The 67259-nt window shown below is 39.7% G+C and overlaps 2 protein-coding genes and 1 pseudogene across 3 annotated transcripts; 2 read left to right on the top strand and 1 right to left on the bottom strand.

Annotated features, from left to right (window-relative positions):
* The first annotated feature begins 23062 nt into the window (after nucleotides 1-23062).
* Nucleotides 23063-35344, top strand: LOC143875790 (serpin-ZXA-like; annotated as a pseudogene). The gene is made up of 2 exons (XR_013250195.1): nucleotides 23063-23520; nucleotides 34336-35344. The product of XR_013250195.1 is annotated as a serpin-ZXA-like (transcript).
* A 4489-nt stretch (nucleotides 35345-39833) lies between these two features.
* On the bottom strand, nucleotides 39834-47004 carry LOC143875616 (protein MAINTENANCE OF MERISTEMS-like). The gene is made up of 3 exons (XM_077377228.1): nucleotides 46354-47004; nucleotides 45837-46268; nucleotides 39834-40127 (listed from the first exon to the last, which is right to left on the bottom strand). Exons 1-3 carry the CDS (start codon nucleotides 47002-47004, stop codon nucleotides 39834-39836), a joined length of 1377 nt encoding a protein of 458 aa, XP_077233343.1.
* Nucleotides 47005-52228: 5224 nt separating this feature from the next.
* LOC143876196 (P-loop containing nucleoside triphosphate hydrolases superfamily protein) lies at nucleotides 52229-67054 on the top strand. The gene is made up of 16 exons (XM_077377889.1): nucleotides 52229-52916; nucleotides 53029-53106; nucleotides 53203-53319; nucleotides 55989-56077; nucleotides 56151-56295; nucleotides 56396-56491; nucleotides 60102-60193; nucleotides 60641-60742; nucleotides 60828-60974; nucleotides 61128-61278; nucleotides 61799-61861; nucleotides 61947-62183; nucleotides 64785-64889; nucleotides 64969-65082; nucleotides 65167-65775; nucleotides 66651-67054. The coding sequence occupies exons 1-16, from the start codon at nucleotides 52869-52871 to the stop codon at nucleotides 66942-66944; spliced, it is 2487 nt and encodes an 828-aa protein (XP_077234004.1). The 5' UTR covers nucleotides 52229-52868; the 3' UTR covers nucleotides 66945-67054.
* Nucleotides 67055-67259: the final 205 nt, after the last annotated feature.

The raw sequence follows: 67259 nt of genomic DNA, 5'->3' as shown, positions 1-67259 counted from the left end.
GATCAAACGAGAGGAAGAGCGTCGAGCATAGCCACTCAAAGAAGAAATCAAAGCTGTTGATAGTGGTATCGAAATCCGAAACTCGGGAAAGATGGATTGGAAAAACTTTATCTCCCGAGGAAAGCGAGGAATTGATAAACCTGTTTATAGGGGTTTGAGGTAATCTTGCTTGATCCTATAAGGATAAACCGGGTGAACGCCTTGTGCAAAGCAAGACTCCATCGGCTTTAGATATCAGTTGTAAAGCAAAATTCAAGAGAGTGAAACATCAGACATCCAGTCGAGCTGATGAGAAATTTAGCGAAGACTTTCAGAAAATGAAGTCATCAATTCGAGCCTGAAAAGTGCACTTGAGTTCCATGTTTTCAATGAGGTTCCGATGTGGAATAATTCAAGAGTAAGGACATTGTTAATGTCTAAAAGCAAAAAAAAAAAAGAGTAGAAGGAATGTGTTTCTAAGACAACTCCTTAGAAAAATCAAAGACCCAAGTGATGGAGTCTATGAGATAGATTGAATAAGAGAATTGTCTCCAACATTTGGAGACTATCGAGAGCTGTTTAACCTTGAGCATAAATTCAAGATATTCGAGAAGCGCACAAGTTCAAGTGGAGCATCGTGATGGAAGTCTTGCCCAAGAGTACCGCCAGACTCCTCGACAAAAATATTCAAAGCTGTTGAACCTTATTCCTCAAAAGCTTGTACATCAAAGCACCAGGAGGCCATCCTTGGACGTTTGAACCTTTATAGCCAAAATCCCAACGTTTAAAAAAAAAAAATCCTTTTGTGAGCCCTTTGAGCTGTTAAAACCAAACAATTCTTTCAAACACATTATAAACCAGGGGCATCTTTTATGACTTTCGTCATAAAAGATAAGCAACCTGAACTACGTCATGACCTGATCCCCAACACTTTGGGGGTACGTAGGCAACCTGATCAACTCAGGTTCGGTCAAACCTTGGGGATAAAAGCTAAATCATCCCCTTTCAAAATTTTGAAGCTAAAAAGCTAAACCATTCTTTGTTAAACCCCAAAGCGAACTACGCGGACCTGATCCTCCATTTTTGGGGTACGTAGGTAGTCTGGCAAGACCAGATTCGGTCCAAATTCTTAGAACTTTAGATATCCAACCTTTTTGAACCCAAGCTTACCTGGAAAGTCCTTCTGGTGAAACAAGCAAAGGTTAAAGGTAAATAGAACAAAAACAGAAAGAAAAGAAAAGAATGAGAGTCTGAAGACCCACTAGGTTGAAAACCTGAAAGGGCGGCCTAGAGAAAAGAGATTCATGTATTTGCTAAGTCAAAGAGTTAGCTTATACAAAGAAAGGGTAGCGGTTTGCTAGATTAAAAACTCAAGAAGACAATCTAGTCGGCAGCAAGACTTCTAAAAAGTGAGCTGATAAGACATGGAAGGAGTTCCTCGATTATGGAGAACTCAAAGCAAGAATCAAGACAAGCGGTCTGCAAGACTGAAAACCTGGAAGACATCAGTTTGACTTCCTTGAAAGAAAGAGAATCAAAGAGTTGGAGAAGCAGTCTTCAAACAGGGCAGGATCCCAGAATCTGAGTAGTGTCAGCGAGACTTACTTTGATACCCTTCTAAACTAGGGGCATTAAAACTGAGCAATCCGAAGAGGGGTAATAACCATGACGGAAATACCGATGGAGGAAATTAATGCCTCTTGACATGGTTTTCGAAATTACTCTGAGAGCGGTTAGCCTTACCCTAAAAAAATAATACATTGGGTCTAAGGGTGAATCAAAAGTGAGTCGTCCCTTGAATCGTATAAATTTTCTTTGATCGAGTCATTAGAAGTCTATTCCTCATTCTTATCCATGTTTCTCTCAAGGTGTAAAGTTCTCAAGGTCTAAAGTTGTTTGGCAATGGAGAGCGAGAGTACACCTTCCAAAATGCGAAGAAAATTCAAAGAAAATCCTGGTTTAGGAATCAAAGAGAGGCAAGAGACATCTTGTTCAGACCTGCCAAAGACATCAAAGCCTCAAGCAGTGAGCAGTGACATAAGGAATTCTCAAACCCAGCCATTGTAGAGATTGTTCTTCCTATTTCAAAGAAAGAACCCATACAAATTCAAATTTCCCTTACCTATCCTGGTTCTGAATCCTTAAGACTCTTGTCATGGAATCACAGCACACTAGGGGCATCTTTTATGACTTGCGTCATAAAAGATATCAAGCACACAAAAGGCAATCAATACCAATGTCTATAGCAAGTTGAAATAAGAGAGGCACGAGTATATCTCGAGCTAAACCTTTAAACTTCTCAGACGAGTCCACTCTCTAGAATGGTCAACTTCCCCAGAAAATCAGTTTCCCCAGTGGAGTCTAGAATTTGTTCCCGCATCTTTCAATCCTCAGCAGAATACAATTCTCTTTTAAAAAAAAAATAAGAGGGTTAATACCCAAAACCCTGCAAGTTATCCGAATCCGATTCTCAGCAAATAACTCGCACTCACAATAGTTCTCGGCAAGAGACAATCAATCTCTCAGTGGAATCAATCAAAATTTTCACATCAAGAAGCAAAATTATTGTTTGTACCTCCTAGCAGTTGGTATGGAGAACAGCCTTTCCACAGGTCCCTCTAACTGTTATTCTGGTGAAAGCCTTTTCACAGGCCTGTCATACCTTTGATTCCCGTACTGTCTCATGTAGACTTCGGCTTGATCAAGGTACCCTCGACTTTTCGGTTCATTCGCAACCAGGTCGATCCTCTGAGCCTTTGACTCATTCGCAGTCTCGCTCATATCCTCGACCTTTCGGTTCATTCGTAACCAGGTCAATTCCTTGAGCCTTTGACTCATTCGCAGTCTCGCTCATATCCTCGACCTTTCGGTTCATTCGCAACCGGGTCAATCTTTTGAGCCTTTGACTCATTCGCAGTTTCGCTCATATCCTTGACCTTTCGGTTCATACGCTACCAGGTCAATCTTTGGAGCCTTTGACTCATTCGCAGTCTCGCTCATATCCTCGACCTTCCGGTTCATTCGCAACCAGGTCAATCCTTTGAGCTTTTGACTCATTCGCAGTCAAGCTTTTATCCTCAACTTTTTGGTTAGTCTGTAACCAAGTCAATCCTTTAGTATTTGACTCATTCGCAGTCAAGCTTCTATCCCCGACTTTTCGGTTAATCTATAACCGAGTCAATCCTTCATCTTCTAACTTTGTCAGGTTATTACTTTTCTGGTTCATTCGCAACCAAGTCATCATCTCGGCCTTTTGGTTCATTCGCAACCAAGCCAAAATCTTAGGTTTCCGACTCATTCGCAGTCAGGTCTATTTTTCTAATTTTTTGACTCATTCGCAGTCAAGTTAATCTCTTTGGCTTCGGTTCGTTCGCAACCAAGTCATCCATCCGGCCTTTTTGGTTCATTCGCAACCGGGTCAAAATCTTAGGCTCTTCGGCACGTTCGCTGCCAAGTTTCTCGCTGATTTCTTGATTCATTCGCAATCAAGCTAATCTCCCCGACTTCGACTCACTCGCAGTCGAGTCAATCTTCCAATTCTTAGCTCATTCGCAGCTAAAATCAATTTTCTGACTTTCTGGTTCATTCGCAACCAAGTCAATTATCCGGTCTCATAGTTCATTCGCAACTATGCCAATATCCTTGACTCTGGCTCCCTCGCAGTCAAGTCAACCCTTTGCTTTTCGGTTCGCTCGCAACCAAGCAAATTTCTGACCTTCCGACTCATTCGCAGTCAAGTCAATTATCCGGTCTTCTAGTTCATTCGCAACTGAGCCAATTTCCAATTCTTCGACTCATTCGCAGTCAAGTGTTCCAATTTTTTTAGTTCGTTCTCAACGAAGCTAATATCCCTGATTCTCTGACTCTGTCACAGTCAAGTCAATATCCCAGCTTTTTGGTTCAGTCGCAACCAAACCAATTTCCTTCCCGGCTCTCTCGCAGCCAAATCAATCCTTTAAAGTTTTGCAAGAGAGGCTATCTCATCCATATATATATTGTTGAGTTACGAGTTGGAGAGAGGCTATCTCACCAGCGTTTGCAGAGTTAGAGTCCGGTGAAAGGCTATTTCACCGTGTTATCTTTGTAAATATCATTTTCAAAACCAAAAATCAAAATTTGATTTGCTTCTTTTTCGGGTCGGCCAAAATGGTTTGTCTGTTCAGCTTTGACATTCGCGTGACAAGCACGCTCTGCCAAAGAGGGGCATCTGTAGACACCCCATTTTGACCGTACCCTAAACCTTCCAAGTTTGAGCCAAACCCTATCAAACCAATGCTTTAGGATCCCAAATTTTGCCCCAAGGTAGGTTAGGGTCCCAGCTAGGTCCCCATAAAATTTCGTCGAAATCGGAGTGCGTTTGCCTAGCGAACGAGATGGGAGAGTGGCCGTAGTGTAAACCATAAAAGGGGGGTGTTGATGGTTAAAGAGGGGCTGTACCATGAACCAAAAGGGGGTCAATATATCATTTACCTATAAAAGGCAATCGAGCTTCTCATTTTGATCTCTCATTTTTTTTCTCGTCTTTAACAGAGAAAATCCCGATTCAAGAGAAAAACCAGTTCTCGCAAAACCTCTTCCATTTTTTCCGATCAACATCCGGCCAGCTCCCGTTCATCTTCTTCCTCGACCTAGCTCCAGCCGGATTCCGATCCAAGCGAGGACTCTCTCATTTTCGCTCAATCAGAGAGAGAAAGGGGAGAGATTTTCCGATCGAAATTTTCTATTTTCCGATCGTCTTTCTCGATTAATTCGGTTAGGATCCGGCAATACTCTGCCTCCGGTGAATCATATTATAGCTACAGAGAGGGAGCTCTCATCTTCGTCGAAGATTTTTGGGAAAAATCTGCTAGAGAGAGAGAGAGAGAGCGACAGAGATCTTCTTCTCCGGTGTTTGATCGGAATCTAGTCCTGCTCCGGCCAAGAGATTTCTCATATTTTCTTCCCATTCTCTATTGCAATGGCCGATTTCTTTGTTTTTCATTTTAGAAACCCTATTTCCAACCTTTAAAACCTAGATCCAATTTTTTTTTCTGTGAAATAAAGCCGCAAGCTCCTTTGATTCTGAGAAAAAAAGAAGAAAATCAAAAGTAGAGGAGTATAGAACGAGAGAGAGAGGGAAAATCTTCTTATTCTTCATCTTCTCCGGCTGATTCCTTCGGTGATTTTGCCGGAGTTCCGGTCAAAAAAAAAAAAAAAACTCCTTGCACTCTTCCATTCTCACCATCACCTCCACCTCACCCATCATCATCTTCTTCCTTACTAAAACCCTATCACTGTTTGCAAACCCCCTTCATCTCCCTTTCATTCCATCAGATCTAACCCTACCGCACTGGATCCTTAAGTTGTAGAAAATAGAGAGGGTTTGACAGAGCAATAGAGAAAGGGTTTGAGGGAGAGAGCATTGCGGAGAAGAAAAAGAGATAGAGAGGGAGGGGATCAACTTCTCCGGTCACAATCTGCCAATCTCTGCAACAAATTTGCTGATCTCCGCAACTCTGGCATTCACGCCGGAATTTGACCGTGCCTAAGGTTTTCTCACTTCATTTCCATCTAAATTCAGAGCATGAACTGAAATGCTACATCCAGGTAATAATCTTATTATCCATGTATTTTGTTCAATTCTTATGTGGTTGTGCTTATTATAACTCTGTTGGATGGCTTGGATCCTTGAACTATAATTAGTAGCCGAATTTGAACTACATATTTTGCTCTTGATTTCAGTTTGAATCATTGATTTTGTACCTTGGGTTTACAAATTGATTTCTGCATCAATGTGGCACGTTCTCTTTTGTTAGATGGCTGCTTATGTTCACTTTGTAGATGCTATGGAGCTTAGGTTTGTTTGCCTTCTTTCAATTAGCTAGTTTAGGATTTTCATTAAGACACCATGGTGATTTTGATAGTTCTTTCAGAAATTAGAAGTTAGAATAAACTGGTATTCCTTTATGAATATGGTGGTAGAGATATTGATCTCTAAAGAAAAATCATCTGTGTTATCATATTTCGACAAGGGTGTTGCTGGTGGTGTTATAGTCCAATACCTGCAGTGCATTAGGATATGGGTGTGCGACAGAGTCTACCATTCTGAGTCTTGCTGATTGTTAGTTAAAGATCTAATTCATCCTTCTCCAAATATATATATATGTATATATATATATATATATATATATATATATATATATATATATATATATATATATTTTATTTCTTTTTTCTTTTTTTTCTTTCTTTCCTTGGAATTCCATAGTTTGCAGTTGACAAAAATATTTGAAGTCGAGGTTATCTTAGTTTTTTACTCAAATTCGAGATTCTTGTAATCAAAGGGGATTGAGAAAAGGTTAAGCCTACAAGTTTTATTTCTAATTTCAAGGTTTGAGAGGTGTATGTGAATGATGTAAAGATAATTGGGATTAGGCTTTGTTGGAGTTTTGGCTTTTCTTTTAGTATCCAAAAGAGATGAAGGGCGATGAAGGCGATAGCCCAAGCCCATTTTTTAGGGAGGTCTACTTGGTCTGTGTAGTATCTCTCTTTCATTTGTCTTTTATAAAGACAGCCTCAAGTTGTTAGATCCTCTCGTTGCAAGGGCGATGAAGGCGCTAGCCTAAGCCCATCTTTAGAGGGATTTAACTGGTCGTGGTAGTCCCCCCTTCTTTCTTCTTCACTCTCTATAGACTTACATAGTCTTTAGAAACATTTAGAATTTATCCTTTCATTGCAAGGAGAATGAAAGAGTTATCTGGAGCCTTCTCTTAAGAGACAAGCTGTGTCTCAGAAAAATCAAACCCCTTTTGGAGATAGGTTTTGTCTCATCGACCCCATTATTTGCACAAATCTGCTTATATTTCGCTCTCATGGTTTTTCATTTGAATCTGCACAAGTTGATGCCTTGTTATGTATTAAAATTTGTACAAATTGAAAATATCATTTTATGTGTTTCTATAATCTGTTTGAAATTTACTACTTCTCTTTCATACTAAATTTTGAGTTAGGGTTCGAAGACGGTAATAAATGGATTGTTCAGGTGAGATTATTTCAAAGCTTATTATATTCATTCATTTTTATTTAAATAAATTGTTAATAGGAAGAAGGAGATCAGATGACTACTCTATTCGATGTTATCGACATGAGTACTGTCTGATTTCAAGGCGGGATGTGGAAATATTATCATGTGTATTATGATATCAGATGATTACTTTAGCATCATCTGATTTCATCCCCATATTGGGGTGGTGTTTGTGGTTGGGCATAGAAGTGTTTGATATTGTTTTCTTTTACTTTATTAGGCTATCCAGCGGCTGGTCTGGACTAATTAATGTTATTTACCATTTTATGATTGCTATTTTATTAAAAATTCTTCTTTGCTTAACACTTGATTTATTTTTATAAGAATAGAATGGAATTTGCGATTATCTGGTAGCCTCTTCTTCTCTTTTTTGATAGACTAACACAGTCTTATAGATTTCTGTTAAATTTCTTTAGATATTAGAATTCCCTCTCGCTGAAAGGGCGATGAAGGCGCTAGCCCAAGCCCATCCTTAGGGGACTTGCTCAGTCCAAGTTGCATACCTCTCCTTTGTATATAGGAGACTTGCCTAGTCTCATTCTCTTACTAACCCTCCTCTTTGTGCGTCGTTTGGTTTTGGGAGAACACCCTACTCGGCTTGGCTTCATACCCCTATCCTATATGGGTATCTGGTTGCACATTTGTTGCACCCTAGGGCTAGGTAGCTGTCCGGCCCGGCTGGGTGTTTTACCTTTGCCAAATATGCACAAAGTCTTTTTTTTTCTTGTTAATATTTTTCTCTATCCTACCTCTGTGTCTAAGAGACTTACCTAGTCTCATTTTCTTGCTAAACCTCCTCTTTGTGTATCATTTGGTTTTGGGAGAACATCCTACTCGGCTTGGCTTCATACCCCTATCCTATATGGGTATCTGGTTGCACATTTGTTGCACCCTAGGGCTAGGTAGCTGTCCGGCCCGGCTGGATGTTTTACCTTTGCTAAATATGCACAAGGTCTTCCCTTATTACTTGTGAGTTTTATCTCAGCTTGATAGTCTCACTAGCACCCTTCTTTATCTCTTTTTCTTTTAGGAGACAGGCTTTGTCTCATTAGCACCTCCTTCTTAAGAATCCTATTTTCAGAGTCAGTCCTTATCCTAGGAGTCTGTCCTTAGCTAGAGAGTCTGTTTTTTTCTTTCAGGAGTCAGTCCTATCATCATAGGGGTTAGGATTTTATCCAACCTCTCATCAAATCTTGTTTTTTTTCTATCCGCTCTTGTAAGGTATAGGATGCTGTCCAACCCTTGCAGAGTTGTTATTCTGTTCATTTTCCCTCCGCAAAGCATAGGATGCTGTCCAACCTTTGCGGGATATCAGGAGTCTGTCTTCCCCTTATGATGATAGGATTTGTTTCCCTTGAGTCAAAAACACTTAAAAACATCAAAAACATCTAAAACACCAAAAATCTCAAAAATCTTGAGTCATTAGGAGAGTAGTTAGGAATTCTGTTTCGAACTACGTTGGCTTGATCCTCTTCCACGAGGTACGTAGTGCAGCTTGAGATTCTTATCTCAGGTCCAGCCAAACCTTTGTAAATAAATCATTTACCCATTTTAAGAAAAAATACCAAAAATCTTCAAAACTTTGTTTTCAACAAGATCTTCCTCTAGAGTTAGGAGTTTGTCCTAGATAAAGAGTTTTAGAGTTTTGAGTTTGTCTTTGATGTGTTGTGTGGTTTGTTTGTGTTTGTGTTAGAGTTAGGAGTTTGTCCTAGAGTTATAGGAGCGCCTCCGTCTAGTCAGTTGGCGATTCATATCGCCGACTGATGATTAAGTCTTGGATACGCTAATGATCCCATTGTTTCCCTTAGGGCGTACAGCCTAGCTACACTTAGATTATAGGAATCACCTGCATTAGCTTAGGACTAACCTGCATTTAGTTAGGGCATATAGGGTGTCCTAAAATCTACAATCCATTGGAATTTAAATAATCACACAAGAAGCTTTAAGAACTAGTCCGGTCTTTTAGATCGAGTCTAGGATAGAGGTCTAGATGTCTTAGGCATCATAGCTTAGAATAGGTGCGAAGAACTACGTTGCCTTGATTCTCGTGGAGGCGGGGATACGTAGGCTTCTTTAGATGAACATCAGATCATCTAAAGACTCGGGCCTAGGTATAGATTAGAGTTTTAGGGTTGTACGGTATCGAGTCATTTTCTATGTTTTGCAGTGTTTTCTTACTTTATTGCGCAGACCTTATACTTTTTTGGTGTGTCATGCATGTATTTGTTCACCAGAACTTAGACACCCATTAGGCATGTCACTTATAACCTAGTTTTGCTTAGGCGACACTTATTTCATTTCTTTTATGTGTGATTGATTTCATCTCCGAGACATGCATGATTAGATAGACGTTTTCTCGGAGATATTCATTCCTATTTCATATGATTTTCGCCCAAAGCTCTTCAAAATTATTAAGTAAAGGGCATAAGAGACCAGGTGTTTGCACTTGGGCGGATGAGGTGCTCTTTAGACCTTCCGAATTCGTAACCAGGCACGAACCTTATTTTATATCTCTGGTTATCCGTTGCAACAGAGCATAGTATGGGATCCAAGGCCCATTTGCCTTTTTCCTTGGATGGCGACTCTTCTTTGTTTAAGGTACGCCTCGAATCTGGGCTAGTCCCTGAATCGAGAGGTATCTCACCTTTTGTATCGCCACTCATGCTGTGAGGGGCACTTCTTTCGAGAGTTCCTTGGTAGAGCTCTCCATTCACGTGGATGATCCATAGAGACTGTTAGTGCGTGGGGGCACACGTCCCTCACCGCGGACTCTCTCGGATCGGGGTCCACACTCTATGAGAATTAAAACTGCAAGCAGAAGGGAGAAAACCTCTCGCCGACCCTTAACTCGGCAATCGCGATATCTCAATGAGATAGCCTCTCTCTCTAATACTCACGACTCAACTATCTAAACCAAAACGCAAAGACTCTATTAAAGCAAGCAAACACAAAACACAAACATACTCTTTATCTTTAAGACATAGTCTTATGAAAAGGAACACAATAGAATTACTTCAGAGAATGTAAACTATTATCAATGTAAATGTAAATCAATCACTCAAACAAATGTGAAATTATCGCTCAAAAAGTCTGTAACACTCTAAGAGTCTCAAAATAATTTACTCAAAGAGTCTGTAACACTCAGAGTCTAAAATAAATCACTCAAAGAGTCTGTACCACTCTGAGAGTCTCAAAACAATCACAAAAACATTTATACTCAAGGAGTCTCAACTACCCGAAGAGTCTGTAACACTCAAAGGGCCTTAACTACTCAAAGAGTCTCAAATCAACACAAAAACATTTATACTCAAGGAGTCTCAACTACCCGAAGAGTCTGTAACACTCAAAGGGCCTTAACTACTCAAAGAGTCTCAAATCAACACAAAACATTTATACTCAGAGAGTCTCAACTACCCGAAGAGTCTGTAACACTCAAAGGGCCTTAACTACTCAAAGAGTCTCAAATCAACACAAAACATTTATACTCAGAGAGTCTCAACTACCCGAAGAGTCTGTAACACTCAAAGGGCCTTAACTACTCAAAGAGTCTCAAATCAACACAAAACATTTATACTCAAAGAGTCTCAACTACCCGAAGAGTCTGTAACACTCAAAGGGCCTTAACTACTCAAAGAGTCTCAAATCAACACAAAACATTTATACTCAAAGAGTCTCAACTACCCGAAGAGTCTGTAACACTCAAAGGGCCTTAACTACTCAAAGAATCTCAAATCAACACAAAACATTTATACTCAAAGAGTCTCAACTACCCGAGAAGTCTGTAACACTCATAGGGCCTTAACTACTCAAAGAGTCTCAAATCCACACAAAACATTTATACTCAAAGAGTCTCAACTACCCGAAGAGTCTGTAACACTCAAAGGGCCTTAACTACTCAAAGAATCTCAAATCAACACAAAACATTTATACTCAAAGAGTCTCAAATATCCGAAGAGTCTGTAACACTCAAAGGATCTAACCTACTCAAAGAGTCTCAAATACACATGCAAAACATTTATACTCAAAGAGTCTCAACTACCCGAAGAGTCTGTAACACTCAAAGAGCCTTAACTACTCAAAGAGTCTCAAATCAACACAAAAACATTTATACTCAAGGAGTCTCAACTACCCGAAGAGTCTGTAACACTCAAAGTGCCTTAACTACTCAAAGAGTCTCAAATCAACACAAAACATTTATACTCAGAGAGTCTCAACTACCCGAAGAGTCTGTAACACTCAAAGGGCCTTAACTACTCAAAGAGTCTCAAATCAACACAAAATATTTATACTCAGAGAGTCTCAACTACCCGAAGAGTCTGTAACACTCAAAGGGCCTTAACTACTCAAAGAGTCTCAAATCAACACAAAACATTTATACTCAAAGAGTCTCAACTACCCGAAGAGTCTGTAACACTCAAAGGGCCTTAACTACTCAAAGAGTCTCAAATCCACACAAAACATTTATACTCAAAGAGTCTCAACTACCCGAAGAGTCTGTAACACTCAAAGGGCCTTAACTACTCAAAGAATCTCAAATCAACACAAACATTTATACTCAAAGAGCCTCAACTACCCGAGGAGTCTGTAACACTCATAGGGCCTTAACTACTCAAAGAGTCTCAAATCCACACAAAACATTTATACTCAAAGAGTCTCAACTACCCGAAGAGTCTGTAACACTCAAAGGGCCTTAACTACTCAAAGAGTCTCAAATCAACTTTACGAACCGTGATAGTGTACTTGCTCAGTTTTGGCTCGAACTTTAATTTATCTCTTGTTCGATCATCTTTCTTCTTGTGCCTTTGATCTCGTTTCTCGATCGCCATGGCTTTAATGCTTGCCTCCTCAATATTGACGATGTGGAAGAGATTTAACTCTTCTCTGATATACTTGTCCAGTCCACTGTGGAACCCGATCCAAGACTGGCGGGGGACGGGCCCCCACGCGAGTCTCAGGATCATCCCCGTGAAGGAGAGCCCCACCAAGGAACTCTCGAAAGAGTGCCCCTCACAGCATGAGCGGTGATGTAAAGTGAGATACCTCTCGATTCGGGGACTAGCCCGGATTCGAGTCGCACCTCAAACAAAGAAAGAGTCGTCATCCAAGGAAGTGGGCCCTGGATCCCATGCTGTGCTCTGTCGCAACAGATAACCAGAGATATAAAAAAAAAAAGGTCCGTGCCTGATGACGAATGGGGAAGGGGTTAGGCGCCCCCAATTCGCCCAAGTGCAAGCACCTGGTCTCTTATGCCATTTATTATTAACTTTGAAGAGTTTTGGGCAAAAATCATGTGAAATGGGAACAAACATCCCCGAGAAAACGTCTATCTAAGCATGCATGACCCGGGGATGGGCAAAGAAAGTGAACATCCAAATCCTAACTCATCGCATATAATCCTAACTCATCACATCTAAGAAAGCAATAAACAATCGCATGCATAGCTACAGCTAAGCAGATAATGACAGATATAATGAGATAAGGGAAGCAAATATCTAAGTTTAGACAGATAATCAAGCTAAGACAAATGGATAAACGCTATAGCTAAGCAATCAAAGCATTAAAGTAAACACACTAGCATGCGAGCCTATGCAAGAGATAAGACTAAGAAAATGGTAATCGATCGCACGCTAGAAAAACAAACAAACTAGAATGCATGAGAAATCCATGATAAGCACACAGCAAGCTAAAAGGTGTAAGAAAAGAAAGAAATCGGAAAATCAACGGCATGTGAGAACCAAAAATGCCAGGGGAAAGAAGATGGAACACACGATAGGCTCAGAGGGCGATTCAAAAGGAATCAAGCCCAGCGATCCTAATCTGCTGAAGATTGGACAAGTCTCGTGATCGTCATGACCTATCGTTGGGCTCAGCGAGGACAATCCCTGTAAAGGGGCCACGCTACGTCATCGCCCGTCCCAAAACCCGATAAAACATCGGAAAACCGATGGAAACAGGAAATGGAATAAAAAGAGGGCTCCGAGTGACCTGGCAATCACCATCCTTGCCCATTTTTGTTTTTTGCTTTGAAATGCTTGAAAATATTTATTAGAAAGGTTTGACTGAACTTGGGTGGACCCAAGCTACCTACGTACCCTGCGGAGAGGGATCAAGCCAACGTAGTTCGGACGAAAAGGTGAGAAATATTTGTAAAAATGGTGATGAAAAGGGTGTGTAAAAATGGTGTAAAAAAAAAGGGTGACTGGACTCAGGATGCCAGCTGCACGCCTGAGCTGCCTACGTACCCCTCAGCTAGGGATCAAGCCATCCGTAGTTCGGACTAGATTTTCCTAACTACACTCTAATGACTCGAGATTTTTGAGATTTTTGATGTTTTGAAGTGTTTTTTATTTTTTTTTGACACAAGAGGACAGAATCCTATCATCACAAGGGGAGGACAGACTCCTGATATCCCGCAAAGGTTGGACAGCATCCTATGCTTTGCGGGAAAATTGGACAGAATCACGACTCTGCAAGGGTTGGACATCATCCTATACCCTGCGAGAGCGGAAAAAAATCACGTGATTTGAGAGGTTGGACAGAATTCTAACCCCTACGATGATAGGACAGACTCCTGAAGGACTGACTCCTATGCTGAAGACTGACTCTGAAAGATGGAAGAACGGAATCCTAAACTTTATGAAGGGATAGGACAGAATCCTAAACTCTACAAAGGGTAGGACAGACTCCTAAACCCTAGGATGGTAGGACTGACTCCTAAACTCTCTAGGACTGACTCTAAAGAGGAAGAAATCCCTTAACCTGCGAAGACTCTAATGCAGGAAGGGAAGGGGTTGGCTCAAGATACATTCCGTCATAGCCTAACCTGAGGGAAAATTCTAAGGACTGATGAAGATTGAGACACCCACGACTATCTCAAAGCATAATGGTGTGAATATCAATTGACCGTGTTGAAATGGCATCATCAAGATGCAACAAACATACAAATTCTACTTTGTCTATAATCATCACAAGTCGTCACAAGCTAAACTCCAACATGAAGGTGATAATACAGAGCTTATATGACAGCAAAGACCGATTATAGAAATGGATAATCCAAGCCAGAAAATAAAAATAAAAATGGATTTATTAATCCCAACCTTAAAATCAGATCATAGAGAGGAAGCCAACGACCAAAGGAATTACACTAGAGGAGAGTAACAATAGAACAATCCATGCTTGCTTTCTTAGACAATCAAGGTATAAACCACAATGTAGAATGTAAATTCAAAGAATCTAAGAAAATATCAGATGCAATTCCCAGAACCAATTTAGGCTTTTAATGACATGGAGAAATGCAGATCATTAGCAATGGTAACAAATTCCAAACCTTATTCCATGGCAATAGGCCCGATTTCACCTTAAACACATATTGAAGGAAAGAGATGGAGATTACCTGAACCAAGCGGATTCTCCTTGATGATAGTGATGATCGGAGCCAAAATTGTTAGAAACAGCAAATTAACGATCGGAATTTGCGAAAACACCACGATTGTAGGGGAGGCCAGAGCTCGAATCAATTTGAATGGAGAGGATGGTTAGAGATCTTAAAATGGGTTTGGGTTCTTGGGGGGAAAGAAATTATAGGAATTAAAGTAGAGATGGGTCTATTGAAGGAGGGTTTTAATGGTAACTGGGAAGATAAATGAAATGGGTTTGGGCATATGGGTGTATGCAACAAAGGAGGCACGGCCGGAGTTGGGAGAGGTTTTTCAAAATAGGTTTTGTAGGAAACAGACGGTGGAGGCTACAGGCAGAAAAATGGTGGGCTGCGGAGGAGACTCGGCCGGAATCAGGCAAGTTTGCCGGATAAGGAGAGCGGTGCATCTTCTCTCTCTCTCTCTCTCTCTCTCTCTCTCTCTCTCTCTCTCTATATATATATATATATATATATATATATATATATATATTGCTCTGCTTTCTTTTTTTTTTCTTTTTTTTTCTTTCCTCTGCTCTCTTTCTTTCTCTCCGTTGAACGAGGAAATGGGATGGAAAATGATAATAGAAATGATGTGGGATGGGTTTTGAATGGGGGTTTTAGTTGGATTCAAGGTGGGAATGGAGGTGGCGTTAATGGTGGAGTCGGTCGGAGATTGGGTTGGAGAGGGTTCGGATTTCGGTGGGCTGCCGGCCGGAGAAGGAGGCCGGAGCCTCTTCTTCTTTTTCTTCCTTTTCTCTCCCCTGCTGCCTTGATCTTTGTTGTTTTTTTTTTGAAATGGGTTTTGGGTGACAGAGGAGGTCGGGCGATGGTGGTCAATGGAGGATGGGTATGTTGCAGATCTGAGATGGAGATGGTGGTAGACGGAAAATGGTGGTTGGGCGATGGTGGTTGGGTTTTAATGGAGGAGAAGAAATGGGGGGTTGTGGATGGGATTCGGTGAAAACCGAATGGGTTTTTCGAAAGGGGTTTGACCTTGAGAATGGGTTTTGGGGGTGGAGGAGTTGCAGAGGCGGTGGTTTGGTGGATTTGGGGATTTTGGGTGGCTGCAATGGCAGAGGTTACGGCCGATGGAGGTGGTGGCTCGGTGGAGATGGGTTTTGGGTTTCGGGTTTGAGGTTGAGGATGGTGGCAGGTGGTGGTGCGGTGGAGATGGAAGAAATGGGGTGTGGTTGCGGCCGATGGAGGTGGGCGGAAATGGTGGGAATGATGGGAGGGTGCCGGAAAAAATGGGTGGCCGGCGGCTTTTCTTTCTCCTCTCTCTCTCTGTTTTTTTTTTTTTTTTGGGCAGAGGAGATGAAAATGGGTTTGATTGGGTGGCAAAATGGGTGGGTTGTCGTGGAGGTTGGATATGGAGGAGGAAGATGGAGAGGTTGTAGGCTTGCCAGATTCCGGCAAGCTTGCCGGAGAAGATGGTGGTGGCTGTGGGTTTGCCTCTTCTCTGCCTCTCTCCCTCTGTTTTCTCCCAAAATGAAAATGAGCTCCTCCCTTCTTCTTTTTTTGTTTGGGTTTTTTATAACTAGGGTTAGGGACCTAGTTCTAATCCTCACCATCCATTTCACTTTTGATCCTATGGTCTCTGTTCGATGCTTCCAAGACAAGCCAAAATTATAAATTCAGCCCCCCTCTTCTTGCCCTGGACAGACCTATCTAGTATTCATGTCTATTCTTAAACCCCACAGGGGGGGGGGGGTGGTCCAAGTAAAGACCAGGGGAGGATACAAAGGAATTATATTTGCCTTCTTTCTTCTTCTTTTTTTCTTTCTTTTGGGAAATTGGGGCCAGGTCAAAATGGGGTGTCTACATCCACCTAGGTATTTCATAAAGGTTTCACGCTCATCTAAGGAGATCCCAAGCACTATGGCTTGTTTGTGAAACTCTGTGGTGTACTCTTGCACCGTTTGCTCGAATCGTTGCTGTAGGTATTGCCCTCGTACCCATCGGTCTTTCTCATATCCGAGGGGGTAGAACTGCTTCCGAATCAATGTTTGGAACTGTTGCCAGGTCACGTCTGCTAATCCCTTGCTTCTTGCATAGAAATTCCACTATGTGAGAGCATGACTAGTGAGCTTTAGTCTAGCAAAATTTACCTTCTGTGTGTCTGTATACTGGTAGATCGAGAAATACGTCTCGAGCCTGTCGATCCACTCGTCCAATATTTCCGTGTCGACTTTGCCGTCATACACCGGCATGTCGATCCTTGCCTCCACCTTGAAAGGTTGAACATGGATTCTCCCTTGTGAGTCGGATGTCTGCGTAACCGGATCTCCTTTTTCCCCTTCTTGGTCATTTTCGACCTCCACCTCTTTCCCACGGGTGGCGAGTTCAGGAATCGGCTGCGAGGTTGATGCCTCCTTGGCAGACATCAGTTGCGACATCATCGACATCAAGGTCGTCATCTGGCTCTCGATATGTGAAAGTCATTGATCTACTCCATGATCTTCCACCGTATCTCTTTGCTCAACAGTTACGGGTAATAGGCCTTCTCCTTCACGTGGTTGTTGTCGCGAAGCGGCGGCTTTCACCATTGTTTTTGCGGTCCCAAGACGATGGTTGAACCGGAGCTCTGATACCACTTGATCCAAACTAGGTTTGGATGTTGAAAAATCTAGTTGATGCTTCTGGATTTTAGGTGATCAATCAATTAGTAGCAAAACTACAAAAACAAATACATGGAATAGGGATTCGTCCCTTTCTTCTTCTTTTTTTACATGGACTAGGGATTCATCCTTTTCTTTCTTTTTTTATCAGTTTTTTTTTTAATCTTTATTCACCCAAGAAAATAAAGAACATCCAGCCTCCTCTACTGCCACCGATTAGCTGGAGGATATAGCCATCCATCCTAGTGAAACTCTTCTCCTCACTAATTAGATAAAATCAAACTCCCTACATCCAACGTGTGGCAGTCTTGGGTAGTTTCCAAAGTTTTGAAAACTCCTCTAGTTACCAGATTTAATCTCACTTACTGATGATATAATCATTATCTAAAACTCCTTCACGTCAAGAAGTGTTTATGAAATTTATAACTTGCCATGTCATCACCACATGGGCCCCACACGTAAAACACACACTCCATCCTAGAGTGTCAAAAAGCATGTGGGCCCTACCATCTTTCTGTCCTCAATTTGTGGTACCCCAATCTGGGCCCACTATGCCGCGATCCACCTGGATCATTTGGGTATGATGAAGAGGTGTCGTGATTTTTTTTACTTTCCAATTTGCTTTTCTAGGCCACTTAGCAATTGGAGTGGGGTTGGTTCGACATTTTATTCTTATCACTTTTCTCAATTACAAATAACATGGGTTGCCAACTAAACAAACTCTCTCTCTCTCTCTCTCTCTCTCTACTTTTATGTATATATATGGCTTTCAACCCATCTATTTTCTTTTGCTCAGTTTCCATGAATATTCCTCTTATGAAAAGAACACCCCACCAAATGTCTATGCCGTGCCATATACTCCATATGACCATCTCGGTCATTCATTACTAGGTCTCTCCTTACATTTAGAGTGAGTTTGGTTGCACAAAAGCCGGGGAGGCTTAGGGGTTATGCTTGGCATTTGGTTGCCATGTCAGCAAAATTCTTCGTTTTTGGTTGTCAATATAGCATTGAATTCCTTCGAAACTCCCTAGCATGTTACCTTGGCAGGGTCAGAGATAGGAATTTACACTTAGAGGACCGGAATAATTTTGGGTGGGCCGCTTACAATTACCGGCGTTCCTGAACGCCGATAAATGTATGTTCCTTTTAGCAGCGTTCATGAACGCAGGTAAAACCCTTTTTAAGTTGTACTCATAAAAGGAATTTTGCAAGTCTTTGGAAGGGGGGGGGGGGTGGTTGTGGGGCGGCCACCCCCACACTATATGTGGCTCCGTCCCTGCCTGGGTAACTATTTCATGTCTATTGATATGACATTCCTGTCCATTGTAACATACAACAATTAACTATTTCATGTCTATTGATATGACATTTTTGTCTATTGTAACATACAAGATTTTTGCTTGTAGATGTGGCTCTGTTTGGCTCCAGGTAATTACCTTGTAGATTAGAGGTATAAATGTTAGTATATTTTCAAAATAAAAGTGTTTTGAAAAGATTTTATAAAGAAAAGTGTATTTGGTTTGTAAAAGTGGGTGCTTTGGAAAGGAGATGAAAAGTGCTTCGGGAGGATAGGGCCACATTGGAAGTTCAAAGAGTTGTTGAAGGGTATATATAGTGTTACCCACTTCTCTCTAATGTTTTGTTGCACAGTGGGTGGACTCACGAGACAGTGCAACCGAACGTGCGGCGTGGGCTGTAGGGTGGTAGTGGAAATTTTTGGCGCGCTTCGCATCATCGTTAGGAGCGATTGGGGCGCTTAAAATTTGTCATATTTGATCTAGGCCGTCTAATCATTTATGTTGATCGGTCGGATTGATCATGGATCGGTCACGTTAGTGGCCGAATGGACCATTGGATCGGTCAAGATCCCATTCAGTCGGGTTGGGCCATGATTTTGGTCATATGGGTGGTCGATATGTCGGTCCAACACGCTCCAACGGCTAATGCTTGAGCAGGTGAAATCCAAAGCGTAGGATCGTGGTGTAACAACTAGTGGGTGATCGGGTGTGATGTGGACCGTTGGATTCTATTCCATCACGTCTCAACGATCAAGAGCCAAAGGGTGCAATCCGCACTGTGGATCATTTATCTAGCAGTTACAGGGGAGGATGTAGGTTTTACACAAATCAACAAATCACTCCAGGATCGATCTGGACTGTAGAATCATGGATGGGCGCGATCTAATGGCCAAATTTCAACTTGCATTGAAAAGGTGTCATGTAAGGGTGCAAATAAAAAACAAAGGTTGGCAAATACTCGATAAAAAGGGCAGATTACAGCCTTTGAAACAAAATACGAAAATTACACTTGTGGGACTTGAGTTTGAGTAAATCCAAAGCCAAAATTACTGTCATGAAAGTTTATCAACTATGTTCTTTGCTTTCTTTTCACAAATTCCATTCTAGTGTATTGTTATCTATCTGCAGAAACAGTAACTGGTGTTTTAAATACTTGTTTAAAGCATTCTAGAGTTACATATTTGTTGCATCATGAATTTCAGAAACATGGAGATCAAAATCCATGCAAATGGATCTGAGTCTGAATTTTGAAGATTCAAGATCACAATCTTTTAGCTATTCATGCAATCACAAATGGCATTAGAACAATTTCGTATGAATGCCGGGCATCACTATACCATCTGAGTCAGACTCAGAGCCGATGCCGTTTGATTCCATATTCATGCCTCAACTCAATCGATAAGTCACTTTTATTACCATTTGATTCTTACATTACTTTCTTGCCATCAATTACTTCATTTTCGCCATTGATTAGTAAAATCCAAAAAGCTAAGCTAGGGAGTAAAATTTTCACTATAGCCGTAGAAAGTATGTCTATCATATGTTGTAGTGTGGATAACTACAAAGTCTACAATGAAAGTATGTCTTAGGTGTGGATCTCCACGCTAAGAAAACCATACCAGATAAGGTATGGATATCCACCCTTGTTTTTCAAAATCAACCGTACAGTCCACACCATAGGATGCTCCAAAGTGTCCATTTGATGGGCCACACCGTCGATAGGTTGTGTACTTGTGTCTCAAAAAATCATTTCCAAAGGATGATCTTAGTAGCCCTCCGATCAAATGAGAAACTGCATATTATGGAAACCTCTATAGATCGGAGGGTTGCGATCATCCTATGGAAATGATTTGGGAGCACGACCTATTTACGTTGTGGCCCATCAAATGGACGGCTCAGAACATCCTATGGTATGGACCGTGCACTTCATTTCGAAAAATATGGGTGGGGCCTACAATTGGGCCTTAATGTTACTGCAAGACCCACACCATAGGATGATCCAAGCCGTCCATTTGATGGGCCACAACAAAAATAGGTTGTGCCCCCAAAATCATTTCCATAGGATGATCGCAACCCTCCACTCTATAGAGGTTTCCATAATATGCCGTTTCTGTTTAGATCGGAGGGCTAGGATCATCCTATGGAAATGATATTTTGAGGCACAACCTATTTACGTTGTGGTCCATCAAATGGACAGTTTGGATCGTTCTATAGTGTGGGCATACAGATCATTTTGAAAAATATGGGTGGAGCCTACCTTGTTCAGAGATCTCCACAAATTAATTGTTGAGCTGAAGGCCGGTTGGAGTGGTGTCGTACCGGCTGTGGAGTAGAAGGGGGAGGGGGTATATCACTGCCCTATTGATTTGAAACTAACTTTACGTGAAGATGCATGCATAAATTACTTCCCATAATAAGGACCACTGTCCACCAATCGAGGAGCTCTTCCCACTTGGTAAAGGGACACTTTCAAAGTTATATTCCAGATAAACCCTCCTTTCTTTTTGGCTAATGACAATGGCACTTAGGGCTGGCAATTTCACCCGAAAAAAGTGGGGATCCGCCCCGCCCCGCCCCGTTTGGGACGGGGATTCCCCGATTTGAGAGGGGAAGGGGATTTTAAAAATTCCCCGGTGCGGGGAAGGGAAGGGGAAGGGGATGGAGTTGTCCCCGCCCCGCCCCGCCCCGCCCCGTTAATCAATGCCATTTTTTTGTATATTTTTAAGTGTTTTTTTTTAAGGAAAACTACTAGAAACTCTGTGGATCGGCTACAAGATTCCCCCAAACATAAACTTAGCTTGTATTTTCTTTTTAAGTAGCTTCTGAGAGCATTTTGGGAACTATAATAACCTTTTGACAGATGTTGAAATAATAAAGACAAGCTAAGTGTATGCAATTATCAAAATATAGTAGTGCCAACATCGGTGGCCAAAATAAAATAATAAATTGCATTTTTATTTGGTTAGGGACTTAGGGTTTCCTTAATTCCTTCCCACGAAAGAAACTCTAATATCGTCACCTCTTTTTTTCGACCTCCTCTCTCGCTCTCGCAGTCGCAGAAGAGACCTCCGTCGAGCTCGAGCCCTCCGTCAGCCTCTCCTCTCCGGCAACCACGCTATCCTTAATTCCTTCCAAACGCTGGGTCCTGAGTTTTTATGACTTATTTGTAGGGTGAACCGAGTTACCATCTAAGTGGGAATTTTATTGCTGGTTGCAATTTAGGTAAGACCTTTGGCTAGAAAACAAATTGTTGTGAGCTAATTTCTCCTCTTGATTAGTTTGGAACTCTGTATGTTGCTGAAATGAGAATTCTCGTGAGCCTTTTGCTACATTTATGCAACCTCTATAGATTGTAGGGCTGTGATCATCCTATGGGAATGATTTTTGGGGCACAACCTATTTACATTGTGGCCCATCAAATGAATGCTTTGGATCTTTCTATGGAGTTGGTCGTAAAGTAACATTAAGGCCCGTCCACAACATAGGACAATCCAAGCCATCCATGGATTGGATAATCCTATGGAGTTGGTCGTACAGTAACATTAAGGCCCAATTTAGGCCCCACCGATTTTTTTCAAATTGAAACGTACCATCCACAACATAGGATGATCCAAGCCGTCCATGGTTTGGATCCTCCTATGGTGTGGTTCGTACAGTAACATTAAGGCCCAATTTAGGCCCCACCCATATTTTTGAAAATGAAGTGTACCGTTCAAACCATAGGATGATTCGAGCCGTCCATTTTATGGGCCTTAACATAAATGGGTTGTGCCCCCAAAAGGGTTGGCCCATCAAATGAATGGTTTGGATCATCCTGTGGTCGTACAGTAACATTAAGGCCCGTTCACAACATAGGATGATCCAAGCCGTCCATGGTTTGGATAATCCTACGGAGTTGGTCGTACACTAACATTAAGGCCCAATCATAGGCCCCACCGATATTTTTCAAATTGAAGCGTACCGTTCACACATAGGATGATCCAAGCCGTCCATGGTTTGGATCATCCTATGGTGTGGTTCGTACCAATTTAGGCCCCACCCATATTTTTGAAAATGAAGTGTACCGTCCATACGATAGGATGATCCGAGCCATCCATTTGATGGGCCACAATGTAAATAGGTTGTGCCCCAAAAATCATTTCGTAGGATGATCACAACCCTACAATCTATAGAGGTTGCATAAGATGTAGTTTCTATTTTGATCGGAGGGCTAGGATCCGCCTATGGAAAAATACTTTGGGACGCAACCTATTTACGTTTATGGCCATCAAATGGACGGTTTGGATTATCCTATGCAGTGGTATGGGTGGGGCCTACGTTGTTCAAAGATGGGCCATCATTCCACCAACGGTTTCTGTTGGGCCCACCAACTGTTCCTTTTGTGTGTGGAGAGAGAGAGAGAGAGAGAGAGAGAGAGAGAGAGAGAGAGAGAGAGAGAGAGAGAGAGAGGTGGGAATACGTTAGCCAGCCGTCAAGGCCGGGTGGGGGAGGAAATATCAGCAATAATTGCACGAACCGAGCTTGTCTTTTTTAAATGGGCTATTGAGAGCCTTTTGGGAACTGTCGTAACATTTGGCAGCTACTTAATTTATAAAAGACAAGGTGAGTTCGTATAATTATCAAACATGATAGTGCCAATATCATTATCCTTCCTTTTTTCACTCCCTTATTTTCCTTTCAAAAATAGATTGACATACAGAAGAAAGCTAAATACAACACCTTTTTACTTTGATTCTAAACCCTCTGAAAATTTCCGGCAATGGATCTAAGAAAATCAATCGGCAACCAAACAGATTTTTCTCTGAGAATCGCAAAGCACATCCTGCTGAAAGAAGGGACCAATCTCGTGTTTTCTCCATCATCGATCCATATCGTATTGAGTCTGATCTCTGGTGGGTCGAAGGGAAAAACCCTAGAACAGTTGCTTTCCTTTTTAAGATCAGAAAGCAGCGAAGAACTCAACACCCTCTCTTCTCAGCTCGTTGCTCTCATCTTCACTGACGCATCTCAGAGTGGTGGGCCCCGTATCTCTTTCGTTAATGGGTTTGGGTTGAGAAATCTCTCCCTCTCAAACCCTCATTTGCAGAGATCGCTAATAAGCTTTATAAAACAGAAGCTAAGCTAGTAGATTTTCAGACCCAGGTCAGATTTTCTTTCATTTCTCAAACCCTCATTTGAAGAATACCCATATGGCCTTTGTTGTGAATTACTTGATGAAGGGTATAAAAGTAATTTTTCTCTTGAAAGATCTTTTGTTTTAGATTGGTGTTTTCTTCTTGAAACTATTGTTTAATTAGCTGCTTTATGATTATAATATTTGGTGGGCTAGTTCTTTGCTTTGGCTTTGCAAATTTATATTATTGTTTCCTTCTTGAAACTAGTGTTCAATTAGCTGCTTTGGGAGTATATTTAGGTGGGTTGATTCCATGCTTACTGCTTAGGCTTCACTAATTTGGTGTTTTCAAGATTCTAAATGGACTAGAAGTTCTTCGTGCTTTTTGAGTTTATGTTGCTAGTGTTGCATTTTTCTCTTTGTATTAGACGTTCATCTTAGTTCTTTGGGAAGGTTGAGATTTTTGTAGTCTTTAAGGTGTATATATGATCTACTAAAATATTTAACATTAATAATTTAATATCCAAGCAAAATTATGCTACATCTGCTTAGACTAGACTGTCGAACATATACAATTTTAGTAGCACTTATTGTGCTGATATGCTGATAGTACATTATTATTCAGCAGCCCAGGCCCCTGCAATTTACAAAAACTTTACGGCAGTGATCAGATGCTACAAAACAATATCTGGTCAAAGAGTGAACTTTGCCAAATCGGTGGTCATGGGGGTTGTGCTGGGAAATTTCATAACTATAGTATTGGGCTAAATTATTGGGTTGCAAGATGGGTTCTATCCCTAATACATACTTAGGCCTTCCTCCATGTACATGAAGACTGTCAAAAAGGCTTTGGGAACAGTGATTGAGCGCGTTGAAAGGAGACTCTCCTCTTGGTAAAAAAGGATTGTTGTCTTTAGGGGGGAGAACCACCTTACTCAAGGCAGTCTTGGCTAGCCTTCCACTCTATTTTATGTTGACCTCCTCTTTCCTACTTCCATCGATAATATAACTGAACAACTTCAAAGGAATTTTTTATAGATCAATAAGGAAGAAAGTAGGAACTATCATTTGATCAGTTTGGATGTGGTGTGTAGGCCTTGTAGGTAGGGAAGGCTTGGGATTAGAAGGCTGAAAGCAATGAACAAGGTGTTAATTGGGAAATGGCTCTAAAATTTTGGCAATGATAGATATATGCAATGGAGAAGGGTTATTAAGGCAAAATATGGTTCTGGCTCCAGAGAGTAGTCCCCTTTAGATGAGTATAGATCTATCGGGACTACACTATGGAGAGACTATGAAATTCTCAAGTTTCATTCAAAAAGGATTATGATTCAGGATAGGAGATGGGGAAATGATTAGATTTTGGTTCGATAACTTGTGTGGGTATGGAACATTAATGGAGGACTTTCCAACATTATTTAAGGCAGCCTCGCAATGATATTTTGGTGGTTAAATCTTTGTGCAGGGTTAATGATATAGGAGATTGTAATTTCAGATTCAGGAGGAATTTCTTTGAGCAAGAAATGAGAGAATTTACATCCTTTCAATGAAGAATTAACTCAATCTAAATAAAACACGAAGAAAAGAACAAAAGAGTTTGGCAATGGACCTCGATGGGCACTATGAAGCACGGGTGCTGGTGCGGGGTGCGGGTGCGACACGACACGGGTACGCGGGTACGTGATTTTCCAAAAAACTTGGGTGCGGGTGCGTTCGGGTGCGTTGAATATAATAATATTTTTTATTAAAAAAAAATTTTAAAAATAGGAAAGCAATCAAACGACCTAACCCCTCTAATTGAGCCCTAAAGGGCTCCCAATTGAATGTCATAATCTCAAATTAACATGGCCTAAAAGCTCACAATTGGGAATTTGGGATTTAGGGCGTTAGGCCCTAAAGCCCTAAATCCCAAATTCCCAATTGTGACCTCCAAACTGAAAATCAGTTTAGGGCTTCAAAATCACAATTCAATTTAAGATTATGCCAACTGATTGTGAGCTCCAAATTGATTTTTATGTGACTCACAATCGGTTAGGGCTTTAGGGTATTTTTTAGGGCAAATCACAAATAAAAATAATGCAAATCACAAATAAAAATAAAGGAAAGAGAGAAAGAGAGTAGAGACTAGAGATACAAAAAAAAGAGAGTAGAGAGAGATACAAAGAGAAAGAGAGAAGTAGAGAGAGAGAGAGAGAGAGAGAGAGAGAGAGAGAGAGAGAGAGAGAGAGTACCTTTAAGTAGGGTTAGGTTAGGGCTCCGACGGTGGCGAAGGCGGCGGTAGCCGGTAGTTGCAGGGAGAGAGAGGAGAAACCGAGAGAGAGAGAGAGAGAGAGAGAGAGAGAGAGAGAGAGAGAGAGAGAGAGAGAGAGAGAGTTGCAGAGAGAAAGGATGAGGGACGAGACAGAGAGAGGGGTGAGGGACGAGACAGAGACAGAGAGAGGGAGAGAGTTGCGTGAGTGAGGGGGTTTTAAAACCCCTTTTATAATTTATACCCCCCCCCCCCCCCAAAAATGTTATTGGCAGTCCTCCTCTTTTTTTCTTTTTTCTTTTGTTTTAAAACACTTAAAAACGTGTCGGGTGCGTCGGGGTGCGCACCCGACACGCACCCGACCGTCAAATTTTTTTTAAAAAAAGGGTTTTTGAATCGGGTGCGCACCCGGGACGCACCCGAGCGCACCCGTGTCGGATACGCACCCGATACGGGTATGCGGGCCATTTTGAAGCACCCGTGCTTCAGAGGATGGGCATGTTGACCTTCAAATCTTTCTATAAACACTTGTTCCTGAGTCATAATTCATCACTACCGCAGCTAGTTTGGGAATTTAAAACCCCTTCAAGAATGAATGTATACTATTGGTCCACTTGTTTTCATAAAATCCTCACTGTGGATCAGCTTCTTAATAGACAAAATATTATAGTTAACCATTCTGCCATTTATCTTTCGGTCGACTCCGTTGACCACTTTCTTCTTCACTATCAATTTACTCGTGAGTTGTGGTAATTTTCGGTGTCTCTTTAGAGTTTATTGGGTTCTCCCATATCATATTGAGTCATGGATTTTTGCCCCTTGACCCTCCAGATGTAGGACTTTATAAACCCTATTCCTAGATGCCACTTTATGGCTGGTATGGAAGGAAGAAACATGAGTGTTCTTTAAAGGTACTTTCAGAGGCATGCAAAGTTTACACAGACAAATTTTCTCAGTAATTGTTCGGTGGGCATCAATCCTTTCTATGTTCAGTGGAGTTTTGATAACATCTTTGCATAGGTCATGGGAAGCATTCACTCGAAGCACCCCAAGTCCAATGGACCCCTCGACCTCGTGGGAGGTTAAGACTGTACTTTTGATGGTTCAAGTATTGGTAATGTTGGTCTAACATGCATTGGGGAGCTGTTGAGAAATGCAAACAAAGAGGTAATTTGGGATTCAATACTCTTCTTAGGAGCAGATTCAACATATGATCATTGAAGGAGACTCCCTTAATGTGGTCAAATAGGTGAGAGACGAGATTAACTACCCATGGAGCTTCGTGGATGCCATAGAGGAGATTAGGGATTCTTTGGAAGGACTTGATACTGAGTTACTATGGCTGATTCGCTATTGCGATCGGGGGTTAGCTGAGAGGAGACCCCATTTTCATACAACTTACCAGCTTCAGAGTGTATAGTTTGGTGACAAATAATCTCTTGTGGGTTTTCATTGTTTTTGGTTACTTCTACCCTCGATCTTACCTTCTTTTCCTGTTCTCTTTATTATTGGATTGTGCCTTTAAATCATCTCGGTTGTTGGGCGATACATTTCTTCTCTTAATAAAGCATTCACCTTTCTATATTGAAAAAACTAATTGTGCTGATAGGCGACTATGACCTTGTTTTCTTGTATTTGTAGGCTGCCACGCAGGTCCCATAGTATTTTTGTATACTTCACACACAACCTATAAAGTTGATTGAGAGTGGTGTGGTCGATGATGTATTCTTTACCCTTTGATTATTTAAGGTTGCTAGAAGTACAAGAACTTGAGTTGGTAATGCGATACGTATAAGTCCAAAGCTTGTTAGTAATATACTAAAATTAGATAAAATGATACTGTGAAGGAGAAAAGAAGAGAGATACCATCCGACGTGGGGAGAGTGACTCATTAATTTCGAAGATAAGACATACAATGACTTATATACAATACTCTGTAAAATATCTAAAATACTCCTTTGTGGTATTTTTTAACATTCCTCAAGCTGAAATGTTCCTTTGAACATTCTCAGCTTGCTAATTAGGTAATGATGTCGGTTGGAGTTGCCCCCTTTTGTGAATGCATCGCCAAGCGGATCTTGACTAGATACATTTAAAGGAAGCACTCCACTGCTACCAACTTACTTTTGAACAAGGTAATAGTCAATCTCGATGTATTTGGTTCTAGCACGGAGAATGAGATTTTGGGACATCTTGATTGCACTTTGATTGTTGCACAAAAGAGGTTATATATGCAACTTCCAATGCAGTTTGTGTAGGAGATGTCATATCCATGTAAGTTCAGTTCTGGTTGATGCCATGCACTTATATTCGCCTTTTGCACTGGGACATGCTACAGTTTGGTGCATTCTAGTGCTCAATTATACAATGTGGCCATTCACAAGCACACAAAAACTAGTTACAAATTAGTGCTTATCGGAGTGACTAGCCCAGCTTGCATCAGTATACCTTTCTACATGAACTTGTTGAGAAGATCAAATGTATGCTTTCTTTGGGTTAAAGCCATTCCTTAATTATTATAATTTTTTTTAATGGTTAATCTTGACACCAGGGAAGTAATTAAGCTAACCCAGAATTTTCATATCAAGCTTTTCGTCTGAGTTTCAGCAATGGCACTTTCAATAATTATAAAATTGTCAACTTAAACTTAAACTAGTACCATACATGAGCTTGTGTACTAAGAAAAGAATGATTGATCACATTTAATGCGCTTGTAATTCTGCTATCTAAGTGGTTGATAAGCTTTTCAAACCATCTTTCTCTGAGTTTTATCAATAGCACTTCCAATAATTATAATATTGTGAACTTAAACTTAAACTAGTACCATACACGAACTTGTGTACTGAGCAAAGCGAATAATCACATTGGCTGCACTTGTAATATCCTAACCCTCTTGACTCTTGTAAGTCTCTAGCCTTGGAGAATAACCTCATGACCTTGTGTACTGAGCAAAGCGAATAATCACATTGGCTGCACTTGTAATATCCTAACCCTCTTGACTCTTGTAAGTCTCTAGCCTTGGAGAATAACCTCATGACCATTACGAGTTTAAAACTTTCATCGTCTAATTGTCTGCAATGGTCCCAGGCAATTATTTTGTACGTTCAAGGTCATATGAAGAAGGAGCTCCTCACTAGTGCTACTCCAAGGTTGAAGGCCTGCACCCTTGATGCAAAGAAATGGGATGCTGACAACTATATCATTTTTGGATAGCTCTTCGACTCTATGGAGATGTCGCTTACTCAGGTTTATATTTTGTATGACTTCAACTCAAGGTTATAGAACAAAATGGTTGTTGCATTCACACCTAATAAGCATAATCATCGCATTTGTCAACTCGTGCAAGCCATTGCGGCATGTAAGCATGGAGATCCTAGTATAGGAGACCATTATGGCTCTCTATAGTGTATGTGGGAGGAGCTTAGTCAATAGGAGTCCCTATTGGAATTTCTAGTAGACATTACGGCTAATGTAGCCCAATGTACGGAGAGGCATCCGATATACACCTTTCTTGGTGGCCTACGTCTTGAGTCCAAGCAGATGCTGGTGGTTGATTCTATCGACATGGCGTCTTCCTCCCCCAACATTGTATGTCTTTCTTTTTGCTGAGGAAGAGCGTCGCTCTATTATAGTTAGCCTTCTAATGATTCTTGAGATGCATCCAGAGTCCAGAGCGTACTGCATTTGTCTCTGTTACTCACCTTTTCCCTGTTGTTGGTCATGGTAGAGTCACTTGTGGCGAGGGTAGAGGCCCTTGAGGTGGTCGTGGTCGTTGGTGATCCTCATTTACATGTACATACTATGGTGGGTCAAGATATGAGTATGATTACTGCTACAAGCTCAATGGCTATCATATGATACCTTGAACCTTTGACAAATCCCTCTGCTCCTTTGATCCAAACTTGGGTTTGGATACTATAGAGTCTAGCGGCTCTTATACCATTGATCTAAGATGCAACAGACAAGATCCCTCTAGTGGACCCATGGGTTATAGGAAAACAAAATACTACTCGGTTTCTGAAGAATCAAGACAACTATAGTAGTTTTGGAGGCAGCTCGCGGCCTGTAGTTGGGAGTGGCTTCAATTTGAGGGTGAATGGTGTTCTTAATTGTGGGATCAACCCAAAAATGGATCACGCGCAAAGGTAGCTTACGGTTTTTAACAACCCATAAACTAATATTTTGCATTTCTCCGGTTTTACGTAAGGTAAGATAAAGGAAGAGGAGAGAAGCCAATTGACCGTCTCCACCTATTCCTTTCATCATTTAGTTGGCTAATTGACTCTGGTGCGACCAATGATATGAGTGGTGGGTCTGGTAGTCCGTTTTTGTCTTCTCTACCTTTCACACCTACTTGGGTTTGTTTGGCTAATGTTCCTCCAGTCGTATGAAGGTGTTGGAACCGTTCCCATATCCTCTTCTTTTTCACTTTCTAGAGTTTTGTGTGTTCCTCATCTCTCTGCTATCCTAGTAGGGGCGATGACCCCCCCCCCCCCGGCATAGGATTATGCGCCCCCTTTTTCACGTGATTTGACGTCAGTAAGCGTTAAAGTCTGCCACGATTCACGTGAAAGGAGTGTGGGGGGGCGAAAAATTCATTGTGTGATGTTTTACCGATTTCAATGCGTCTTTTAGGAAATTTTACTATTTTGTTACTGATTTAGGATGTCTTGTTGCTGCAACTATTGATTCTACTGCACTGCCTCCAGTTTCTATTTCTTGCTTTTCTTTTCATATTGTAGCTAGTCATGAAACTATTTTGTGGTATGCCATATTGGGGCATATGTAGGATTTCAATCTCTATGTACTGAGATTCCCATATTTAAATTCTTACATAAAATGGTCAAGTTTTATTGCGATACTTTTATGAGTTGTTGAAACATATTCACACTGTTTATCATTTTCAAATGCATAGATGTAGGTCTTCTTTTGGTTTGACTCACTCCGATATACGTGAATTATCTCCAATCACCTTCTTTGATGATTTTTACTGTTTCTTTTTTGTGACCTTTATCGATTTTTACTCTCGTATGACATGGGTGTATGGAATGAAATCTAAGGATGAAGCATTTTCCATTTTTCATATGGTATATGCAATGATCCATACTCAGTATGGGGGCCTTATCAAAGCCCTCTGATGTGGTAAAGACGGCGAGTACACCTCTTGTTCCCTTGCTTAACTTTTGTCAGAACAGAGTATTGCTCATCATTTTCTCGCCCATAAACCCACAGGCTGAGAGCAAGTATAGGCACCTTATAGGTGCTACTCTACCCTCTTACATCTTTTTATACCACTATGGATGTTACTTTTCAGGACACTCCTTTTTTGCCTTTTTGCCTGCCTATGATCTTTCAGTGCCTGTGGGTGCTCTACATGTGCTCTGCCCATTACATGACCTATTGTCTCAGCGCAATCTTCTGCACTTGCACCTCCTACTCCTTCGCCCCAGGGGCTAGTTGCTTATGTTCCTTTGACATCATGATCGTCCCGCTCTTGTTGCTTCCTCTTTCCTCTACGCAAGAAGTTCCTCTAGGTATATCTCTTTCATCTTTACTGTATATTCTTGTTGCTTCTACTTACCATCATGTTGTGTTGGACCTTGACTTCCCTGTAGTACCTCACAAAGGAGTGCACCGGTGTGCTTCTGCACATCTTATTGCCCACTTTGTGTCCTACACTCTGTCTTAGCGCTCCTTCCTCACTGTTGTAGATTCTCTCTCTATTCCTTATACTATTCATGTTGCCTCGAGTCATCCTGCATGGAAGGCTGCTATTGTTGAGGAGATCGCGTCACTTCAACACGACCATACTTCGATTCTCATCTCTCCTCCTCCTAGGAAGAAATCTGTAGCCTGCAGATGGGTCTTTACAGTGAGACATCGCTATGATGGCATTGCTGGGAGGTATAAGGTGCTTCTTGTTGCTTGGGGATTTACTCATGCCTATGACTTTGATTAAAGTTCCACTTTTGCCCATGCGTTTAAGTTGGCAATGGTTCGGGCCTTCTGGCGCCAGGGTTGGCCTCTTCAACAGCTTTATGTGAAGAATGCCTTCTTGCATAGGACTCACATAGAGGAAGTACACATGACTCCTCCTGGTTCTCTGCTTCAAGGAGAGGATGGAAAGGTGTGTCACCGAGTCTATCTATGACTAGTCACTACGAGCATGGTTTCACCATTTTGACACAATGATTCGCGACAGAGGCTTTCACCAATGCGAATCTGTTCACACGATATTTACTCATGACGACACAATTGGCAGGGCGATAGTTTATGTTGATGCTCACATATTAAGTTCTATCTGCTTGTTGTAATTTTGACATCAAATAGTGTTTGCCACAACTCCCAGACAGATATTTGATTTGATTCTCTTTTTAAGATAAAGTGTATAATCCCAAAAGTTTCAAGATTCAGATCTCATTATATTTATTACTGGAATGAAGGAATAAATCTTGGTAACTAATGTGGAATTCAAGTTGGTAAATAGTACATGGAGAAGATTTTGGGGAGATCTTATTTATAATTGTACAGAATATACAATATGAGAAAAGACAGCAAAAAAAAAAGTCTTTCCTTCTAGATCATTTCTCTTTTCCAAAGCCCACTGCAACCCCTTTCTCGTGCAAGATAGCCTTCCCATAGCCTTCCCATTTCAGCAAATGTACAAAAATCTTAACAAATCTGCCAACTCATGCAAATTTGTAGGATAAGCTTTCCATATAAGAAGATTTTGCCAACTTGTATGAATCTTGGTAGTTCATATGCCCACATCATCTAGGCAACAACTAGTTTCAACTAGCTATCAGGAAAAAAAAAAGAAGCCGAAGCACCTTTAAGTAGTGTTTAAAAACTCGTTAACACAACAAGGAACTCGCCGGAGTCGAGAAGGATTTTTCTTGGCCGCGTTCCGTGTTGCACCACATCCACATTCCGCGTTTTGCCGGAATCGATAAAAACTCCTTTGACTCTCCCGAGTTATGACTGCGTAACCGCGTCAACCGCATTCTTGACTGCGTCCGCGCCGAGTCGACAAGGATTTTTCTTCGCCGCATTTTGCATCATATCCGTGTTTTTAAACATTGCCTTTAACATCCATGGGCCCTTTCTTGGAAGGTTTTTGAGCTGCATCAAGAACAAATTAGTGTTTGGAAAGGACTTCAGTATCCATCCAGAATAAATATATTTGATCTACAAGACTTGTTGAATAATTGAAGGTGCTTTTTCTTATAGGGTTATGATGCAACTATCATAGCGTTCATCACCAATGATGCATTTAGGTGATGCCATATTAACAAAATTCTTGTTACCTTTAAGAAATGACTTGCTGAATAATAAAGCGGGAGTTGCTATACTTTACGATAAGTCTTAGGACAATCCTCTAGAGCCATAATACTATATACACGTTTTATTGACACAGATTGCCTAGCACGAGGCATCTATGTCTATATTTACACCGAAAATGGTTTAAATGTCTTTACTACAATGTACTACAATGTGTTGGAGAGAATGTAGGTAATTTGCCATTCAAAATAGAAATTGTTCAAGATAATTTAAGCAACATAACAAGTTAAGTCTATGCCCATTCTTAGGTTGCATAAAGCAATCTATAATATTTTAAATTTTGCAATAATCTGTTAAACGGGAGCACCTTGTCTGGAACTTTGTGTAGTGATGGAACTTAATTTTGGTCCCCGATTTCATTCAAATTTAATGAATTTCTGAAAAACAAACAGAGGGTTGAAACAAGCACCGCTTCATATGAACATAGCGTGTGGTCACCATCATTTGAAGTCCCTTGACATAGAACTTAATCAACTTATCTGAAGTGACCTCAGGAGGATTAGCAGTGTGTATGGTTCAGTCCAACTGCCAGATGACACTAAACTGTACTCCTATTTATTTGTTGCAGTGTGCCCCAGAGATAACTAACTTTACCCAGATACCTCATTTTAAATCCCTTACTAATATATTCCTTGAGAGCTTGTCAAAAGCATACACATAATATTGAAGTAAAATTCCGAGAAAGATCATCTAACAGAATTATGATTGGTATGAGTTACCCTAATCCATGTACTTGTTATGCAAACCATCTCTTCATCATCTCTCCATACAGTGGAATCTCGTAATCTGCGCCATTTCTATGAAATGATGATAAACTGCAAGAACTTGTCATCATTAAATGCTGAGCTGTATAGAAATAGATTATTTTGGCCTTCGGGCATGTGTATGCAAAAATAACTAACAAGATATTACAAATTGAATAAGATTAATGTGTTTTAGTTTTAGTTGACGACTCCATTTCCTTTATGTTGGAGGCCTTCTGACACAAAAACTGAGGCATGAACATTTGATAATAATTGTACAATTCTTGGTGTGTTTTTCTTAAATGACTTTTCATTCAAGCTTTAGAAACCTCCATTTTTTTCCATTTTTAATGATATAATTCTCTCAAGATTATGTTGGTCTTTAGAATGGTGTTACTGACTATGCTAATGTTGGTGATATGATTTTTATGCATGCATGATTCACATGCCATTGTGTCATTGATATTGTTGATGTTGATGAATTGAATATGTTTGTCGTTGTGTTCTTGAAGGCTGCCCAAGTAGCTAGTGAAGTGAACTCATGGGCCGAAAATGAGACCAATGGCCTTATCAAAGATCTTCTTCCTGCCACATCAGTTGACAATTTGACTAAACTAATCTTTGCAAATGCACTCTATTTTAAAGGAGCTTGGAATGAGAAGTTTGATAGCTCTAAAACCAAAGACTTTGACTTCCACCTTCTTGATGGTGGCTCTGTTCAAGTGCCTTTCATGACCAGCAAGAAGAAGCAATTTCTCAGCTCCTTCAATGGGTTCAAACTTTGAAGTCCTTACACTTCCTTGCAAACAAGGCACAGATAAGAGGCAGTTCTCCATGTATTTTTGTTCTTCCTGATGAGAAAGACGGGCTGCAAAATTTCGTGGAGAAGTTGGGTTCTGATTTTGGATTCATAGATCGTCATCTACCAGTCCAAAAAGTCCAAGTTGGGGAGTTTAGGATTCCAAAGTTCAAATTCTCATTTGGGTTTGAAGTTTCTACAGTTCTGAAGGAATTAGGACTGGCGTTGCCCTTCTCCGATGGAGGTGATCTAACTGAGATGGTGGATTCACCTCTGAGCCGGAGCCTATATGTTTCAAGCATTTCCCATAAATCCGTAATCGAAGTAAATGAAGAAGGAACTGAAGCAGCCGCTGCTTCTGCTGCTGTGGTAACCTTGAGGTCTTTTTCTCCCAAAGAGCCCATGGACTTCAGAGCTGATCACCCATTCGTGTTTCTGATCAGAGAAGATATGACTGGAGTGGTTCTTTTCATTGGACATGTTCTCAATCCCAGCCTGGCTAGTTAAGTTATATGGGAGTTGAAGATCAGCCTCAGGTAAAGTTATAGTTATCTAATGTTCCGCGTTGTTTTGCAATGCTTATCCTGATATTCATAGATTGTATACTCTTCTAAATCTTAAATATGGTGTGATATCCAAGATCCTGACTATTTTTTTTTGGTCTTTTTTTTTCCTTAATGAGCTGCATTAACCAATATGTTGCTATGACAAAAAATTTGCCATTCTCTTGTCTGTAAGAATCTGATTTATTCGCTTTTCAGGCAGTGGATGTACCTAATATGTAACCCATGAAGAAAACGTTATAGGAACATTGGTTCAATGGGAGAGTGAAATATGTTTGTTTGGTTTGGTAATTGATGTGACTTGTTGTGAGTTGATCCTTTGGCAATTGGTTTTTGTTGAATAAGTAAATCCCACTTTATTCCGATTGAACCCCAATTAGGTTCGGTATGATACCCTTATTAGTTATTGGGAGAACCTAAGGACTCTCTTTCTTATTCATGAAAGCATTCTCAGAGGTCTTTTTCCCTTTAGGAAGATGCAGGAGTGAGTACAGTACACCATATATCTTTTTCATGAAAGCATTCTCAGTGATCTTTTTTAAGGTATTTTTATACTAGGGATAGTTTTGTACTTTCATGAATTAGGGTTTTTCCCTTCATTGTAACGCATCTCAGAGCGCCATATAAAAGGGTGATATCAGGAGCCATAGTTAGGGTGTACCCATTAGACAATCTCCATAGGATGATCAGTTGCCTCTCATTCTCTAAAATGATTCCTCTAGACAATCTCCATAGGATGATCAGTTGCCTCTCATTCTCTAAAATGATTCCTCGCACTAATATATCTTCGGCGTGAGAGGTCACATCCTCTCTTGTTTCTTGCCAAAAACATCACTTCCCGTGCTCTATACTTATCCATGATCAGTATATGTATTCAGGGAAGTGGCTTGTCTTCCCTCCTCATCCATGATCAGTGTTTCACTGAGTATTGGGGGAAGCTTCCCTGTTTGTTAGACTCCTCCAGTTTCCGATATGGGCATCACATAAAATAGATGCTTCAAGTGCTCAGTGACCGCCCCCATCCAAATTGAATAGTCTTGATGAACGAATATTAGTTAATTATTTGCTTTGACTTAATGGACTAAGAATGGCAGAATCGGTTTGAACGAAATAGACTATCACTGGCCCAATGGTTGGGTCAGGGCTGTAAACACCCCATTTTGACAGGACCCTAAAACTCCCAAAATCGAATAAAGTTCCTTAAACTAATTCTAAAGCCAATTTCCGAAATCGATTCCCGAATGTCCTGAAACTGAGCCCTAACTTTGAAAATCCAAAAACCGAACCCTTGGATGTCCCGAAATTTAGCCATGATTCCCGAAACCAAGCCATGGTGATCTCCGAAATACCATTTGTGCCCTTTATTTGAACTTCCCAAAACCTTCTCGTATTTTCCCGAAATTTGGAAAAAATTGTGAAAAAAACCCTCATACTTTCGGAAAATGATATTGGAACAACCTTATTTTGGTATTTTCACTAACTCACCTTGTCCGTTAATGAGTAAAAAGCTCCCAATAGATAACTACCACTCCTAAGAGTGTCCCTGCAAATTTACTCCCGAGTGGTAACTACCACTCCCAGGAGTGTCCCTGCAAATTTTCAGAGAAAACAGACAAAAAACTGAGAAAAAGACAATCTGAGTTAGTGCAATTATGAAAGCGTACTTGTATTAATTTCATTTTTTTTTTATTAAAGCATAAGGGGGGTGGTTTATCGAGCAGGAGGCACCCATTGCTGAAAAAATGAAAAATCATCATCTTTCTAAAAAAGGGGAGAGCTCATGAGATGTGGGGAGAGGAATTTAGGGTTTTCTTCATCTTTGGAGAGAGAGAGAAAGAGGGGAGGATTGATTTTCTTCTTCGGCAAGTTTGGCGGAGCTCCAATCAATTCTCAAGTTCCATGGCCACCGTTTTATCATCATCATCTTCTTCTAATCTCTAGATTTCACCTCTGAAACCCATCTTCTTCATCAAACCCATTTCCCCGCCCCAACCTCCATTGATTGCGACGAATCTGCCGGAGCTACGACCGATATCCACCTCTACCACCATCACCTACTTCCTCCTAAACCGCTTCTGAAACTCATCTTCTCCACCAAACCCATCTTGGCCTCCCTTCACCTTCATCATCTCCATCACCAAACCCAATTCTATCTACTCCAAAACCCAGCCACCGAACCCACCTCCATTGATTCTGGCAATCTTGCTGGAATCTGACCATTTTCCATCATATCTGATCATGTTCTCTTTGTAGATCTCAGATCCATCTCTGTCATCTTCACCCTCTACCTGATCTAGCTTTCTACCAACTAAATCTCAGTCCCCATCACTACCGCCACCTCCCCTTATCTTTAAAACCCTAATCAATTTAAGGAAACCCTATACTCATCTTCATCTACCCTTTTAGCCACCACCATCTCATTGTTTCCGATCGTCAGTACCTCCCCAATCCAATCAAAGAATAGCTTCTCTATTCCATGATTCACAGAGAGCAAGGAGAGAAGTCAAAAGGGAGCTTAGGCTTCATCTTAGACAACTTCATTGTAGCTCAGATCGATCACCTTTTTCACATTATCTCCATCATCTCCATGTAGACACCCCATTTTGACCGGACCCTAAAACCCCAAAGTCGAATGAAGTCCCTGAAGTGGTAACATCTCCATGTTGCACACGTCTCTTTGTTGCAAAGGATAAGTGTTTGAAAAATCCAAAAAGCCAACTATATTTTAGCATATTTTAGCATGCTATTATGTTTTTATTAGTTTTTCTTTATAAAAGAGTCCTGATATGATATGGTCATTTAATTGTTAGGGGTTTGGTAGTTATCTGATAAGCATGACAGTAGGAGTTTAGAGTTTTGTTTATGGTAGGAAGTTAGAAGCTTTATTTATTGCTACGTGAAAGGCTTGTTTTCACGATTTTTACACTCGTTTGAAATTTGAGAATATTTTCTTCTTTCTTCATTAGAAAGTAGGTTTATCTTGTTCTTTGTGGACTCAAAGAATGGCTCTTCGTGGATTCGACGAGCACCCGTCGTGGATTCGAAGGTTTATTCAAACGGAGGTCGACGGCATTCAACCCCCGTCTTGTTCTTCGCGCTTCCGGCTACGCCAGGTGGTATTAAAGCCTTACTACTTTCCATGGCTTCCCACGGAGAATGAGAAAATCAATCGACCGTGACGGTAGAGATGTTCAACGCTCTACAAGCTACCGTTAATCAAATAGCGGAGCAATTGGCACGGTTGAATCCTATTGAGCACGAGCAACCCTAAATCGACGACGGTGCTCGGCAACGGGACGCTCAAGCTCTAAATCGAGTTCAATGTCCCCTCACAAGAGTTACGTATTTACCCGATGATTATTACTCTAGCGAGGATGTATTCGATGACATCGTCCACCCAAGACATGCCCGCGGCTCGTGTTCCACAAACCGCGGCTCGTGATCGCGAATATCGTATTAAGGTGGATTTACCCGAATTTAATGGCTAACTCAATATAGAAGATTTTCTTGATTGGCTTGCGGCGGTCGAGAGATTTTTCGACTACATGGAGGTTCTCGAGGAGAAAAGGACAAACTCGTGGCTATCAAGCTTCAAGGAGGAGCTTCGGCATGGTGGGAATAACTTCAACTCTCGTACAAGGATGAGAAAGAGACCAATCCGGACATGGGCACGGATGCGTCAAATTATTCGCGAGATATTTCTTCCCATTGATTATGATCATGTACTCTTTCAACTGGTTCGAGATTATACGAAAGAGTTCTACTGGCTATCTTCTACAATCGATATTTCGGAGATTGAAGCACAATGTGTGTAGACACCCCATTTTGACCTTACCCCAAACTCCCAAATTCGAATAAGAACCTTGAAATCGAATAAAATTCCTGAATTCTGAGTCCCAAAATATCCGAAACTAATCTTGAAATTTCAGAGGAATCGAGTCCTAGAATGCAAAAAAAACCTGAAAAATTCCTTGTTGCAAAGCTTATTGAACTTTTCCCGTGGCCTAGGAAACCCCCAAAATCTCGTTCGTACTCTAGAATCGGAAACCATGATCCCCATATTCATTTTCTCAAAATTTACAAAAATTATAAAATACCCCAGTGTGTCGATATTGACACTCCCTTAGGCGAATCCCTGAGTCCCAGTGCTTGTTCACAAACCATATTTTGATATGTACACCTACCCTCTCGTGTCTTTTGGGTATTTTATACCCCTTATAAGGCAAAATCCAAGACAAGACAAGCTAGGGGAGTGTGCGTATAAAAAATATGAGTGTGGAAATGTCATTAAAAAATAAGATAAAAGGCAGAAGTGGAGTGCATTATCCGACATCGGTGTGCCAATACCAGCCCATGTGTAGCAAAAGCAATAACCAAATACCACCCTCTTTTCTTATAAAGGCCACACTCTTATAGAGTAAAGGGGTAGTCACAAATACATGAGATTGGGGCTGCCCATGGAACAAAAGGAGGTCCAATATATCATTTCCCTAATAAGAGGGATCGGCTAGGGTTTCTCAAGGGAGAGGCCTCTCCTTTGCAATAAATAGAAGAGAGAGAGAGAGAGAGAGAGAGAGAGAGAGAGAGAGAGAGAGAGAGAGAGAGAGAGAGAGAGAATCAAATCCACTTAAACCCATTTCTGTCTACACTAAAACATAGCCATCAAATCCACCTCCATTGATTCCGGCAAGATTGCCGGAATCCGATCATATACTTCGACCAACTTTCCATTTTCTCCGACCACCACCACATTCGGCACGATCGGGCCTTGATTTCGCTCCTGGGACTTCAACCTCTTCTGCACATTTTCTGGTTCGGTGTCGACTCCATCTCCGATCCTAGCTCCGCCATCAACTTCTCTTCCATCATTTTCGGTGCCGGCACCGAAGCTCCGACGAACATTTAACAATGGCAATTTCGCCCAATACAGGTAATGCTCTACCTTTATTTGATGATATTTTCACCTCAAAGATCTAAAAGTTGCATGAAAAGTTAGCTTGTTCCTCTCATGTTTTAATTGTTTTCCTCATACTAGTACTCGGAATTGGGAGTGGTTTATGGTTTTTCATTGTTTTCTTTTCTTTCACTGTTAACAGAAATGGAGTGAGTGGATGTTGGTATTGAAATATTACATGTAGGTATCGACATTAGCACTACCATGCTTTCTTAATTGTACAAATTTGGGCTTGTCTCTTATACTTCAGTTGGTTTTCTAATTCCCTCTAAGAATTCTCATGATCCATAGAGGAAGTTCTGATAAAAAATGGGATAAACTGGGTCTAACTATTTGAACATGGAGATGTTGATGTCAGCTTCCATTCATTAACACTACTATGTTTTGCTAGCTGAACCAATTCAGTTTAGCCTTTCTTTTCTTAGCTGATTTGAGAAAACTTTATAGATTGTGAGAGCATTTGAGGATTCTATAATTAATAAGGGACAGGATTGGAAAGTACAATTAAGTTTACATGGTTATACTAATGCCATTTCCCTGTGTCATAGGAGACTGATATTTGAATGATTTGATGAGTATACCTTGTTTCGATAAGTACACCAAATACAGTTGGAGCTATCTTGTTTGCTAAGCGCACTAATCTCAGCTTGTCATTTCTGTTAGAATGGCTGTCTTAAGTTTTCTTGGAAAAATTGTGATGATCTTTGAATGTTATATCGGATGGAAGAATCAAGATAAGCTGATGTATCTTTGGAAAATACACTTGAGATGATATTATTGCCCTACGATGGTGTTAGAGGGCTGATATCTATACTACTCTAGTCGATTCGGCACGACGTTGTCGAGTATTTGTTGACACGGCTGAGTACTCGGTTGACGTGATCATAATTCGTGAGAGTCAAAGGAGTTTTTATCGACTTTATAAGGCAAAACACGAAACACGGATGCAGCACAATGCAAAACGCCGTCAAAGGAAAAGGGTGTTGACTCGGGGGAGTTGACGCAGATGCGGGGGGAGTTTTGAAATTATGGTTATTCTTTCTCAAAAAGAAAAATATGAAGGAAATGTTTATGTAACGACCCGATTTCCATGACCGAATCGCTACAAGCAAACACCTGCCAAAATACCCATAATAATTTTTTTTTTTTTTTTATATTTGTTTAACCAACCATGAAAATTAAATAGCCATCGCTCTTATTCCATTCCCAATATGTCTCCTTACAATAACTTTAACTTAAAACCAATTTACTCAATTAAGTAAAGTCTCGAACTAGCCAATTTAAAATAAATTCAAGTGTTGACGAAGGGTATCGTCATCCTTAATTATTTGCTCCCATCATCCTACGCTCCTAGACATCCTCGTGCGCAAACGCACCCTCATTAGAATTCTCTAATCCTGGGGAGAAAAATAAGGTCAGCAGGATGATAGAAACTGAACCAGTATAAGAATTCAATTTAAAACAACATATCAAGATCCATATTATAGATAAGACAATTGAAATTTTTCAAAATAATGGTTTACCAAAATCTTCTGCATTGAATAGAAAATCATTTAGGGTGAACAAATGTACTAATAACTGAAAGAGAATAATTCAATCACATTAGGAACAATTATACATCTACCACATTCTTATCATAACAATTTCATTTAAACCCAGGGCACTCCAGCTCCCACTAGCTTATTGCCCTTGCCTACACGGTAGACTCCGCGTGGACTTATTACGATAGATCATACCGCCTAGGGACTCTTGGTCTCCGTAGGATTCCGACATCAACTAGGAGGTGCGCGGTTCCCCCAAGTTGTATACCTTTGTTTTACGGGGATAACTCAATGGTTTCCCATCACCCTTTCCCATTTCCTCTTTGGATATTTCTTATGTTTCCATACGACTTACAAGTTATTTCATGTGATAAAACAATTAAACTGATAATTCCTTACTAGAAATCAGATTCCATTTCCAACATGTAATACAAGAGACAAAATTTCATTTATCATAGAATAGTTTAGAAAACATAAAGATTTAGATACTTCACCATTCTTGTTGCATGAATTGAAAGCCATACGATTAAAGTTTAGCTATCACCTGCCTTAATCTTACTACAAGGTGAATAGATTAGTCCCTGCTAGAAGGAGCCAAGAAGCGGTCCTGAAGGCAAATCAATAAGTGAAATAGAGTCAACTTATTTCGGTCTAGGTTCTTTTAATCATTTTCATATTTTCTTTATCGGGAGGAGCCCCTGACTTTGGGGTCAACAGGGTACCTGCAACGATACAACTGCTGCCCAGTTTTGGGCGTAAATACACCCATACTGACACTATACTGCTGTCCCGTTTTCGGACGGAAAGTACATATGTGTAAACATTAAGTTGCTGTCCCGTTTTGGGATGGAAAATACTTACGCGAAAATATTAAGTTGCTGTCCCGTTTTGGGACGGAGAATACATACGTGAAAACGTTAAGTTGCTGTCCCGTTTTGGGACGGAAAACACATACGAGAAAACATTAAGTTGATGTCCCGTTTTGGGACGAAAAATACATACGCGAAAACATTAAGTTGCTGTCCCGTTTTGGGACCGAAAATACATACGCGAAAACATTAAGTTGCTGTCCCGTTTGAGGACCGAGAACAACATACAAAACAACGCTTAATTTGGTCCATTTTGAGACCAACAATAACACACAAAAGCAGTGTTAAATCTGGTCCGTTTTGGGACCTATAGAACATACATTAACAGGGTATAAATCTGGACTGTTTTGGAACCGATAAAACATACATTAACAGGGTATAAATCTGGACCGTTTTGGGACCTATAGAACATACATTAACAGGGTACAAATCTGGTCCGTTTTGATACCTATAAAACATACCTTAACAGGGTATAAATCTGGACCGTTTTGGGACCTATAGAACATACATTAACAGGGTACAAATCTGGTCCGTTTTGAGACCTATAAAACATACCTTAACAGGGTATAAATTTGGACCGTTTTGGTACCTATAGAACATACATTAACAGGGTATAAATCTGGTCCGTTTTGAGACCTATAAAACATACATTAACAGGGTATAAAACTGGACCGTTTTGAGACCTATAAAACATACATTAACAGGGTATAAATCTGGACCGTTTTGAGACCTATAAAACATACATTAACAGGGTATAAATCTGGACCGTTTTGGGACCCATAAAACATACATTAACAGGGTATAAATCTGGACCGTTTTGGGACCCATAAAACATACATTGACAGGGTATAAATCTGGACCGTTTTGGGACCCATAAAACATACATTAACAGGGTATAAATCTGGTCCGTTTTGGGACCAAGAAAACACTATAAGACAAGGAAAGAAATAAGGGTACTTACTTGGATGGATCAAGGTATAAAGAGAATCAAGAGTAAAGCTCTTCTTCTTCTTCTTCTCCTTCTTTCTTCTTCTCTCTCTCTCACTTGGGCGTCCAGAAATTTGGATGTGGGAGAGAGCCCAAGTTTCTTATATTCTTCTCTTCATTGTTGTAGTTTTATATAGAAGAGAGTGAGAGATATTGTAACAACTACCCTCGTTAAATCTATAAAATTAGTTTTAAAACTGTAAATTCTAGACCATTGAATCAAAATTTAGGGTCGAGATTATCAACTTGTTTCGTCCTTCCTTGATTATCTTGGATCAAACGAGTTGAAAATCAAGGGCCCTAATTTAATTCAACAAATATATGAAATGGCTGCTATTTATAGGATTTTTCCTTGGAAATTCTTGTACATAGAAAAACAAGTTAAAAGTGAAGAATAAATGGCAAGTAAGAGAGTTCCACATTTTCCCTCTTGTGGGAAAAAAAACGTGTGAACTTTCCTTTTTTAAAATCCATTTTTATAGAAGGTCTGCTATTAAATTGATCTAACGTTCATAAAACCATTCTAAATTAAGAAGGTTAATAAGGTTGAAAAAAAAAAGGGGAAAAATAGTTGGAAATTTTGGAAGGGAAAATCACGATCCCTAAAAATGGAAAGAAGAATGGGCAAAACTGAAAATTTCTATATAGAACGTATAGTCTGTGGAATCATCATCCTTGCTTAGAAAAAAACTTGAAAATCCCACCCAAATTAGTTACATACCTTTTGTTAAGATCAAAATCAAGAGAAGAAAAGGAGAAAGAATACTGTGAGAGAGAGATGAAGAAAAGAGAGGCTCGGACGGTTCTTGGCCGGGAAACCCATCGTGCTTTTTCGTCTTCCCCATTCACCAGCCGAGAGGTATGCTTCTTTTGAGTTTTACTTGAAACCCTTGATCAATATCTACTTGAAATCCCATGGCAACTTCTTCTTCTATTTTTGGAAGCCATGGAACGGCATCCCCAAACCGTGTATGCGATGAAACCCTCTCTGTTTATTCTTCAAAACCCATTTCACTTCCACGATTTTGCCATGCCCTGTATCTCACTCCAAAACCTCCAAAACCTCATGCGTTAAAATTAATTAGGGTTTCTGCAACTAAGAAAACAAAATGCAAAAAGGAAAAAAATAAATACATAAATACAGAAATCTATACTTTACCCATTTCGTTTCCACGTTTTTCTCCATGCTTAATCTCACGATTTCATCACCTGCAAAAACCCAATCTGTGTTAAAAAGAAATACATGGATTCAGTAATCAAAGAAAGCAAGATGAAAAAAGAGGGAAATAAATAAAGTGATCTATTCTTTACCCATTCCATTCTCGATTTCTCCATGCTCAATCTCACGATTTCATCACCTGCAAACCCGCATCTTTGTTTAAAAAAAAAAAGAACACAGTACATATGTATGCGTATAAATATTCTTTTGAATGGTAATGCGTATAAACTAATGTATACGTAAAAATCTATGTATAATTACTAAATAGACATGGTACAGTTTTGATGTATAAATTAGTGTATAAACTATGTATCTCATCCTTGCCAGGTTATCAATCTTCCCACCTCCTCTAAGGGGCTTGTCAAATTTTTATCCACAAATCTAACTGGAAGGCAGGTGACAGCTAGACCTTGCCTTGTAATGGTTTTCAATAGACCGGTGGCGCAGTGTCGAATCCATTGGATTTCTATCCAACGGACCGTCTTATGTGGGAATTCCCGAGGGTATTCACTATTTTGCAGGGGTAGGGTGAGGGTTGGGTTTCCCGTGGCGCAGTGTCGAATCTATTGGGTGGAAATTCCCGAGGGTATTCACTATTTTGCAGGGGTAGGGTGAGGGTTGGGTTTCCCGTGGCGCAGTGTCGAATCTATTGGATTTATATCCAACAGACCGTCTTACGTGGGAATTCCCGCGGGTATTCACTATTTTGAGGAGTAGAGTGGGGGTTGGGTTTCTCGTGGCGCAGTGTCGAATCCATTGGATTTATATCCAACAGACCGTCTTACGTGGGAATTCCCGAGGGTATTCACTATTCTGCAGGGGTAGAGTGAGGGTTGGGTTTTCCGTGGCGCAGTGTTCAATCCATTGGATTTATATCCAACTACCATTACATAAGCCCTATTTGAGAATACAAAATAGTAATCAACTAATTAACTATTACATAGATCTGAATATCTGATACCCGTTCAGCAAAATACATCATCAAAATACAAATAAATCACCCCCTTGCCTCACCAGTCATAGAAGCAGCACTTGACTGTGCCTCACCAGTCCCATACCATTCCTAAAAATAGTTGTTCACCTCTCCAGGGGTGGGGTTGTTCTGAACGACAACGATGGTTCGCCGATTCCAGTCTCTATCAATCGCATTAACTATCCTCTTCTTCAAGGATTGAGGGCGAATGGAGTCTGGTACCGAAACATCCACCATCGCTATGTGATGTTGGGCTCCAAAGTACTGTCGGAGGATCCGAAGAGGCAAGTAAAAGGAACTGCTCTGGAAACCCATTATCCGAACGCACTTCTGACCAGAAGTCTCTAGGACTGCAGAGGAAATGGGAGCCCATGGGAGAGTCCACTCAATGTCCTTACTTTCGCGACCCTTAAGCCATATAGCCCAACTGTCGTGATCATCGAATGAAACTAACACCTCCCGAGTATTAAAACTCCTCGTCCAGGCTCGTCTTGGCAAAGTTGGTGGAGCCAAAATTCGTAATCTCTCCACTAGCCAAACCTATATAAAAAAAGTGTTAGAAACAATAATTATCCATAACCAAGTACATCATTCAAGCATTTTTAATAAACCATCCAATACTTACATAAAGAATGACGGAACTTCCCAAGAAGTCAGATCCAGTAGATCGGCGAGCACTATCTAGACTATCAAAAAGTTCCGCTAAGACAGTAGGAGCTAGATTTGTACCTTGGCGAACTTGATCAACCAAGTCTACAAAATATAATGGAATCAAGTCTGATGACTCTGATCGGCCCGGAAAGAGAAACATTGGATAAGCACATAATGCTAATGCATTTTCACGGCAACGACGATACTCCATATCCAGTTCTCTACTTGGTGAAAAGACTTGTACTAGCTTATGCACGAAGATACTACTTGCCTGACGGTAGTGACCTAGGGACTTATGTGGTACGCCAATCAGACGGCTCAATGCCTTATCATATCCCTCCTTAAAGGAAGGCTTGAACATGGGACCATCAGGAGAAATGCTGAGCATCATGCAAATATCTTCATGAGTCGGACAAAGCTCTTGCATTCCAAAATGAAAAACATGCAAATCTGGATCCCAACAACTGATTGCGGCACGAATCAAACCCCAATCAACACAGACAGTGGCAATATTGCGTAAGCTGCAGAGGCCCACCGTGCCAAGATTAACTCCTTCCACTTGATGCAACCCATTGATCCATGCCAGTAAACCATTGTTGGAGACTTCAGCCATTCCGCTCGCCATCACTCATAAAGGCCCCATGTAGGCTCGTTATGTAGTCTCGTACTATTATCGAATGACAAATGATAAACAATATCTTATTAGCTCAAAAGATAGGCCCACCGTAAGTCAGAGAGAAATTGAGTTTGTACAACTACAACTACAATGCTACAATCAGCAATTCAGCATATTCAATTTGAGTCGGACACAAAAAATCAACAATTCAGCACATTCAATCATAAACAATATTTGATAAACATATTTTTGCACAATGCTACAATCAGCTCATTCAATCTAAATAATATTCAATTTTGAACTCAAACAGTCAAACTCAATTCTCAAATTCTAAAATTAGTATACACTTTTGGAATTAAAATTCACATCTCATCTAAGGAATATCAATTTGCAACACCTTTAGTGCCACTAACAAGATCATCCATCAGCCCCTATTTAGCCAAGTATAGTTTTCTTCAAAAAGGTTTCAAAAAGGACAGTGGGGCAACTTCTAAGGATGATCCAAAGACCAAAGTTGCAAAGTCCAAAGTCCAAAACCAAATGAATGGTTTGGATCATCCTATCAAGTGGGCTCCACTGTAATTTTGAAAAATCACTTAGTTGTGCAATATTAAAACATGGTAGTGCTAAACTCCTATCAAGTGGGCTCCACTGCCAAACCCAAAGTTATCAGCACTACTGTATTTGATGCGGGCACTCCTCAGTCCTCCGTCCTCACTTTTTTAAAAATTTAAAAGTATGGTATGGCCTGCACTACAGGATGATCCAAACCGTCCATTAGATGGGCCACGGCCTAAATAGGTTGGGCGCCAAAAATCATTTCCAAAGGTTGATCCTAAGTCCTAACCCTCCGATCTATAGAGGGTTAGGATCAACTCTCAAACATTCAGATCGGAGGGTTTGAGAGTTGATCCTAATCCTCTAATCTATAGAGGGTTAGGATCAACCTATGGAAATGATTTTTGGGGCAAAAAAACTTTTTTAGGCCGTGGCCCATCTAATGGACGGTTTGGATTATCCTGTGGTGCGGGCCATGCCATACTTTTTAATAAAAATACAAAAAATAAAAAATCATGGATTATCCAAAGTTCCAAACCGTGAGGATAATCCACGGTTTGGATTATCCTGTGGTGCGGGCCTTGCCGTGAGGAGTGCCCTCATCAAAAATCAAAATCAAAATCAAAATACATGAGTCACATTTCACATAAACTGTGTGAGAATGGTTTCTCACAGAAACCATCCACACAGAAACCCATCCCTTTTTTTTAGTATTTTCAAAAAAAATAGAAAAAAATATATACATACCTTTCCTTCTTCTTCTTCTTCTTCTTCTTCTTCTTCTTCTTCTTCTTCTTTTTCTTGTTCTTGCCGGCGGGAATCGCGGTGAGAGAGAGGGGCGGCGGTGAGAGAGGAAGGGGGGAGAGGAGCGGCTGTGAGGAGGAGGAGAAGAGGGTTTTCTTGTTTTTTCGTTTTTTAGGGTTTTTTTAGGTTTTATAGGTTTTAAATTGAAATTATAAAAATAACCCCACTCAAAATATCACCCTTACTGTTAAAAAAGGCTATAAATATAATTTCACGTCAAAAAGTTGGGATTCGCGATTCCCATCACTAAAAGACCGGATTTGATCTTATGGGAATCGCGCTTTTAAATTATGTGATTCCCGAATCCAAATGACTAAAAACCGCGTATTTTATTTCCATAAAACGCGTATTTACCATTCCCGAATCGCGATTCCGGTGGAAACAGAATCGCGAATCCCAAATGACGATTCGCGATTCCGATGGAATGGATTCGGGATTCCCCAGAATCGGGGAATCGAATCGAATTACGATTCCGATTCGCGATTCGGGGAATCCCGAATCGCCAACTCCAGGTGCGAATCCGGCTTCTCTGGTTTGAAATGCTATACCAAATCACGGATGTTTCCCCTATTTTAATAGGTGCTTACTATTTGTTGATCTTTTGCCTTTTCTTGAAGCAACTTGTGTGGTTGGGTTGATTCAATGTGCAGTTTTAGATGATGATGACGACAATTGTTGGTGTGAAGATGAATCCTTCGATGATGGCTTTGGCATAGAATCTCACTTGGTAAAGGAATGGGAGAGGAGACGAGCCAATTTTCACACAGTATCCTGACAAATTTAGCTGATCTACATGTCCTAGTCTCTGCAGTCTCATCTGTGAAGATTTTTAAATCTAGTATATTTTGAGAATTAGGAGTTCTTGACGAATTTTCGGATTGGTTATAGAGATGGGGTCACGGAAGGGAAGCAAGCTTCTGCTCAAGTGGGCTTTAATGTTGGATTCCAACAGTCTGTTCTTGTCGGGTACAATTGGGGCCTCGCTAGAGGTGTCACTAGGTAAAACTCGAGCTTTTTTTGTTGTTTCTCTCCTGTGTCAGTTCCAATTTCTTCATTAGATTGACACCAAACTCTTTCATTTTTTTGTCTTCCATGTGATTTTGGCACCCAATATGAAGCGCATTAGCCGGCCTTCCAGTTCATTTTAAAGAAAAGTTGGTTCATAAACTAGAAATAAGAGAGAAGCGTCAGAACTTGTATGAATCTGTGCATTCTATTTCGACAAATGATGCACTCAAATTGTTTCATGAGGATATCTTGGGTAAACAGATTAGAGCAACCTCATGATCACTCAAAGGAAGATGTTGATGTAGTGACTGCACCTGGCGATATTTCAGGCGGCAATCAGCTCAGTAGATATTCAAGGGAGCTGGGAGCCATTATTCGTGAATCTCCCGCCCTTGAAGTTCATGCACCATTGGATCAACAGGCGGTCGGATTGACTTTCCCTTAAACATCTGGTTGAGCAGCTTATTTACAAACTTATCTCTGAAATTTGACTTCCTTTCCCTGTAATTCTAGAATCCATTTGTGTTACAGAAATGGGTTTTTTTTTATTTTAGTCTTGTAAATGATTGTTATGATCTTGGATTAATAAGCAATGCTTTCTTCACTTTTTGTATTTTTTCTAAAAGAATTTTTAATCCTTTTTTTTTTCTTGGCTTCATCTGTAACTGTTATTAAGATATGACTTGCAGTGTCTTTCAAAATTCACATTAGCTATTTATTGTGTTATCTTCTTAGGCCCTTTTTGTTTAAGATGATGACAACCGATTGTGAGTTCCAAACCTATTAATTGGCTCAAATTTAAATGTAATTTTGAGTCCTATAATTGGTTTTTGACTCACAATCAATTTTCATAATCTTAAACAAACAGTGCCTTAGTTTTCACTGGTTATATGTTCTAGCTTCTATTCTTTGGTAGTTGTATTTTCTCTTGAAGGTATATAGCTTATGGGCCTGTTTGGGTCCCTAGAAATGAGTAGTTTATGTTGATTTTACCAGTACCACATATAAGGTTATAAAGATAACCTTATTGTGATTTGTAAAGATATTTGTGCTAATTATCCCAGTTGCACATGTACGATTATCCAAACCATTCATTTGTTGGGCCCTAAATGGTGCCACCCCTCGACAGATTGGAGGGTTTGAATCGAAACGTGTGGGCCAACGGCAGCTAGTAAAGGACAGCCTCATAGCCAAAATACGCACCCCACCAAGATAAAGGATTGTAACTAAAAATAGGGAAATTATATACTCTGCTCTTTTTATTCCCTGCTCCACCTGCTTGTAGTGTAAAAGGGTAGTCGTAAATACACCAGACGAGGCTGTCCCAGAGGATTAAAGGGCATGAATTTATCACTTCCCTTTAAAAATGCCTTTACGTGTCTGTACGTTTCAACTGCCCTAAATAAATTGGCTTTAAAAAGAAGGGCATGCGAAATTTAATAGCCTTAAATTTCGCCCATGATATCGAATGGTGGGGCCCATGCCACCTATAGTAACTGAGTAAAGACAAGCTATTACACGTGGAACTCGTAAAGGGTGCGACAGAAGCTACGGTTCTTATGTCAAGTAGAAAGGCCAAACGATAATTTCCAAAAAAAGAAAAAAAAAATTAAATATAACAATTTAGATTTTTAGAAGATGAATTACGAAATTACCCTTATCTTTTTTAAGCTGGGATAATCAAATGACAAAAAACCCCAAATCAAATATGAAATTCCTAGGATTCTTCTGTGGGATCCAAGTTCATTATTGTACTACAACGAGGTGGGACGATTATAGCATAGTGGGACCTACATTTTAATTGATCTGAACCATCCGCTTGATAGGTCATCCGTTGGATCTCGTATGGGAGGTTTTATATAATGTCTAGTTGTCTACATATGAACGCGGCAAAAAAAAAAATAATAATTTGCAATTTGCTCCACATTATTGGAAGATCTTAACCGTTCATTCGTTTGTTGGGTCCGACTTTAATAGATTGTGCCCTGGAAATCATATCCATCGGATATTCGCACCCCTTGGATTTGTAGACATTTAAAATGACTGATAGATTATTAGAAACCTTTATATATCGGAGGGTTGCGATCATCCTTAGGGAGATGTAAAGAGAGGTAGGGGCAGACCAAAAACAACTTGGGTGGGAATAGTGAGGAAATACCTGAAGGCTAGGAACATAACAGAGAACATAACCTTGGATATGAGAGAATGGAGGAAAATGATCCATGTAGACTAACCCAACTAGTGTCAGGATTATACTTAGTCAATTTGACCCGGATAAATCCTTTCACCTTCTTCATGAAAATTTTCTACAGGATTCATTAGCCGACCCCAACTAGTTTGGGACAAAGTCTTAGTTGAGACTATTTAAGTCGGGGCCCAGCATATGAACGGCATGGATCATCTTATAATGTGGGATCTTCCATCTTGCTCTTTCATTCCCCCACCTTTCGTGTTATAATTTTCAAGATGCTCTTAACAACCGTAGGGGTATTTTTTGCATCAAAACTCATTGTAAAGAGGGTATTTTTGCCATTATACGCATGACACGGAAAGGAGACAAGATTGTCTAGCAGCAATGTTAATATCGTAAATTAAGACAAGAGTAGGGGTTCCTTTGCAATAATATCGTTTCCCGTGTTTTCGTGGTCCCAAGTATCCGTTACCTTTTTCCCCAACAGTAAATTGCCAAAAAGTTGAATAATCATGATCCACAGTTACTTGCATTTCCCTTTTTAATAAATAAGAAAAGACAATCCAAAAAATCTCGAGGCAGATGGACGGTCAGATCTTGACGATGAATTCATTTCTATATAATTTGCTCGTGATCAGTTTCGTCTTCTTCCGCACCTCGATTCTCTTTCTCGGAAATTATTTATTTGAGAGCTGACGTGGAATCTCTGAGCATTTCTCTCAGATAGAGATTTTTCTTGTCGATTCGATTCCTCCATTTCATTTTCCGCATCATTTTCCGTGAGATTCCACCTGAAATTTGTTCAGCTCGTTTAATCCTCTTCTCCTCCCTTTCTCTCTCATTTTCTTTGCAAAATTTACCCGTTTTTAGCTTTCGTATCAGTTTTTGGGGAGATCTAGGGTTAGGTTTTTTATTTTTTTTTATTTTTATGGATCGTGTTAAACGTTATTCAATTGGTAGTTGGATAGTTGCAGAGGCAGAATAGAAGGTGAAAAACGTGTCCTTCGAGAGGTTTTTTTATTTATTGAAGTGGAAAATTTGCAGGTTGAATGGTTTAGGGTTTTTTCAATTGAGAGAGTTTTGTAGGTTGCTGTTGCAGGATATGAAAGATAGGATGAGTAGGGGTTTGAGCAGGTGGATTTTAACCAGATGTGGTGATTTAATGAATGAAGGTTTAATAGTACGAAGAAATTGGAATTCTGTAGGATAGGATATGCTAGGGTTTAAGAAAAGGGGAATTTTTACTGGTTTTAGAGTAAAAAGTGGGATTTTTGGGGAGAGGTGTTTTTGACGAGGCAGATGCTGATCAGACATGCCAAGCATTAGAGCACCAGCTTCGAAACAGGCCACAACACTCTTGGTTTGTTCTTCAACTCTCTGATAATTATTCGTTAATCTAGGGTTGGTTTAGGGTTTTTATTTTTGTTCCTTTATGTAATGTTACCTCTGGTTTTTTCATTCGTTTATTACAGGTAGCTGTAAAATGTAGACCATTGACTGATGCAGAGAGACGGAGGAGTCGTAATATTATTCAAGTAACCAATGAGAAGGTGCTTTTTTTTTTCCAATTTTTGTGTGTGTATATTGATCTAATTATCGCCTTCGGGAGAGGAAACTTATATTTTATATTGCAAATTTAATTATAGGGTGTCACTATTTTGGATCCCGATTTGGAAAAGGACTACCTTGATCGCATCCAAAATCGAACCAAAGAGAGACGATATTGTTTTGATCATGCATTCGGAACCGCATGTACAAATACGGTATGCAGGATTTAACTCAATGCTTATGGAGCTTTACATTTGTGTAGCACTAATTGTTGCGCCTTCTTGTATATTAGATTTTCGATTTCTCTACTATGTTCATATTTTTAGGACTTGGAAAATTAGAAAATCTTTTCTGCTCCATACTGGATTTTGTGTGGCATATTCAATGTTGTCTCTTTCAAGATTATTGGCCAAGACTGTCATAGTCCTTGTAGATGCTGATCTCTTGATGTGCAGCTTACTAAATATCGAGTGTAACGTATCAATGAGCAAGAAAATATGATAAGTGATGCCAAAGTTAATGTATGTACCTGCTGGGGTTTTGTGGTCGAATGGTAGCGAAGTTGAAGTAGGACTTATCAGTACCTGGGTAGCAATATTGAATTCAGATTACACATCAGAGAAAAAAAAAGAGAAGAGAGAACTCTTGGATACTAGGTCTGCGTCATGAAGGATATATTTGGTAGAACATCTTTCATTATTAGTTAGGATGTATGGGTACGAACGCTAAAGTGAGATCTAAGGGAAGCAGGAATGAATTTTTGGCCATCTTACATTTCTAACAAAGATAAGGTAAGACAGCTACATAAAATGAACACATTACTATCATTCAAAAAAAATAAAATAATAATAATAAAATGAACGCATTTCTAAAACAATCTTTGTAAAGCGTAGCTGGATAATCCTTAAAACAATCTTTCCAAAACATGGATGGAGATTCCTTGACAATTTTATTGAAATTTTATGGAACACTTATTGCTGGCACCAAAATTAAATTCTGTTGTTGTACATGGATTTTGCTCCATCATCATAAGTTTGAATTAGGCTTTATATCATTAAAGTAGTGTTGCACACATCTTTAATATTTCAAAATCTATAAAGCATATTACAGGAGTTTGCAAAAAAAGAAAAAGAAAAAGCTTAATTTTTTTTTATGATGTTTTGAAAAATGTCGGTAGATAAAATGGTTTTCCATTGATTTTTGGAAAGTATTGCAAAAAAGTAAAATAAAAATCTATTATTCATATTTTTATCTAAATGGCTGCACCAAATCCTTGATAAATTAGTCTTAGAAATTTGTTAAAAAGACAACCAGAAACGACCCATCATATGTGTATTTTCACAGGAGTCAATGTGATTTGTACTGCATCAGCATAGATCCATTGATACCAAGTGATTATTCTATCAACATGAGTCATGATTGTGTGTATACAGATTTCCAACTATCTGCCAATTGTGAGTGAAGATGATTAATATGGACTGTGTTGATAAAAAGTGAAAATTTATCAAGGCAAGAGTGTGGGCATTTTGAGACATGAATATCAGTTTGTTGAGATGGGAGCATGAATATGTTGAGAAAAAAAGGGCGGCCCAGTGCACGAGGCTCCTGCCATTGCGAGGTCTGGGGAGGGCTAGATGTATGCAACCTTACCCCCTGCTTTACAGAGAGGCTGTTTCCGTGACTCGAACCCGTGACCACCAGGTCACGATGAATATGTTGAGACAAGTGTAAATTAACCAAGCTCTCGCTTCAAGTGTAGATTTGCAAATTGGAGCTGGAGTGGCCTTATAAAATTCTTGCTTCTAAAGTGTCACATGCCATGAGTTGGCCTTCGTAGTCGGGGACTATCATGTAACAATGCCATGCAACCTGACCATGTTTACTATGATGTCTAGAGGTGCAACTATAGGTACATGTGAAGTTGTCCACCCAAGTTCGCACCTTAACATGCAATGATGTCATGACCCCATGCCATATGCCACAATAGGTTGGTACTTGTCCAGTGGGCCTCCTAGTATCTCATGCTCTGAAACCTGGTATCTTAGGGGCCAAGGAGATAAAGAGTCTCAGTGGGTTGAGCTTTGATAATTCTTTGTGGAATATATTTTCTAGATATGACAGAAAGAAGGAAAATGGCTTGCAAGGCTACTTAAAAATGCTCGAGTCTCCCCCAAGTCAAAGAAAGATACTAAATTAGGGATGCATTGAATGGGACTCGAGGTATGCAATTCAAAAGTGGTTAGTAGGCAAAATGAAGATTTTCTTAGGCTTTGTTGCACGTGAGAAGTCATTAAACTCTTATGGGACGGAAGTGATGACTATTCATATGGGTGCTCAATTATTTGCCTCCTACTTCCTGGGACACCTTTAGAGTGAACGAGATTCTCATGGCGTTGGCACGGCTTTGCCTGACATTATACTGTAACTTGCACATATCTGATAACTTACTGATAAGAGCTCATCTTCCTTGATCTCTTATAATCACAGTGAGGCCATTGGGCAATTTGTTTAGCTACTTGTGGTCTTCGATTGTTGACCCTGACCGTGTGCGTAAGCTTTCCCCTGTAACTTCTGGATCCTCAAGTTCCTTTTTGCCGTGTGTTTTTCTCTTTTTGGTACTGTTTTCTTCCCTAATAAATTGCTGAGAATTTATAAGAATGGAAACATATGTCGCTGAATTTTTACTTAAACTAGAGTGGATCCTACCAAATTTCTCGTTCCTCAAAATCCCATGTCTTTACCTTAAGTACATAAAAAACAGACCTGGATTTGAGTATTGGTTATAGTAGGATACTTTCAAGTAGTTGCGGCAGTCTTTGTGAATTTTCATTTGTGTCCTTATGCTTTATCCCATGTAATTAAGTTTCCTTATTAACCTGTGCAGGATGTCTACAGGAAGAGTATTTGTTCTGCAGTTTCCGGGGTTGTTAATGGCCTCAATGCAACTGTATTTGCATATGGTTCAACTGGAAGGTACTGGCTAGATTCAGTTATTTTTTCTGTTAACTTTTATTTTCTTTTTCTAACATTTCGCATTCTTTGCCAGTGGTAAAACATACACGATGGTTGGCACCCATGATGATCCTGGGCTTATGGTTCTCAGCTTACATACGATATTTGATCTTATAAAAAATAACAATAGCTCAGATGACTTTGAAGTTACTTGTTCTTACCTTGAAGTCTACAATGAAGTAGGGTATACATTTTGATTCTAAGCAGGTTAAATTTTTGGTTATTATGACTTTTCATGCTTTACTAAACACATGATAATATCTGTTTTTCTAAGTTCAGGTTATCTACGACTTGCTTGAAAAATCATCAGGGCATTTGGAGCTTAGAGAGGATCCTGAGCAAGGAATAATCGTGGCTGGACTCAGATGTATTAAGGTTTCTTTTCCACGAAATTAATAATACCTTGGAAATAATTGGATTCTATATATATATATATATAGAGGAAAGTGTTTCTACTCGGTCCCCTAGATAAGCTTATCTACTCCTCCCTTTAAAAAAGTACAGTGGGCCCACGCTGTTTGGATGATCCAAAGCATTCATTTGATAGGTCTTAACATAGATAGGGTGTGCCCAAAAAATCAGCACCAAAGGGTCATCCTAGCCCTTCGTTTTGTTGGGCACACCGTGTCCAAAATGGACGCATATAAACGTGGACGTTTATATGTGTCCATTCTGGGCACCACAAGGCACTACAAAACGAAGGGCTAGGATGACCCTTTGGTGCTGATTTTTTGGGCACACCCTATCTATGTTAAGACCTATCAAATGAATGCTTTGGATCATCCAAACAGCGTGGGCCCACTGTATTTTTTTAAAGGGAGGAGTAGATAAGCTTATCTAGGGAAAAGTGAGTGTGAGCGGCTCCTCATATAAGCTTACATGAGGTGATGGCTAGAAACACGGTGGGCCCACATTTTTGGGGTAATCCAAACCATTCATTTGATAGGCCCTGACATAGATAAGTTGTGCCCAAAAAATAAGCTCCATAGGATCATCCCACCCCTTCGAACTGTGGAGGTGAAAATGGGCAAATTTGGGCATATTTATACTTGGCCATTTTCACCTCCCCAGTTCAAAGGGTTAGGATGATCCTATGACGCTGATTTTTTTGGCACAACCTATCTATGCCAGGGCCTATCAAATGAATGGTTTGGATCACCCAAAAATGTGGGCCCACCGTATTTATAGCCGTCACCTCATATAAGCTTATATGAGGGGCCACTCATACTCACTTTTCCCATATATATATATATATATATATATATATATATATAGAGAGAGAGAGAGAGAGAGAGAGAGAGAGGAAAGTGTTCCTGAGCTCGAGATCAAAAACACATGTGGCCCCACATTTTTTGGGTGTTCCAAAGCATTCATTTGGAAGGCCCTTCCATGGATAGGGTGTGTACCAAAAATCAGATTAATAGGATCATCCTAACCCAATCAAAGGTGGAGGGGAAAATGGACAGACACTCTGTCCATGTTTCTGCCCATTTTTTCCCTCCACAAATGGCAGGGTTAGGATGATCCTATAGGGCTGATTTTTGGTACACACCCTATCCATGAAGGGCCTTCCAAATGAACAAAAATGTGGGGCCACATTTTTTGGGTGATATGCTTATCTGCGCTCGAGTGCAGGAAACACGGTGGGCCCACATTTTTTGGGTGGATCTAATCATTCGTTTCAAAGGCCCCATCATGGATGGGGTGTGTACCAAAAATCAGCTCCATTGGACCATCCTAACCTTAGTTATAAATTCCGTTCCGGTCGCCGTTCCGTTTTGGCTACCGGAACGGAACGTTCCGGTATTCCGGCCGTTTCGTTCGGCGTTCCGGTCGAAACTTTCCGTTATGTAAAATACACTCCCCAACAACCATAAATGAATTTATGTAATTTTTTGGATTTTTTTTTAATTTTATTTCGAATTTTTTGGAAAAAGACGAAAAATGCCCTCCCAACAACTATAAAACGGTCATAAAACGAGGGCAAATCTGTAAAAAAACAGTCCCAACAGCTATAATGGCATTTCTGTAATTTTTTGGATTTTTTTACTATTTTATTTCGAATTTTTTGGAAAAAGACGAAAAATGCCCTCCCAACAACTATAAAACGGTCATAAAACGAGGGTAAATCTGTAAAATACACTCTCCAACGGCCTTAATGGCATTTTTGTAATTTTTTTGAATTTTTTTTGAATTTTTTCGAATTTTTTTGAAATTTTCAGCATTTCCGGCCGGAATTCCGCCGGAAACCGGAATTCCGGCCGGAACGGAAAATATGCCCATTCCGTTCCGGAATCCGGTCCGGAACCGGAATTCCGGTCCGTTCCGGCCGGAACGGAACGGAACGGAATTTATATCTAAGATCCTAACCCTTCCATTTGTGGGGTGAAAAAATGGGCAGAGTACACACCCCATCCATGATGGGGCCTTTCAAATGAATGCTTAGGATCACCCAAAAAAATCTGGGCCCACCTTTGTTTCCTGCACTCAAGCTCATATAAGTTATCTGCGCTCGAGCACAGGAACTGTTTACTCTCTCTCTCTCTCTATATATATATATATATATATATATTTCCTGAATCGAATATTGTTTATTTTTGTACATTTTGCCTTAAAAGTTACAGGGATATGATACTGTGTATTAATTGACATGAAAAGCCCCAAAAGATTGTTTTGGGAACATGGCTGGACCTTGCATGTTCTCCCATCTTGTTTGCTATGTTTGGATGTTGTATATTATTCATTTGAACTCTATTTATTTAGTAATTGTTTGTCTTTCATGTTTTTTAGGACATGAATGCATGTCATTGAACATGAAAGCCACACATTGGGCATGCAGGTGCATGCCATTTCGTTTGCATGTATGTGTAGGTGTATATTCACATCTGTGGCTTGTGTAGATGTATATTCACATGTGCGACTCTGGTTGCGTGTTTGTGCATGCACTCTGGTGTCTTTCTGTGCATTAATGTTTGTGATGGCTCCAAATGTCTCCCAGCGTACTATTTTCAACTTCTTAACCCCCTAAACATACATCAAATTGCGCTGTTTTAATATAGTATTTGTTCTTTGCCGGTGACGCGTTCAATTTGCAAAATCGGAGGTCTCCAACTTTGTTTTGCAACTAGGAGACCTCTGGTTTACATAGAGAAGGATTTTTGTTACTGGCCAATTAGGTAATGAGGCATTACAAATGGACTCTCTGCACTTTTGCTCGCCCATCCTCCTGGGTTTATGGTCTCTATTTTATTGCTTTATATGGAACCTCTGTTCCTATAAATATTTTCCCTTTGGTTATATCCTGATTCAGCTTTACATTTTCTTTTTATTTTTTCTCCAGAAGAAAGATCTGAAGGGGGACCTATTAAAATAACCAGCCAAGTTGATTACTGCTTCTGGTTTTGAATCCATATTATAACAAACCTTTACCCGCACATACACATACGATTCCCATTTTCTGATCCATTATTATTGTTGAATTTACATGTTTGCATTCTATCCTCTTAGTTTAAAATAGATGTCATATTTGCATCTTTTGTGGTTGAGAATAAAGGAATGATGTCCAATATTTATTGCACATCATGTGCCAAATTAGACGGATGTGATTTCTTGCTTTTCTTAGTGATTTTTTTTCTTGAATTGATTAGCCTTGCCGTTATGTTATCTATGCAGTGTTGACCAAGAGTGTGTTCCACCATTTGCTTTCGATAACATCTATGTAGTTCAATTATTGATTTTTTTCCCTCTCATTTCTGTTTCTTTAGTTTCTCCTTGTTCCTTTTTTCTTTGATTTCTCTGTGTTCATTTTCTCTCTAACAGTTGATTGTGCATCCAAATGGAGAATGAAGCAACTGACTGTTTTGGTGAACATAGGCACATGATGTGTATTTGTGACTGTATTTCTCCAACTGACTGTTAAATAGGCACATGATATGTGTATTTGTGAATGAACACATACTAACATTTGTTTCCTCCTATTTTTCAGGTTCATTCAGCTGACAGGATTCTCGAACTCTTGAATTTGGGAAACAGTAGGCGCAAAACAGAAAGCACAGAGGCAAATGCAACATCTTCACGGTGAACTTCACATAAGTGGTCTATTATAGCCAAGCGTGTTCTGATAATATACACCCAAATTGAAATTTGGGACTTTCTATTAGAATTAATATCAATTTGTACCACTTAGAATGACCTAAATTGATCTAAAAACGCCAAAACTGCAATTTGAGTGTACACCCAAACACACCCTAAAGTATCTAATTCATATACATAAAACAGCATCCTCTAATTCTATGTGATTTTATGTTTATTTCTTTAACATGCATCATTTTTTAGTTTCTTTGTTTTGTTATGTTCTTGGAGTTTGTCCCTATATAAATGATTTTTAAGCATTAGATAGTTTGTTCTTGGAGTTTGTCCCTATATAAATGATTTTTAAGCATTAGATAGTTTGTTCTTGGAGTTTGTCCCCATATGAATAATTTTTAAGTAACCAAAAAATTTGTTCCTTTCTTGTTTTAACAGCTCACATGCTGTGTTGGGGATCACTGTGAAAAGAAAACAGAGAAGCAAATACCGGAGTCAGGTTCTATGTGGAAAACTTGCACTAGTTGATCTTGCTGGCAGGTGTATAAATGTTTAGTGCACACGTCTTTCTATCAATATTCCCTACTTGTTCTGTACAGATTGTGATGTATCATTATCTGTGCAGTGAAAGGGCTTCTGAAACAAACAGTGGAGGCCAAAAGCTTAGAGATGGAGCAAACATTAATCGTTCACTTCTTGCTTTGGCAAACTGCATCAATGCTTTAGGCAAAAATCAGAAGAAGGGACTTGCATATGTTCCTTACCGCAATAGGTACCTGTTTGATTCAGACGAAATTTGGTCATTTCAGCCAAAAATTAAAAAAAAAAAAAATCGGTTTCAGCAGTGTCCCGAAACCGAAATTTGAATCCATGATTGAAACATGAAGCCTTCCAGAAGGGATAGCTAATGACAAGATTTTTGCAGCAAGCTCACACGGATTCTTAAGGATGGTCTGAGTGGTAATTCTCAAACAGTCATGGTTGCTACAATCTCACCTGCAGACAATCAGTATCATCACACTGTCAACACCCTGAAATATGCCGACCGAGCAAAGGAGATCAAGACGCACGTCCAGGTGAGGATCATTTATTATTTTACTTTGTATTAGGTGTTATTGGGAATGTCAATCACCATGACCAAAGTGATTCATGGTTTTTACATTTTGGCCATAATTGATGTTAAAAGGCATTTCTCTAAGGCACAAGTGTGAAAATTTGGTGTCGATCCTTTGTTAATGCCAAAGGTCCATGAATTAGTCATGTCAATTTTCTTCAAATCTGGGAAACAATCCCAAAGAATTGATTTGAAAACTAAATTAGGTTCAAAAAATAAAAAATTGACCTTGTTTGGAATCCATATGCATTTTAATTAGATTGGTAGAAAATAGGAGAAGGAGCTTTGGATGCATATTACTTCAATTGCTTGTGCTCAACTTAACTTTATACCCATTCTTTTTTGGGTGCATAGGAGAAGGAGCTCTGGATGTATATTACTTCAATTGCTTGTGCTCAACTTAACTTTCTACCCATTGTTTCTTGGGTGCATAGCTCGTAATCTGTTTCTCATGACTGAGAATGTTCTGGTATCTTTTTCAGAAAAACATTGGCACGATTGACAATCATGTTGCAGACTACCAACGGATGATTGAAAATCTTCAGGTAAGTTGCTCAAAGTATTCTCTTTGCATTTTTAACTCTTGAAAGGAGCCCTGTTGTATTGGATCCTATAACTCCTACTGTGCAGGTTGAGGTGTGCCGTTTGAGAAAGGAACTAGCAGAAAAGGAGTCACAGTTGAGTGTAAAACCTGCAGAAAAACCAGTGGATGATGAGCTGCCTTGGTTGAACATTTTGAGTCATGAAACCAATGAAAATGTTCAGGAGAGGATAAATCTACAGAAGGCATTATTTGAGCTTGAGGAAACTAATCTTCGTAATCGCATAGAGCTCCAACACTTGGATGATGCTATTGCCAAAGAGCAGGTTAGTAATATCAGAATTCCTATTCAAGTTTTTAATACATGTTATCATCATCCTTAAATTTTAGATCTTAATAGCAAGAATCTTTTGTTCAAGATATTGCCCCCCTCTTCCTCACCTTCTTTTGCTACTAACACCAACTCATCTCCACTATGATATTATAAAGACCACTTTTGACTCAATTAATTTTATAAATATGTAATTTTTGTCATTTTAAATTCTAGATATTGCACGTTTCTTCTATGTCCACTGCACTTAATAAATTAATAGTCACACAGTATTAAATGAAATGTATGTTTTCATACTATTGTGCAACCACATTTTAGTCACTCTAGATTGGGCTATCATGGTTGAAGCAGTTAACATGTCACAGTCTGCACTCTGAAATAAGGACTTCCAAAATTTCCTGCTTTCCATTTCAGTTCTGATGCTTTATAAGTTTTCTTGAAGATGTATAATATCTACTGGCCAATATGCGAAGTTAATTTCATGTGAATCCGATGGGAGTTTCCTGTGTGCCATTTCAATTTTAATGCTTTCAAGGTTTTCTTGAAGATGTATAATTTACACTGGACAATATTCTAAGTTAATTTGATGTGAATCCCATGGGAGTTCGGTTTTGCATAAAAATGCAATCTGGACCTCCCCCTCTTTTTTCTTTTCTTTTTTTCTGTTTGTTTTTTAATGTTCCATCTTTTAATGTGTGATTTATCTGTTTTCAGTAGTGTTCGATTGTTTTAAATGTTTACAAGGCTAGAATCATCAAAACATATGTTTGTTTGTTTCTTCATTCTTTTTTCCCTTTTTGTTTATATTTTTTCTAGTTGTTATTGAGCTAGGTCTACATATTTTCAGCATGGTACATGCATGGATGGTTTTATATTGACATTCTTTAATGACTTTTTTGTTTTGTTTTGCATGCCGAAGCTGAGTATATTTTCATGGCACACACTACTTGTTACTTTTAATAATTATCCTTCTATTACATTTGATATTTTACACTCTATGACCTTGTGTACAGGCCTATTCTCTTTTTTTCTGTTCATTATTATTATTTTAATTTTGATTTAGTTTTGTATGAATTTCTTCTTTTCTTAGTAAAAAGTTTGTTTCACGTCAATTTATGTATATTACATTATTTTCTTGGTTTTCATTAGTGACAAATCAGCTAGTGTTTTATCTATTTTTATTATTCATTTATTTAGTTAAAAAAATTGTTTCTACACTTGTAGTTCAAGTAGTAGCAACCATGGATTTAAATTTTGGTTTCGGTACAAAAAAGTAATATTTTATTATTTACAAAATTTCGGAAAAATACTGAATTTAAAAAAAAATTGAATTTCTCAAAATTTCGGCAGAAATTTGGGAAATCCGAAACGCGAAATTTCGGTTTCGGTCCCAATGGAAATCCGAAATCACTGATTTCGGACGAAATTTAAATCCATGGTAGCAACACAACTTAACTAACAAGCAGTTGGTCACCCACACCCACTTTACAAATCTAATAAATCGTGCTAAAATTGTAGTGGAATAGACAAAAAAGTGGAATAGGGGAATTTTTTTGAGAGAAATTATATGATTAACGAGCGGACATGCTTGTATTCATCATCCCACCCTTGATATTTGATCCGACAGCACCACACTTTTTAAGATGCTGCTGTCGGATCAAATATCAAGGGTGGTACTTCCGTCGTACGCTGAATACGAGCATGTCCGCTAGTTCAGCATATAGAATCTCTGTTTTACATGCATTATTTATATATCATGCTTTGCCAAATGCACTTGTAGATGTAGTGGCAAGACCACACGACCTTTGTAACAGAAACATGAAAAAGGATTAGTCTTAGCTTTTCTAGAATCGATCGCATCTTTTTGTGGAAACAGTTTTTAATCATATTTAAAACAAAAAAAAATACTTTTCAATTCCTTGCAGCTGGGCATTTTTCTTCTTCTAGAATTGAAGGATTCATTTGCCCACAAGTTACAGTGTTCGGTTTGGAAAAGTACATAAAAAAAAAAAAATTAAGTTAAAGAAGCTAATCTAGTAAGCACTAGAAAAAACTAAAACAAAACATGGATATATTGTACTAGACCTGCCATTTATCAATATCATACTGAAATCCATCTAAAATCATTATAATTATGTAGCATTCCTCCTCTACGTAGACAGATGGTTTTTTTTTTTAAATGGTAATTATATGCAACGAGACAGAGGGTTTTGCGGTTGTTAAATTTTCCCATTCAATTAGGATGATTTTTCTACCAAATAGGCCCATAAAGGCATCTAAGTTCTTCTAAGAAAAAATGGTCAATGAAGTGTTTTCTTCTTCAAAACATAAGTAAATAAATAAAGAAGAAAAGTAAACACGATCTGACCACACAAAACCTGAAGTCTCTTATACCAATCTAAATACATGCCACTACATCTTGTTACAGGTTCCATTCTTGTGAATTACAGTGAAACAGCACATGGTTCATTCATTTTATTGATGGCTCAAACTTTATTAGTGATGCAACATGAAAGTTGACGACCAACTACACATTAGTTTGATTTCTCCAGTTCTAAAATTGATGGTTTAGCTGACGAAACACCTGTATCTCCAGGCTATTGAAAAAGACGGGAAAGTTGTACAGGCTTTAAGATCAAGGAGGCAGATTATTCTTGACAACATCCGAGACAATGACGAAGCCGGTGCTAGTTATCAGAAGGTGGCGCCACTTATTTTCCCAGTCTCTTACCAACATTTATCTCTTGATCATCAACTTAATTATTTTCTCTTTCCTATAGGAAATTGAATTAAATGAAAAGCACCGATGCCAACTTCAAGATATGATTGAGGAAGCCGTTGGTAACAATGGTAACAAGACCTACTTACGTATTCTCAGCCAATACAGGCTCCTTGTAAGTAGAAATAATTGACTCTGAATATCTTGATAATTCATGATTTATTTCATTATAAGAACACCATTGCTGTGACAAATGTAGGGGATGGCTAATACCGAGCTGCAGTTTGAAATGGCAATACGGGATCAGGTCATATACAATCAAAGAGAAGCACAGAGGAACCTTTGGAACTTAGTCATGGGACTAGGACTTGATCAGAAACAGATAATGGAATTGGCTGCAAAGCAAGGGATAACTATAGAAGACTGGACTACACCCCATTGTGGGTCTCTCAGAATAAAGCAGTCACCTTCCAAGGCCTATGGAAGATCTCCACCATTTTTGTCATATCCCGGTATCAGTGGACAATCCTATGCTTCCGCAGGTTGTGTAGTCCAACATCGCCAAGATTTCAGTTCAATGGCTTGCTTTAAGGGTCAATTGGATGGTCAGACTGTATGCAGGCAGGAGCACCATAGCTCCTACTACTTGATGTCTCATGACCACTCTCCATCTGCCTATTTGGGGATGAGGAAGAGAAGTGAGCATTGGCTGAGCGGGAAACCGGTTCCTCGTTTCTACACACCTGAGAAACAGCCTCAAGATCCATGTTGTTCATACCCAGAGACGAGAAGTCATTCTTATCCATGGAGTGAAGCAAGCTGCATGTCAACACCTTCTTTCCACAGGGATTTCAACCGGCAGCGTAAGGTATGTGTAGTTGCAGGAAAAAAATAATTCCTGCTTTTTTCTTATTTCTGTTTCAGTGCAGTTTGAGAACACTAGGCAGATAGTCATCCTCAAGATCAATGCCACCGGTCAATTTTTGGGTCCCACTAGGGGACATGTATGTGCAATCAATACAGTTGATCCTGTAGAACATCATGAAGTGGCCCACATTATTTTGGTTTCAACTGTTTAGCTTCTCTTTGTAGGACCCTGAATGAGGCTTTGTGGATCAAGACCTAGGTCATCCGTTGAAGGTGTGAACAGCATTTGGCTGGACTTGTGGTTGCCACTCAGACCGACAGATCTGATCACATACTTAGTCACAAGTGGCCCAGAAAAGTGTGCTAGGAGCCTAATGACTGCTGTTTTTTTAGCAGATTTCATAGTTTTATGTTTCTTTGGGGTTGCTCAGTAATTTCAATTTTCCGTCTGGGCGCGATCACACTACTTTTTGACTTCCCCTTTGATCCTTATCCTAGTTTTCCATCTAAATCAATTGCACCATATGTCAGTGGCGTTGTGGATGCTTGAGAAGGGTAGGGAGAGATCACCATCTCACCCTTTTGTTTTCCTTGAATTCACAAGGGAGGTAAACAGTAAAGAAACTAAAACTGAATTCTGTTATTCAATGAGCAGATCCTCAATACACCACACATCCCGTTATTTATAGGTATCAAAACTTCTTGTTCCCAAACTCTTATCTCTAATCCAATTAGGATTATGATATGCTATATATCTAATCCAACTAGGATTGGGATAAACTATATGTAATGCTGGCTGACTTAATTCTGAGACCCAAAAAGCTAACTAAAAGAGAACTAAAGCAAAGGATGTCCTACATCAACCTTTTTGTACAGGACTCATGGCATTCCAATAGGCAACATCTGGCCGGAGTTCCATCGGTCGGAATCGGCAGTAACCATGGCACCTACGAAGACATTACGAGGCATGGCGGGGCGAACAGAGCTCTATTTAGGAACATATCGGAGCACAGCACAGGTATGCTCAATTCTCAAAATACTTATTGTAACACACTCTCGAGCTGCCCAGATCTGTCCAAATTGCAGTCACCCTTTGCCACTGCAACGCCAATGACTTTTAGTTCCCTCGGCGGCCCTGAATACAAAGGTCACACCTCCAATTTTGTATAGTTTTTTTTTGTTCTCCCAATCGTTTTGTATATGTAACATTGGTTAAGCAGTGCTTATTTTGCATCTACTGGGTGGTTGTTCACCTCAAAAACTTAGCTTTATTTTCTCAATCGATGAAGCTCGAAACGCAACATAAAATTTGCTAAATCAGATCAGTCAGACGATCGTATCCTTCTGATTGAAGGACTTCTGCCAACTACAAATAGATTATCATTCAACAGACCGACTCTAAAAATGACTAAAATTTTAGTATGTGAGCCTGTGTGGATGAGCATTGATCAATATGTGGTGTGCATGAGATCGTACGGTGTTCAT

Source organism: Tasmannia lanceolata, unplaced genomic scaffold, assembly GCF_043159265.1.
Source record: "Tasmannia lanceolata isolate RefF3 unplaced genomic scaffold, GAP_Taslan_0.1 ptg000004l, whole genome shotgun sequence".
Taxonomy (NCBI): Eukaryota; Viridiplantae; Streptophyta; class Magnoliopsida; order Canellales; family Winteraceae; genus Tasmannia; species Tasmannia lanceolata.
Note: the sequence above shows the minus strand (reverse complement) of the source record. Positions and strands in the feature narration are given on the sequence as shown.

Coding starts and splice junctions, on each gene's coding strand:
- LOC143875616 (XM_077377228.1), bottom strand. CDS start 47,004: ATGGCGAGCGGAATGGCTGAAGTCTCCAACAATGGTTTACTGGCATGG. Junction 46,269..46,353: donor GAAGTTCCGTCATTCTTTAT/GTAAGTATTGGA, acceptor TTTTTTATATAG/GTTTGGCTAGTGGAGAGATT. Junction 40,128..45,836: donor ACAACCCCACCCCTGGAGAG/GTGAACAACTAT, acceptor CATCAAATAAAG/GTAGAGCATTACCTGTATTG.
- LOC143876196 (XM_077377889.1), top strand. CDS start 52,869: ATGCCAAGCATTAGAGCACCAGCTTCGAAACAGGCCACAACACTCTTG. Junction 53,320..55,988: donor GAACCGCATGTACAAATACG/GTATGCAGGATT, acceptor TAACCTGTGCAG/GATGTCTACAGGAAGAGTAT. Junction 61,279..61,798: donor AGATCAAGACGCACGTCCAG/GTGAGGATCATT, acceptor TATCTTTTTCAG/AAAAACATTGGCACGATTGA.